General features: G+C 39.6%; 5 protein-coding genes across 5 annotated transcripts; all 5 read right to left on the bottom strand.

The window, feature by feature from the left end:
• Window positions 1-5,805: 5,805 nt before the first annotated feature.
• Window positions 5,806-6,819, bottom strand: TAAR5 (trace amine associated receptor 5). The gene has a single exon (XM_008162436.2). It carries the CDS (start codon window positions 6,817-6,819, stop codon window positions 5,806-5,808), a length of 1,014 nt encoding a protein of 337 aa, XP_008160658.2.
• A 5,762-nt stretch (window positions 6,820-12,581) lies between these two features.
• On the bottom strand, window positions 12,582-13,625 carry LOC103285086 (trace amine-associated receptor 4). The gene has a single exon (XM_008140414.3). It carries the CDS (start codon window positions 13,623-13,625, stop codon window positions 12,582-12,584), a length of 1,044 nt encoding a protein of 347 aa, XP_008138636.3.
• Window positions 13,626-20,654: 7,029 nt separating this feature from the next.
• Window positions 20,655-21,686, bottom strand: LOC103305596 (trace amine-associated receptor 3). Its single transcript, XM_008162423.3, has one exon. The coding sequence runs from the start codon at window positions 21,684-21,686 to the stop codon at window positions 20,655-20,657; it is 1,032 nt and encodes a 343-aa protein (XP_008160645.1).
• An 11,450-nt stretch (window positions 21,687-33,136) lies between these two features.
• Window positions 33,137-39,388, bottom strand: LOC103305586 (trace amine-associated receptor 2). Its single transcript, XM_028140904.2, has 3 exons — window positions 39,355-39,388; window positions 39,105-39,106; window positions 33,137-34,132 (listed from the first exon to the last, which is right to left on the bottom strand). The coding sequence occupies exon 3, from the start codon at window positions 34,055-34,057 to the stop codon at window positions 33,137-33,139; it is 921 nt and encodes a 306-aa protein (XP_027996705.1). The 5' UTR covers window positions 34,058-34,132; window positions 39,105-39,106; window positions 39,355-39,388.
• Window positions 39,389-54,487: 15,099 nt separating this feature from the next.
• On the bottom strand, window positions 54,488-55,883 carry TAAR1 (trace amine associated receptor 1). The gene has a single exon (XM_008162400.3). The coding sequence runs from the start codon at window positions 55,849-55,851 to the stop codon at window positions 54,835-54,837; it is 1,017 nt and encodes a 338-aa protein (XP_008160622.1). The 5' UTR covers window positions 55,852-55,883; the 3' UTR covers window positions 54,488-54,834.
• Window positions 55,884-68,707: the final 12,824 nt, after the last annotated feature.

The following is a 68,707-nucleotide window of genomic DNA, read 5'->3' as shown; positions in this document are numbered from 1 at the left end:
CCTTCGGGCTGTTTCCTGGGAAACCACAAACTCAAGATAGCAGAGCTGGGGCCACACGCTTCTCACCGCGGGCTCTCTTCAGTCAGCTTCTAAATTTACTTGAAGGATGTAGAATAATTTGTAAACGACACGAAAGTGTGTACAATTAGGTCAAAGCATTATGCAATTGTTTCCTATTAATTTGTACAATTGAGGGTCCTGGGTGTTTGAGGATGTCAGCTCTCACAGAGCATAGTGATTTTAACTATTGAATGTAACCAAAGTCTCCAGTGACTCAGCCAGGCGGCCTTCAGGCTGCACTTAGTGTGCCTGCTCACACCTCCGCTGGTGGACACTGCCACCAGGGACCGCTCCCAGGCCAGGTGGCATGGCTTGCCTGCTCAAGACACCCAGCCGGGCAGCCTCAGGGCTGGGCAGCACCCCCACCGGTAGCCACTTCCGCCAGGGACCTCTCCTGGGACGTGCCTGACCAGTCCTGACTATTAAGCGCTTGATTGGTCATAATGAATTAGCATATCTGGGCTAATTAGCATATCCCTCTTTTATTATATAGGACTAGGGGCTCGGTGCATGAAATTCGTGCACTGGGGTTGGGGGGTCCCTCAGCCCAACCTGCCCCCTCTCACATACTGGGAGCCCTCAGGGGATGTCCTACTGATGGCTTATGCCTGCTCCCCACGGGGAGCAAGCCTAAGCTGCATTCTGGCCTCCCTTTGTGGGAGGCGACCGGGCTGATCAGGGGAATGCACCAGCCCCATCACCCCGCTGCAGCCACTGCCAGTCACCACAGCCACCAAGGTGTTTTCATCAACACAGACTCCAGTCCCTTCACCATGAAAAAATGACAACTTCCTTTAGGCATTTTCAAGGTGTCTTTCATAGGATATGACATTTCTTTCTTTATTTTATTTTTTATCCTCATCTGAGGATATGTTTCCATTGATTTTTAGAGAATGTGGAAGAGAAAGGGAAAGACAGAGAGAAACATCAAAGTGAGAGGAACACTTTGATTGGTTGCCTCCTGCATGAGCCCTGACCTGGGCCCCAGCCAGGGAGGAGCCTGCAACCTAGGTACATGCCTTTGATCAGAATCGAACCGGACCCTTCGGTCAGCAAGCCTAGGCATTATCCACTGAGTCAAACTGGCTAGGGCAGGATATGACATTTCTTAGCCCTCCAGCAGTGGACCTTCCTTTTTTTCTCCAGAAGTGTGGTGGAAAAACCCTAGATCACCTTTTTGAATTCTTATACCCAAGTTACTAAGAATATTACCAGTGGCAAACAGAGAGCTTAGCCAATGAGCAGTCAGAAAAGGTATTTCCTCTGTAGTTCACACCAATCGCCTCTAATCTCTGGCTCTGCCCCTGCCAAGGCCTAAAGCCTCCCGGCCTGGGCAGGGCCCCCCAGCTCCCTCCCATTGCCAGTTCCACCCCTGCCAAGGTCTAAAGCCTCGGGAACTGGGCAGGGGGCCCCCAGCTCCCTCTGATTGCCCCATCGCCCGGCCCTGCCCCTGCCCAGGCCCCAAGCCTCTGGCTGGGGCTTGGGGCCTGGACAGGGGATCCCCAGCTCCCTCGGATCACCCGATCACCCGGCTCTGCCTCTGCCCAGGTCCCAAGCCTCTGGCCAGGGCTTGGGGCCTGGACAGGGGTCCCCTAGCTCCCTCTGATCACCAGCTACACCCCTGCCAGGCCTATAGCCTCAGGGCCTAGGCAGGGGCCTCCCAGCTCCCTCCAATCGCCCTATTGCCTGGCCATCCCCCTGCCCAGGTCCCAAGCCTCTGGCCTGGGCTTGGGGTCTGGACAGGGGACCCCCAGCTCCCTCTGATCACCCGCTATACCCTGCCAGGCCTATAGCCTCAGGGCCTAGGCAAGGGCCCCCCAGCTCCCTCTGATCACCTGGCTCCACCGCTGCTTTTATCTCTCTCTTCTTCTCCCTTCCTCTCTGAAATCAATAAATAAAAAAATGCATATATTTTTAAGAATAGAGTAGTAAGTTGATCTGGTCTGAAGAATTTGTTGAATATGACATCACGTCATTTAACATTTGATGCTCAGCAAGCCTTTTCATTCTCAGGTCTAACTCTTTATAATTGTTTTCTCAGCTACTGATTCTTCCTGAGTTTGGTGTTATTTGGGAAATTAAACTTGCACACTCAACCACTGATGTGCCTCCCTGCTTGAAATTCTGATTTCTTTAGTGCTGGTTATGAGGTATGCTGTGCTTTCAGGTTAAGCCCACACTGTTCCAAACTAGAATTAAAAATGCGTAACTGGAATTAAAGGAACTCAGTCATTATTAAGTCAAGAACATATGAGGATATGTGGCCTCAGCAGCACAGCCTTTAATGTATGGACGGTGAAATCATAAGATCTTGGATTAAATACAAGAGAAGGGAATTGTAGTGCCTGTGGTCGGCAGAACAAGGACCTCTCAAAAACATCTGTGTCCTAACCCCCAGAACCTTGAATATATTACCTTACATGGCAAAGAGTATTTTGCTGATGCAGTCTTGAGATGAGGAGATTATCCTACACTATCAACATGGGCTCAATGTATCACAAGCATCTTTATGAGGGAAAGAGGGAGGGAGGAGAGTCAGAGTGGCAGAGATATGGCCGTGGAGGCAGAAGTGAGAGTGATGCCACCTCCTCCTGGATGTCAGAAAAATGAATATCAGATTCACAAACACCCAGAGCTCGGAATGAAGCAGTGTAGTGAAGTACAACCCAATACAAACAGCATACTTCAAACCAGCATACGTTGAGTGAAAAGACTAAAAATAATATATGAAATGTTGACTCCAGTTTTCTCTAGAGAGTGGGGATTAGAGTTTATTTTTCCTCTTCTGTGCTTCTTGGTACCTTTCAAATTTTCTGTAATAGATGATACTGTTTTTATCATTGAAAGAACTTATTTTCAAAAGAACAATAAAAATGTAAGAAGACACATTGCCGGTATTGTCTCAGGTGCATTAAATTATCCAGCTCTGTAAGCATTCAGTGACCAACAAGTCCTTCAAACTGTGCTTTTGGGAAAGAGGCAGGCTGGCTCCCAGGAAGCTCCCCGCCACTGGTGGAGGGCAGAGGTGGTTCCAATTTCACTTCTGTTCTTTGTCAACTTTGTGACCTAGGACAGGATTCTTCACCTATCTGAGCCCTGCCCTTTCATAGAAAATTTTTTAGTAAGTATTCAAGTTCTTGTAAAGAGAGATTTAAAAAAAAAATTAGTACATATTAATTTTTATTCTGATCTTTCTGTTTAAAATGCATTTCCCTACTTTTTTTTTTAACTACCCATCTTTAAAGCCTAGTTCAAATGCCACTTCCTCTTTTAAGTCTCTGTGATTGCAACAATTTACGGAGCATTGCCTGAGCCAGCTACTCTGACAATTGATTCACATGATTATCTCACCTCATCTTCACAATACTGCAGGACAGGTATTATTATCTCAGAGAAAACTAAAACTTATGGGAGGTAAATTACTAGCCCAAGATGACAGGGAAAGGAGGGGGTGCAATCTGAATTTGGTCAGGCCCCTCTGACTTCTTAGCCCTCGCTTTTGAACATTGGTCCCTCCTGAAATAAGTGACTGCTCCCTCTTTAAGTTCTGTAGCTCTTTGTTGTAACTTTATTGGGAGCTGATTTTTTTTTTTATTATGTCTTGTTTGTTCTTAATTTTAGTTGTTTTCATGCCTTCAGACCAAAGTTTTTTTAGTAGAATGATGACATTTCAGAAATTTTGTATCTAACAGAGTTTAGTATCACACTCAGCACATAGTAGTTTCTCAATAAATATTTGTTTGTTCTTAATTTTAGTTGTTTTCATGCCTTCAGACCAAAGTTTTTTTAGTAGAATGATGACATTTCAGAAATTTTGTATCTAACAGAGTTTAGTATCACACTCAGCACATAGTAGTTTCTCAATAAATATTAGTTGAGAGTGGAATAGTAATACTACAGTCCCCTGAACCTTGGCCCTAAGAGAGGTAGGTCAAGGCTACATACTTTGGATTTTCAAGAACATAGATAAGGCTCTCAGAATAATCCTGGCCTTGCTGTTCAGGACCCATACCCACAGTGGTAAATACTTCTAAGTCAGAAGAATTGAAGGTATATAAAAAATTTTTAAATATAGTTTTATTGATTTCAGAGAGGAAGGGAAAAGGAGAGAGAGGTAGAAACATCAGTGATGAGAGAGAATCATTGATCAGCTTCCTCCTGCACCCCCTTACTGTGGATTGAGCCCACAACCCGGGCATGTACCCTTGACCAGAATTAAACCTGGGACCCTCCAGTCCGCGGGCCGACGCTCTATCCACTGAGCCAAACAGGCTAGGGCAAATATTTGTTTTTAAGAAAGCTTGCCCTGTGGTTCCAAACTATTCCAGGATGACTGGTGTTATATCTCATAATATACTTGCTGTGGTCAAAGTGTGCAAACAGAAAAAGATCACTTTCAAGTCTGGCAGCTACTTCCATGCTAAGGTAAGAGTGGGACAAAATGAGGACACCATGACACACTCACTGGAATTTTGTGTATATTAGTCGATTTTTTCAGCATAACAAACAAACTTCCAATGATTTACAATAAACATTTACTTTCTGCTCATGTTACATGAGGGCCGTGATGACAGCTGCCCTGCTCCCAGCTGTAGGTGAGCTGTAGGTCTGCTCTTACATCTTCTCATTCTGGGACCCAGGCTGAAGGAGCAGCTGCTATTGAGACAACCTGTTTTTGTGAAACAGGAAATTTAAAAACATACACACAACAAAACAATAATTCTAAGCAAGTACAAAAAAATCAAATTATTCTGCTTATTGAGCTACTTCCCAGTGGAATGTTCTAGATGAACACGAGCATTTATCAGGCTGTAGGCTATCGCAGTTAATGGTGAGGTCTGACTGCCACTGACTTCTGTTCACATTTGATCACAAAGTCATCATGCTCAGGAGAGGGACATGCTATTCACATGTGGTTCGATTCTGAGGAAGCATGTGGCATAGGTACTTGTTTTTCCAAATGAAATCATATACTACCATAAAATCAAAAGATAGTAGTTCTAACTTGTGTGATTTTTTTAAAAAAGAAAGAAATACTAAAATGGTGAGATGTGGTTCATTATCACTTTTATTTTTATTATTTTTGTGTGGAAAATATCCCACATATTTTCAAATTTCTATTATAAAAGAAAAGGAGGAAAATATTTCTTCAAAAATATAAATACATTTTTAAAAAATAATACATTTACTCTATGGTCATGGAAATAGACAGACCTGGTGTACAAACCTGTTTAGTGATTGGATTCCAAGGAGACAGGGAGCCTAAAGGGAGCATTTTGGAAAATGTTCCAAACACTTGACTATGATTATGAACAGTAAGGTGAAATTAGGATTCAAACAATGCTTCCCAAAGTTAGATTATGTGATATTTGAGCTTAAGGACACCTTAGAAGAAAAACAAACAAACAGTTACAAACCCTTCATTTTTAAAATGAAAAAAATCAGTGATGGGGGAAAAAGTCAAAGATTGCTGAAGTAGTTACACCAGGCCCTACCACGTGGTAAGACTAGGAAATCCTAACCTTGGTGCTTTTTTTCTCCACCTTTCTATCTTAGTTGTCTCAAGGAAGTAATGAATGAGGACTCAAATATTTTCACAGTTTTAATTTATCCAATAAATAGTTAGATGACTTATCTCTCTCTCTCTCTCATGCTCCAAAACTCATGACACCACACCACCCATTGCTACAGCATCACTCTCTTTCCTACAAAGCCCTACCATTTGCCTGAATTCAGGTCAAGGAGTCATTCTCGGTACAAATCAATAGTGGGTGTCCGAGGTGAGAAGATCTCCTGACTCAGGATGAGTTTCAGAGCCTTCCTGAACCAGCGGTAGGAAAAGACATAGATGATGGGGTTGCAGGCCGAGTTGAAGTAAGCCAGCCAGATGAAGATGTCGAAGACCAGTGGCGGTGTGATGAAGTTAAGGAGGCTGTCCACCAGCGTGTCAACGGTGAAGGGAAGCCAGCACAAGAGGTACATGCTCACAGCGATGCCCAGGGTCTTGGCAGCTTTTCTTTCATGTTTGGCAGCCCCAGCCAGGCTTTTGTTGAAGGCGCTGATCTGCTGGGCCTGCCTGGCAGCAACCACGAAGATCTTTACATACAAGCTGATCATGACGAGGCAGGGGAAAAAAAACACAGGGAAGTTCAACCAGCCCCAGAACTTATTGAACAGCAGCTGGCAACTGCCCACGCAAGGCATCTCTTCCAGCCACCGGCTGAGCCCTCGCTCAACTACATCTGTGTAGACAAAGAAGGCGGTGTAAGCTGCTGGCATCCCCCACCCTGCCAGGATGTACCTAAGGGCCACCCTGACAGTGAACTTGGAGGGATAGAGCAGAGGCTCACAGATGGCACAGTGGCGGTCAATGGAAATGAAACAGAGATGAAAGATGGAGACGAGGCAGAAGAGGGTGTCCAGGTAGGTATGCAGGCGGCAGAGGAAGTCTCCGAAGAACCAGCAGCTCTCCACTGAGCGGATGGTGCTGAGTGGCAGCACCAGCAGACCCAGGAGCATGTCAGCCAGGGCCAGAGAAAGCAGCAGGAAGTTGGTGGGAGTGTGAAGTGCTTTGAAGTAGGACACAGTGAACACCACAAACAAATTTCCTAGGACTGTAATAATGATGCCTGCTGCACAGGCCAGGTAGATGGCCAACCGGATGCCCAGAGGATGGACAGTCCTGGGGCAAGACCCATTCACCTGGTAGCAGAAGGTCAGGGGGTGCTCTCCAGCACCTAGGTGGAGGACAGTGCTCATTTATGGTTCCTACTCTTCCTCCTCTCTCTCTGAAAACAGGCCACCTGTCCCACACACCAGAAAAATGAAATTATTTGTCTGCTAAACAATTAGAAAGTGAAATCTAGTGAGGAACTAAAGGGCAATTTGGAACCTAGTACAATTTCCCTGGGCACTGAATCAAATGCACCCTGAAAACCAAATGCAGCATAGGATTCGAGGTCTCATGAGACTTGAATCGAGCCCTGGTTTATCTGATTGGGCGCTTTTGAAGCTAGTTTAGATGTTATCCTTAAGGAAAGAGAAGAAGGATGTAAGTTAAACGTTTTCTCAAAGAAAACATCTCGTTAACAAATCATTACTTGGGTAAAAAGTAACCTCTGGGTCCTCTTTTTTAGAATTAAATAAATTGACAATAAAATCAATAGCTTAAGCTTTCTAATAATATGTCAACTCTTCCCAAGCAAAAAAAAAAAAAAAAAATTCAGCGTACAAGTAATTGAAAGTATGAAATTGCCCTGTTTCAGTTTTGCATCCTGCACAATTTCTAAAGTTAACACACAATATTTATACATCTTGGGAAAACTATCTGATATGAAAAAGTAGTTTATCTATCTTAACACTAGTCTGTAAAATGTTTAAGCAAGTTCTCATAAATTGAATTCAGAGTTTCCAAGCTACTTACAGAGGTAGGAATCAGAATCACTTAAGGGAAAAAGTCCTTCTTGTAACAGATAGACATAGGTATGTAGAATCCTCTTCCATCTGCAAAGATGACAGATGTGCAATTAGTTAATGATCTTATACTCCAAATAGAAACTACGTCTCCATATGGTATGTTATGCAAATGAGCACTGAACGAGCACCAAGGGACCTGGTTTACACTATTCACAGGTCTCAGGAGTTCGCTTCCTTCTCAGTAGAGGATCATTATTTGTCCTGCCAATTAATTAGAGATGAAAATGAAATGCTGGATTTGTAAAGTCTTTAAATTTTTCAGTGAGTTTCACATATCCCTACTGCTTTAAGATTTTTTTGTATACATTTCTCTCAACAAGAGAAATCATTGAGAATAACTAACCCTAAATCCTTTGGTTTGTGACCCCCACACTGAATTTATCTTGTCTTCTTTAAGCTCTATGTTTTGTGCTGGTTAAGGAAATCACAGTAGATGAAGCAGTTCACCTGGACACTGAAGAGTTAGAATCTTGTTCTGCCATTTTTTAAAATCATCACTTATCCCCCCCCACCCCGTGTCTCCCCATCAGTAATAGTACCTACAATTAGATTCATATGTCTGTACATCACAAAGCTATCATCTCTATTTCTTTTTTTCTAAATATATTTTTATTGATTTCAGAGAGGAAGGGAGAGGGAGATAGAGATAGAAACATCAATGATGAGAGAGAATCAGTGATCGTCTGCCTCCTGCATGCCCCCTACTGAGGATCAAGCCGGGGCATGTACCCTTGACTGGAATCGAACCAGGGACCCTTCAGTCTGCAGGTCGACACTCTATCCACTGAGCCAAACCAGCGAGGGCTCATCTCTATTTCTTGATACCAAACCTTCAGAAGGTGGAATGCCTCTTGGTGAAATCAGTTTACAATATAAGTCAAACTGATGTTGCAAAAATGACATAATTCTAAAGGTAATAATAAATTACATCCATCAGCAAGGCCTGTAGGAAGAGGTGGGACAGGTCCAAACAAATGAAAAAGGTTGGCTTGTACTTTCACCTTCTCCACAAAGCCCTAGCTAAACCAGTGGTGATTGCTTAAGACTTGCCTTGTACCAAGTCCATGTGCGTGGAAATAGATTTCTGACTCCAGAAGTTAATCAGACCAGAAAGCCAAAAAAGGTTTTTAGGCCCTAGCCAGTTTGGCTCAGAGGCTAGAGCGTTGGCCTGCAGACTGAAGGGTCCTGGGTTCAATTCTAGTCAAGGACACATGCCAGGGTTTCGGGCTTGATCCCCAGTAGGGGGCGTGCAGGAGGCAGCCCATCAATGATTCTCTCATCACTGATGTTTCTATATCTCTCTCCCTCTCCCTTCCTCTCTGAAATCAATAAAAATATATTTTTAAAAAGGTTTTAGGTTCTGGGATATATTACATCAAAGCTGAAATGCAATATGCATAGTCCCACTTCAGTGGTTGGAAATGGGCCCTTCACTAAACCTGATTTAGCTTCCTGCACTGTAATTGAGTGGCTATGGTTTTCCTATTAGACCATAAGCCCCTTGAAGCTAGGATTTGAGTTTTCTTAATCTCTGAAGCATAAGCACGCAGAACAGCACATAGTAGCCGCTCACTAAATGTTTGTTGAACTGAATAGCTTTTACTAGTAATAGAAAGAACAAGGTGTTCATGGCAGTCACCATCCTGAGATAATGGCTACTTTATTCGGCCTAGATGAGTCCTGGAAAGAAGAGTATTAGATTAGGAATAATGATGGGATTGTTCTCTTTTCCTTGGACTAGCCTAGGAAGAGCAGGTAGAGCTGTAAGTTGTAAAAGTTCTTTATTAAGTTAAGAAATGGTTATGGTTATGACTACAGCAGAAGCTTCCACCTGCTCCTTCATTTCTCCTCTATTTACCTCTGCTCCTAGTGAGCAAAATTAAATGCTGGTCTGAAAAAATGGACCATCATATGGCCTCAAATATCAGTTCCTTGATGTTAAGTTACATTATGTTATGTTATTTTGAGGATCAAATGAAAAAAAAAAAGATTGTTTGCTAAATGAGTGGCTGCCCTTTCTGTGCATTCCCTCAGGTGCAATCCAAATGTCTGTTAAATTCCAAATAAGACGAGAGGCTCATCATGGAAAGCAAATTAGAAAGTGCTCCTGACATTGTGAGGTGCTCCATCACTCTATCAGGCCCTGGAAGGAGGTCTAACTTGGCCTGAAGCCTAAGGAATTCCTCCTGTTCCATTCATTATTCAAAAGAAAGGAGTACCTTAGCCTCTGAAGTTGCCCCTGGAATAGGGGCAGAGGAAACCTCCTCCTGAAGGATTAAATTACTGCCACCAGAAGAGAATGAACCAATACTCTCCTAAGCATCTTAAAACCTAATTCTGATTTCAAATACTGTTCTGTGAAAACGATAACTTACTGAAATCTCAGGACCTAAATATACTATATTCAAATTATCAAATTATAATTACTGACCTTTGGGAGATATAAATGTTCAACAGAACAGGTAGATCAAAAGGGTATTGGGAATTCTTAACTAATAATGTTATTGAAGGTGTTTTGGAGTAATGAGTAATTTCCCAATAGCAAGAGTAGATTTTAAAAAAGCGAAAAGGTTTATGAATGCATTTAGGATGTACGTCTGTGAACATTAGAAACCATAGGACTAGATGACCTACATAGAGGTGTGATGTCATTGGCCAGGTCAGAGTAGAGAGGGGTTGATTAAGCAAATGTTCCGATGTTACTATAAGAATTACTACAATAAAATATGCTTAACATTAAAATCTATGGTAATGTTAACAAATATTTTCTTTGCAACCTCCCAGTTTCTTAAGGTTATTGTTATGAAAAGCAACCTACTTCCTGAAAATATAGGCAAACATTAATGAATAAATTGCTCCAGCCACATATGAACATCCTAAGTTTGTATGTTCCATTTAAAAATTTTCCAATTTGTCAATCCATAAGATAGTGAACAATATTTCCACAGGACCCAACTTTTCTGCGAAGCACTTGGACTATTGACACATTAGGAAAAGAAAGGGACCACCTACTTTCTATTCTCAGGAAATTCACTACATGAGCATGAAAGCTTCTTTCTGTATGTGGCAGGCGTTTCTGAGTTGGTGAGTCATTGTCCACCATGTGCCTCTGCTGGCCCTGTGCTCAAGTTCCCCAGCACAACACTGTGCACTATAACCAAAGCCCATTAGGAGTTAAATTCAGTGCAATTTCTTCTTTGCATATAGGCTCTTTTCACCATCTGCCCTTCCAAGAGAAGAAGCCCCCACTGTCTAACAGTCTTTGTTTTATAATTGTTCATTTTTCTGAATTTGAGTTACTCTTTCTCATTTTCCTCAAAGTTTCTATGTTTTAGTCACCCATTGACTGTGCTCAGAGATTTTTTATGGGAAGGGCACCATGTCAAGCACTGCGGGATACCAACATGAATAATGTAAGGTTATAGTCTTGCATACAAGAAGCTTATAGGCTAGACTAGAGGCCTGGTGCACAAATTCATGCATGGGTGGGGTCTGTCCAGCCCCACCCCCGATTGGGGTGGGGGGGAGAATTGGGGGTGGGGACCGCTGCGGGGAAGGGTCTGCGGGTAGTTGGCTGGCCGGTCCTGCCTCCTGGTTGAACTCCTGGTTGAACTGCCAGTTGAGGGGACAATTTGCATATTAGCCTTTTATTATATAAGATGAGCAACTGCATACCTGTGCACACCCAACCCTAACACAAAGCAGGATTCAGAAGAGACAGGTTTGAGTCAGTGGGGTGGACATAGAAGGAAAATGCTGGATATGTTTAGTTTGAGATCTTGAGGGAAAATAAAAAAAAGATACTTTACTGATAATAAAAAATGAGAAACTTGGGGAAAATGATAGGGATGAAGATGTATATATTTGAAGGAAATAGGTGGTAATTGAAGCTGTGAAATTAGAACAGGGTTTCTCAACCATGGCATTATTGAAATTTTGAACCAGATAATTCTTTGCTGTGGGGGGCTGTTCTGTGCATTATAGGATGTTTAGCAGCATTCTTTACCTCTGCCCTCTAGATGTCAGTACTACCTCCTCGCTGGTTAAAACAAACAAAAATGTCTCCAGGCATTGCCAAATATCCTCAAGGGGCATAACTCTCCCTGATTGAGAACCACTAGATTAGAGAGACAGAAAGAATATTATAAAAAACCAAAATTTGGTGAAATGGGTTTATGGGGTAGGAGAAGGAGAGATAGACATAAGGACACAGAGAAGAGACATTAATTGAGGCAATAAATATTATCCCAAAACTCTGGGATAGTGAAAGAACTTCAGTTTATGAATGAAGCTCAGGCTTGGTGAATAATTAGTATGTGCACACACACCCACCCACCCCGCAAGAGAGATGGACAGACCACCTCTCTACATGCATGCAGGCCACATGTGTATATAGATAAAAAGTATATATTGAAAAAAAGAAAGAATATGCTTCTAAACTTTTTTATCCATTCTTATTTAATAAGACAGTTCAATTTGATCAAAGTATTGCCAACCTCACATCAACTCATTTTGAAAAGAGGTTTAAGTCAGTACCAATGAAATTGGAAGTAAATACAATTGTCTGTTTCCTTCTCCCTTTCTGTCAGTCACATGCTTCATAATTCAGGCTTCCAGTACTCTCAAACTCTCTCCCTGCTCCCCTAAATGTAACAATAATCTCAAGAAATACTTAAATTGTACATGGCTATCAGTGAGTGTGAACACCAACTGTGTCCTCTCTTCCGATGTTTACAAGAGAAAAAGCAAAAGACCCTTATTATTTAATTTAAGCCAAAGGAATAACTCTAAATCTCTAATTTGGAAATTCAGGAATCAGCAAGAGAGTGTCTTCTTATTGGAGGTGCCTTCCTCAGAACCCCAGAAATTAGACACTTTGGCAGCTCTGGTATACCAAGAGGCCAGATTTAGTGCTCCTACTTAGATGTGTGTTGTATCAACTGGAAGAATCTTCTTATCAACTCTGTCCATGCCCCTACCTTTGGGTAGGAAGAGCATCCAAGATTCCTTACTAGGAAAGAATCCTAGAGAACAGAGAGCATTGCCTAAGCATGTTCAAGAAACAGGCTTAGGGTGGAAGAGTCAGGATGGAAGATCATTCCTGTGACAATCATCCTCAATGCCTTGCGAAACCAAGGATAAAACATGCCATATATAATGGGATTGAAAGTGGAATTAAAATAACCCAGCCAGAGGAAGATATTATACAAATCTTCAGGAGTTGTAAAATTGATGAAAGGGTCTGTAATCGTCAAGAGAAAAAAGGGCAGCCAGCACAACACAAACACTCCCATGACTATACTTAAAGTCTTGGTGGCCTTGCTTTCTTTTTTGGATGATGCTTTCATTTTGCTTTCTGACCCAACCTGTTTCATCATAGAACCCATGCCAATTTGCTTAGCGTGCTTCCTGGCCACTCTGAAAATGTATATGTAAATCCCCACCATTACCGTCCCAGGAAGAAAAAAGGCTATAAAAGAGGCCATAACCCCCCAAAATTTGTTAAATATCAACACACACAAACCTGTGCAGTCAATGGCTGCAACAAAATCTTCTGCACCAATTATGTTTAATTCTGAGAATACCAGGCCAAAGGCAAAAAAGATTGGAATAGACCAACTGATGAGCAGAAAGAGCTCTATGACAGGAATGGTAATTTTGGTAACATAATGCAAAGGGTCACAAACAGCATAGTAACGATCCACTGAGATGAAGCAGAGGTGAAAAATGGAGGTGGTACAGAGCATGATGTCACAGCAGCTGTGGACTTTGCAAAAGAGATCTCCAAAGTACCAGCAGGATTCGATGGACCGGATCATACTGAAGGGCATGACCACGCAGCTCAGCAGGAAGTCAGTGGTGGCCATGGAGAGGATCAGGAAGTTGGTCGGGGTGTGGAGCTGCTTGAAGTGGGTGATGGCAACGATCACCACCAGGTTGCCCAGGATGGTCATCACTATAGCACCAATCATGACAAAGTACATGGTAGAGGCGCTCAGCACAGACCTCACATTTCTAGGGCATGAGTTGTTAATCAGAGCAAAGCAAAATTGCACTTCTGCGGGGTTCCAAAGGTCAGGTGAATTCATTGTCTTGGTCCCTTGGGTACTATGAGTCTTTTGCAAAAGTACTGTGTGCCTCTCCTTTCTGTGAAAGAAAGGAAAAACAATAAGAATCATTGGAAACTTTTCAGAGGCCCAGCTAGCTGCGTTTCCAATCCCTGGTGGAATTTCCTGCTGTTCAGGAGCACTGCTTTGGATCCTGCTGCTTAATACACACAATATATTCAATTAAAGAAACATTTCTCCATGCAATGTATACAACACAGAATTTAAAATTTAGAACAATATAAGGTAAACTAAAAATATGCTAATGTCTACAAGAATATACATGAATAATCTCAAAATAAAGGGGAAAATATCTCAAATGATAAATTCTGTAAATCTCAAAGTTTAGCTCCTTTCATTTAGCAGCAATTTCCTGAATTCAAATTCAGGTTGAGGTCATTTTGTCCACAGATTTCAAATTCTCATATTGGAAACAAATTTGACATGTATGGCTGCTCATTTGTGTGTGTGTGTGTGTCTCTCTCTGTGTGTGTGTGTGTGTGTGTGTGTGTGTGTGTGTGTGTTTTCTAAAAAACCTTAGTCATTTATTTAATTTTTAAACATCTTTGTTTATTGAATTTATTGGGGTGACATTGGTTAATAAATTTAGATAGGTATCAGGGATACAATTTTATAATACCACGTTCTGTGCTCATTGTGTAAACTGTTGCTTTATATAATTTAAGCTGTTGCTTTTAAAATGTGGAATTAATGGGACTGACTCACCCGAGTGTGACATGGGTTTGATTTGTTTTTCCAGTGCCGGGACTGGATGTGTAACTCTGATGACCAGTGACAAGCATTAGTGAGATCTAGGGCCAGGTTAGAGAAGTGGACTTTGGCCTGAGAATAGATTAAAACTCCCTGGTCCATTGGGAAAACAAATCCATAACCACATCCTACCAGATTTACTTGGAAAAGATATTAATGAGAATAAAAGTACCTTTGAAAATAATATTTACAGTATTTGTTACTATAACTCAGCATTCTTTCTAATGTGTATTAGTTGAAATCTTGACAGTATAGCACATTTCATTTGCTCTGAATGTAGTAATTTAATTTCTCAGACTAGCATTTTTCTTTAAAGATATTTTAATGGTAGCAATCAAATATTATGCTACTTAAGTTGAAATTGACAAATCAAAACATAGAGAAGTAAAATGTAAGAAGGACAAAGACTTATTAACTTTTTTAATAAACTGTAGCTATCAATTTTGAAGTACACAGAACAAATTATCTCATTACTTATCACTTTGGTTTCTAAGCCCTAAGATACTGAATATAATGGAATCTTAAAAATCTAATCACCTTCTTTACTTAATTAATTGATTAACTTTATTCTGCCTCTTATTGTCTTTAGGTTTGAAATTACATTTTTTTAATTTAATTCTTTTTTAATGTTCTTTTAAAAATTATATTTAAAGATGGCTAACAATTACCACAGCATTACTTAGGTATTTGTCACTGTATATACATAGACATAGCATTTCTAATACAAAATAGTATATTCTTTAATATTTCATGGTATAATTTTTGGAGTTTAAAGTTTCATTTTTGAGAACACAATTCTTAAAAGATCAACATGATTTAACTCCTATGTTTATAAAGGAATTTTATTTGTTGAAAAACACAATGTGAAACAGCTGCTAAAAATTAATAGTATTATCTCATATTTCTGATGTATGATTATATATTAGGGAATATTTAAACCTCTAGATATTAGATTAAGACAAAAAGACACACATTGATTTAAAAAGTTATCACATGGGTGAATTGTTAAGATAATGTCAAAGGTAATAATAATTTTAAGCCCCTAGCTAAGCTTTTGACCAAAAATTATAGAAAACAAATAAGAAAATACAAATATGACTGCTGGTCTACTGCTCTGTTTAAAAAAAAAAAATTGTCATGAAATTAAATGCAGTTAGAGTTTTGTTTGTTATTTAAAAACTGAACAGAATAGAGATTATTTTTCTTTGAAGATTCACTTCCTCAAAAGATACAGTAGTTTTTTAATAAAACAGAATGAAGGAAAACCCTCTTTGACATCTCACTTTTATCATGGAATGTAATATTGCAACAACGAACCAAATTAACAGCAACATTGCAAACAATTATCTAATGAAAGCATAGAGAAGTGTTAATTCTTTTTGCCAGGAGGTAAAAATAAACATTTGTTAACAACCCTGGAGAGGAGCAAAGATTGCATTGTTTTTCAGTTCAAATCTAGGTCTTTAAGGGAAAAGTTACAGAGTAAGGAAACAGACACAAAGACTCTGAAATAAAGATTTCGAAAATCTAAAAGTTCCTCAGAATTTCAAGGAAAAATGTGAAAAAGGAACTATGTGATAAGTTTTCCTTAAGTATTAAATACCTAACATTTTATTAAGGTCTATGTATTTCCCTACAATAAGAAGGAATATATTCAACAAGCTCAATAATATGCTGTAAATAAAGTGGAAAATTAGGAGAGGACACAGCATACCTGCTTTATCAGGCATGATTTTTCTTCTCTTACTGGTTACATAGCTATGAGTCTTTCTCTGAAAATGCTTTTATCTTATTTTGATGTACCTCACTTATACAATAGTTTGTTTAGTTAAGGGAGGTTATTTATGAATTAGATTTAAGAAAGATCTGTGGTAGGTCTTTCTCTCATTGCCTCTTTAGAATTTCAGTGATTTAAAAGAATGATCCAGACTTACATTCATAGATCAGTATTTTAAATATGATTCTTTTCACCATGTATAAAAAAAACCATAAACCTATTTGATCTTTTCCCTCTCTTAATGTATTCTCCTTTGGTTTACCATAATTTGTTTGGCTAATTAGGTATTTTGGAGCTAAAACCATTGAGAGGTGACTTATCTGTTGTGCCAAAGTTTCTTACCATGAAAAGGAGCATTGTGCTCCGCTGCTCTCTTGCCTGCTGATTTCCCCCTAGAACATGTACTGAGGCCCCAGATCTCATAGGTAGGCTCCTGGCAGGCTGCACTGCCATCAGTATTTATACACAGAATATGCCTCCTGCGGCTGTATTACCTGTGTCAACAGGACACAGGTGTGTCCTTTAACAACCTGCAGTGTGCTGCCAGCGAAGAGATCACAGCAAGTCACTAGAGAATTGGCTCTGGGAGGATGAGTCTGTTATGTGCTATCATCCTATGACTTCTAAGGGATAACGTGGACTAGCCTCACACAAGGCCAAAGTGGAAAAGAATGAAAATATGAAAGGGAGGGAGAGAGGAAGGAGAGAGGGAGGAAGGAAGGAAGGGAGGGAGGGAGGAATTTTAATTCAAATGCAACAAATGCTCACTTCACTTATTACCAAAGACTAGATGTTTTCAAACAGTGAGTTCTTTGAACCCTACTGAAAATCTGACTCATCTATATCTTTTCATTTGGCTGTATGCAGTTAGGGATGTTCATTCACATTGCAGTTCATTGTGTGCAGTTTTCCAAATAAAGGTCTTCGCCCAAACAAAAAGCAGTAAGAGCCATGTTTCAAACCAACTGAATAAAAACTCCCATGACTATGTGTCATGGAAAAATAGCATGCCGGCTCCAGAGGCCGATCCTGAAGCAAAGGAGTGGAGGGGAAAGGGTCAGATGGGTCCTGAGGCAGGGAACATGAGGCTTCAGAAGACAGTTTCTCTTGCATTAAAAGGTTGTTAGCCTCAGTTCATTTTTAAACCTTCTTTCAGAAAAAGGCAACTTCGGCTTCCTGATAATGCTTGAAAGGCTCAAAATACAACGTGAAATAGATGTTCCATTCCGTTTTGCAAATGTCAAAGTTATTATTGTCCAATTTGGTTTTAAGAAAGTAAGGTTGGATATTTCAAAAGTTCCCCACAATGGCCATTGATGTTTTTAATGACTTTTGGAAAGATCAGTCCATTTAAAGAATGCACATGAGAGGGACTGATGTTTTTAAACATCAATTTGGGTTTTATCTCTCACCCTGTTCTTTGGGTATAAATCCGCATTTGACCTTCATAGAGTTGGTTGAGTCTAATCTCTCTCTCCTCCTACTACAAAAAACTCCATTGTAGGAGCCTCCCTTGAATAAAGTCTGCCTCATGGTCTTTAATAAGTGTAACAAATCATTTTTTTTCTAACATACACCCCATGAAGTTTTTAGAGTAGAGAAATTGTTCAGAATTAAAGAAACAAATGAGACTTTTTAAAGCAGGAACTGAGAGAAAGCTAAAAGTGCTAGAAGGATCACTAGCCATGAAATGTAAGTCACTGCTGAAGTGGGGCAAGTCAATTTTGTTTATATAACTTTATTTTTATTATTGACACTATTACAGATGTCCTCATTTCCCCCCTTTGCCCACTTCCATCCAGCCCCTGCCCTCCCCCTCTGGCCATCACCACACTATTTTCTGTATCTATGGGTTATGTATGTTTTTTGGCTAATCTCTTCACCTTCTTTCATCCAATCCCCCCTTTCTCCCCAACCTCTGACAGCTCTAAGTCTGTTCCATGTGTCTATGCCTCTGTTTCTATTTTGTCGTCAGTTTATTTTGTTCATTAGATTCCATATATAAGTGAGATTATATGGTACTAGAGGCCCGGTGCACGAAATTTGTGCACAGGTAGGGTCCCTAGGCCTGGCTGGCAATCAGGGCTGATCAGGGTCTTCTGGTTGCCGGCCAGGGACCTTCCTTCCAGCTGCCAGGTGCCAGCTGTATTTGTCTTTCTCTGACTGGCTTATTATTTAGCATGTTGTCATCTGTGAAGGAATAGGCCTGATTGGGTGATGTCCAAGGTCTTTTGAGACTCTGGGGAAGAAAGAGCCTGTCAGTGATTCTCATGCCCTCCTATCTCTTCCTGACACAGGCTAAAGTGTTCCCCTCAAGGCCAGCAGTTAGATTGGATTAGTAAACATTAAAATACTTAAATTGTGTATTTATTATTCACATTTGCTTTTCTTTTTAAAGAAAAAGTACATTTTATTGATTTCAGAGAGGGAGAGAGAGATAGAAACATCAATGATGAGAGAGAACCATTGATTGGCTGCCTCCTGCATGCCCCCTACTGGGTATTGAGCCCACAACCCCGGCATGTGCCCTTGACTGGAATTGAACCCGGGACCCTTCAGTCCTCAGGTTGATGTTCTATTCACTGAGCCAAACCAGCTAGGGCCCACACTTGCTTTACTACTGACAAGTACAGGGAATGAAACTGTCATCGTCCTGAAGAGGAGTAGTCCTTGTGGGGTCATATTGTCCTTCAAGTCACAAGCTGAGCCTGGGTAATTTTTTATAGTTGGATAGGACAGAGGGTGTCAGGGCATGTGATAAGAAAGGCTTAGAAGAGAGATAGGAAAAAGCCAGATTAAGTTTTTCTATTCAAAGTTTGACCTAAAACAGAACTTGTTCTTTCTTTATCTTCACTACCTGGCCACTAAGTGGAAACTCCTCAAGGCTAGTCTTAGGCCCTCATTTCCTTTCCTACATTCTCTCCCTAAGTGTGTTCAACCATGTCCTCTCTTTCAGATGTCATCTACACACCAATACCTGCAGGTCCATTTCTACCCCAGACTTCTCTGAGCGCTGACTCTTAAATCCAATTATTTATTTATTATTATTATTACTAGGATGTCTCAAGTTCCCAACATGCCCAGATAGAACTCATGATCTTCCCTTCTCCCCCAAACTGGTTTCCTCCAGGATTTCCTATCTTTCACACCTCCAATTGCACAAGTCAGGATCTATAAATCATGCTTGGAATTCCTCTCTTTATCGCCCTCTAAAGCCTACATATTACTAAGTCCCATGGTTTGGTCTGGTGGTATTTGATGACTTTGGCAGCTTCCCTCCACTTCATCAGCATCTCCCCAGTCTAAGCTACCCTCATCTCTCATCTGGACTTGCAATAAATAGCTCCCTACTTGTTCTCAAATTCATTCTTGTTCTCTTCTTATTCATTCTTTACACCAAAGGCATTTCAAACCACTCATCTGGTACCACTGTGCCTCCCTACATCACCCCTCATTCTCTATGGGCCTAAAGCTGAACTTAGATTCAGGAACACTTTGCTCTCCTCCTCCTTTTCTCCCTCCCATAACTTAATTCCAGGTATGAGGAGATGTAGACATGATTGTTACATGTACTCATGTATGTCCTGATCTATCATATAAAGAAAGGTTCTGTTTGTCTCTTAATGTTTCAGAGAAAAATTACTGGAAGTACTTTTACCTAGGGTTAGTGATCTGACTTAAATCAGAGGCATTGCGGTGTGGACAGAATTTATTTGGTAGAACTTTAGGCAACTTTCAGAGAAAGGGGTTAAAACAAGTCCAAGGAGAGGCTTGTGATTGTTGGCCCATAGTGTGAACATACCATACAGGTTAAGAAGCTAGAGACAGAGGAAACAGAAGTCATTTCAAATATAAGCCACAAAGTAAAAACTCAGAAGTATAAAAGCTCAACGTGTATATAAGGATTTGTAATCAACTTTCTCCTCTGAGCAGCTCCTTCTAGTGAGCTTCAGGGTGCCAGGATATAGCTAAATAATTTATATAATGATTGTGAATAATTCTCCCAAGCCAAACGATAAGTAGACTTCTAGTTGATAGTAAATACCAGTCTTTCGTTTCACTTCTATGGATTCACAAGTCATAATGATCTTCCCTTTTCTGAATTCCTAGAGTGGAAACTGAGAGGACCCAAAACCATTAGCACTTTTTAAAAATTTTTATATTGGCCTTTAATTGTTTCATGTGTATATTCAAGGCCAACCTACAACTATGTTTTTTATTTCTTCTGTACATTTTCCTTACCTGTCAGAGGTGAGTGTTAACAATTAATAAATGATTGATTGATTGGCTGACCAGAGATACTGAGTGTAGCTCTTATGCAAGTTACAGAACACGTATCTAGATCACTGAAATTTGATAGAATAATATTTGCAGTGATCTGGGGATGTAAGATATGTACCTCAGGTAAAAATAATAACAGTCTCATTTTCATTATTCTATTCACTTTTCTAATGGCTTTTAAATCAATGTGCTTCAGGAAAAAGATTTGCGGTGTCTGAATGGGAGCTAAATATTTTCCCTGACACTATGTACTTGAGAGCTCTCCGAAACCATGGATAAAAGAAACCGTGAATGAGTGGGTTGCAAGTGGAATTGAAGTACCCAAGCCACACTAAAAGATCAAGTATTATTATGGGAGTAGAATAGTCTAAATAGGGGTCGATCAAAACAGCAAGAAAACAAGGCAACCAGCAAGCTAGAAACACCCCCATTACTATACCCAGGGTCTTAGCTGCTTTCCTGTCCTTTTTCTTAGACAGATTCTTTTTCACTTCCTCCTTTGTGGTTTCAGGCATGTTACTGATAACTCGGGCATGTCGCTTGGAAACGATAAAAATTTTGCCATAGATACCAACCATGATGGAGCCAGGAGTAAAGAAACATGTAGTGAACAATATTGTCCCCCAAAATTTGTTAAAAGTCAGTGCACAGAAATTGAAGCAAGCAACAAGAATCTCGTAGCTCTGCATCCCGGATACGTTGGCCTCAGATAGAACTAAACCGAAAGAAAAAAGAGCGGGGGCCGACCAGCAAAATGCCAGCAGTCGCTTTATCATGGAGGTGGTCATGGTGGTTGTGTAGTGTAGAGGGTAACACACAGCATAAAATCGATCGATGGCAATGGAACAGAGGTGGAAAATGGAGGTCAGGCTTAGCATCATGTCAAAGCTTGCATGGAATTTACAAAAGCCCTCCCCAAAGTACCAGCAGCTCTCCACCGACCGCACCATGCTGTATGGCATAATGACGAAACCCAGCAGGAAGTCCGTGGTTGCCATGGAGAGGATCAGAAAATTCGTGGGAGAGTGAAGCTGTTTGAAGTGCGATATGGAAATCATGATAACCAAGTTTCCAAAGATCGTGATAACCATGGCTCCAGTCATAATCGAGTACATCATCACCCGGACTTGAAAAGGGCGGTTGGTGGGAGGACAAGATTTATTTCCAAGTTTTGGACAACTGGATAAGTTTTCAGGAATATAAGTTAGATCCATGGTGCTTTATCTTTTCAAATTGTTTTCTAGGAAGGTGAATCTGTGTTTCTTCTCTTCTTAAAATAAGTCCAGTAAATTTCAACTCCTAATAGTACAATAAAATTCAAAGTCACTTGTTATTCAGTCATTTCAATTATACTTTAAGTATTTCAAATTATAGCAATTGTGTTTGCTTTCTGAGTTATTTGCTGCATTAGGAAATGAAAAATCTCAACTCTGCTTATCTTCCCTGTTTTATTCTGTTTAATCTCTTTCCATATATTTATGCAACATGGGCTTATCTATTGACTGCTTGACTCCTGGTAATGTATTGGAAGTTTTTCAAGAGTTTATTTCACTTATATGAGGTATCTAATATAACCAAACTCACAGAATCAGATAATTGTGGTTACCAGAGGTTGGGGTATGGGGGAAATAGGCAGTTTTGTTCAATGGTTATAAAGTTTCATTTATGTTAGATGGATAAGTTCTAGAGAGCTGCTGTACAACATAGTGCCTATCTATATATCCTATATAATAAAGAGCTAATATGCTAATTAGACCAAACAGCAGAATGGACGATCTTCCAGACGAAGCCGGGGCTGTGAGGGGCTGTGAGGGCTGAGCCCCTTGCACGAATTTCGTGCATCGGGCCTCTAGTCCTATATAATCCTATATAATAAAAGAGTAATATGCAAATTGACCATCACTCCAACACACAAGATGGCTGCCCCCTTGTGGTCAAAGATGGCCGCCCCCATGTGGACACAAGATGGCCGCCACAAGATAGCCAGCAGGGGAGGGCAGTTGTGGGTGATCAGGTCAGCAGGGGAGGGCAGTTGGGAGGGACCCAGGCCTGCAGGGGAGGGCAGTTAGGGGGGACCAGGCCAGCAGGCGAGAGCAGTTAGGGGTGACCAGGCCTGCAGGGGAGGGCAGTTGGGGGTGACTAGGCCTGCAGGGGAGGGCAATTAGGGGTGACCAGGCCAGCAGTGGAGGGCAGTTAGGGGTGACCAGGCCAGCAGGGGAGGGCAGTTAGGGGTGACCAGGCCTGCAGGGGAGGGCAATTAGGGGCAATTGGGCCAGCAGGGGAGCAGTTAGGTGTCAATCAGGCTGGCAGGGGAGTAGTCAAGGGGTGATCAGGCTGGCAGGCAGAAGCAGTTAGGGGCAATCAGGCAGGCAGGCAGGCTAGTGGTTGGGAGCCAGCAGTCCTGGATTGTGAGAGAGATGTCCGACTTCCCTCAAGAGGTCCCAGATTGAAGAGGGTACAGGCTGGGCTGAGGGACACACAAACATCCCCCCCCCCCGAATTTCGTGCACCAGGCCTCTAGTATATATATAAAAGCCTAATATGCAAATTGTCCCTGTGGGAGTTCGACCAGGAGACTAATCACATCTCTATGACATGCACTGACCACCAGGGGGTGGCACTGAACAAAGGAAGGCCCCAGATGGCAGCCGGCAGCCAGGGAAGGGAGGTCCTGGCCGGCAGCTGACTAGCCAAGGTCATTTATTAAAATCTGCATTATTGTTGCCCTAGCCGGTTTGGCTCAGTGGATAGAGTATCAGCCTGTGGACCAAAGGGTCCCGGGTTCGATTCCGGTCAAGGACACGTACCTCAGCTGCAGGCTTCTCCCCCGCCCAGGCCCTGGTCAAGGCGCGTTCAGGAGGTAACCAGTCAATGTGTTTCTCTCACACCAATATTTCTCTCTGTCTTTTCCTCTCTCTTCAACTCTCTCTAAAAATCATTGGAAAAATATCTTCAGGTGAGGATTTAAAAAAAAATCTGCATTTTTGCCATAAAAACAATTGGTTCAATATACTTAAAATGTTGTTATAAATGAATGGACTAGTTCAACGAGCACTGTTCATGAAATTATCTTTTGGTATCAAATTGCTCCTGATGCTGCTATGAAATAACCTAGAGCAGCAGTTAGACGAGCAGAGTGGAGAGATTTGCTCTATACATGTTTTGCGGATCCCTTAGGCTAGTGAGAAGAGAACTGAAGATGTCGATATCGGAAAGAGCTACAAAGGTAAAAGAAAAGAAAAAAAAGCCGCACTTGGGAGGTGGTGGCAGGGGTGGCTCAGGAGCCCCCTTGGTGTTTTAAGGACATGTTAAGATGCATTTATAGGATTTTTTTTCAGTCCCTGATTCAATTCTTAGCACCTTACCTACCACATATGGGAGTTGGGTGTTTTCTTCCAGCTGAAACTCAGATACTCTCAAAAATGAAAGAAAATACTGTGGTGGAGATCACAGACTTACAATTACATATGCTGTATAAATTTAATTGTAAGTCTGTGATCTCCACCACAGTATTTTCTTTCATTTTTGAGAGTATCTGAGTTTAACTGCATGAACATATATGCAGTTAAAGTATATTATAACCCAGGAAACTGCCACACCTCAATTGCCCATATGATCTTAATGATCACAGCCATGACATTGAAACAACCTTACATGGCTATTGCATACGAGTAACTGCTCAATCTATTTTTCGGGATCGGGAGGATTCTATGAGGTGTTTCAACCTGAGATCAAATCTTCCACCATGCACACTTATGTTTATAGAAAGGAAGCTTCATATATTTTCAGAACTGGAAAAACCTCAAGTAGAATGTTTATAAAGATTTGTCATGTGATGTTGTTTCCAGCCTAGTGGCTAACATACATTCCACAGTACGGCTTTGAAATCAGGCAGACCTGTGTTTCATAATTGGTTCCACCACTTGGCAACCATATTAGTTTGGAAAAATGTCTCTAAGCCTCAGCTCTTTGCTTTATAAATTAAAGATAATATAGCCTACTTCTTGATTCAGAGATCAGAAAGAACATATGAAAGGCATCTCTCTGGTAAGCACTCAATGAAACCCACATTAACCAGATTTTAAAACTATATTTTGATTTCTAAAAATCTGATTTTCAAATAAACTTTGGCTTGATAACTTGCTTATAAGTTTGGAAGTTGTCTATGAAGATATTTATGGCTATTTGCACTATTTTGATCTTCCTCCCTGCTTTTTCTTGTAAGAATTCTGGCATTTCCTTCAATTTTGCCCTTTGTTGAGACTTTCATGTTATCTAGTATATTGAATTGCCATTTTTGTATGTCAAAAATGTTCAAGTATTAATAATTACTCCTGAGGGTCTTTTCCTTTCCACCCCCCTCACATTTCAACTTCAAGCACTGACTAATACAAAGGTTGGCATATCATACTCATAAAAAATTATGAGTCAGACTTTCAATGCAAGATTATATTCAGGAGCTAAAGCTTACTGAAGAGGCATTTCAAAGAGCTCAACACATTTAGTTCTGTAGGAGGAAGAGTTGGCCCAACAGCAAACTCTAGGTTCAGAATCTAATTGTTATAGCTTGGAAATATGAATGGCATATACGATGTAGTAGATAATAGTAACTTACAATCCATGGTTCTAACAGAAGGAGGCAAATACATTCACATGTTATCTTTAAGTTACCAACTAACACAAGTGTCACCATTTCTATAAAACATATTCCCCTCTTCTAGAACTGAGCTCTACTGTAAAGTTGCCTTTGCTACCTCTATATGTATGTATGGACAGATATGTAAATCAATCCAAATTATAATTTTTCTTATTTTTATTTCTTGAAAAACCATCAGATAAGAAGGATCAGCAAAGGAAAATATGAGCAATTAGTGTAGTATACTGATTCACATTAAATGTAATAAGAAACAAACTTTTAAAATTTTCTATTTAAGCACAAAGGTGGATAATTTCCATTAGTAATGTGCTTTCTTTTTCTCCTTAAATTCTGATTGCCCCGTACTCTTGGAATTTAAGGCTAAAATCTAAAGAAATTTAGCTGATTAGATAATTGCTTAAGAGAACCACATAAAATTTCAAACTAGCCCCTCTGACCACTTCTGAAGGCCTGCTCAGGATGTGCTGTGTAGGAGCAAGAGTTTCTTATGAAACCAGCACTCATTTAAAGACCCAGAACTACCATTAACAGTGATTATTGCATCATTTCTCTTACCACCGGTCACAAGGTAATGTCAAATTTTATATAATCTATTTAAAAATTGACCTTAGGCTATAGTAAATTCTTAAATACAAATTATATTTTTAAAGCTCCAAAATCATTCTTAGCCTAAAAGCAAATTCCATCCAAAGAGAAAATTTGTATTGATTTTTTTATTAAACTTGCTAAATAAAAACAACAGGGTGGCAGTACAATTTCATAAGTAATTTCAAAATGTAGACTAGTATCTTATTACAAATCTGTAAGTGGTATATGTAGTATAATAAAAAAGATAAGCAAAGGTTTGAAATTTATGAAAACTCCTTATATTGTATCTTTTCTGATTCTTCTCTAATATCTAATATAGATGATAATGAATATTTAAAGACTGCAATTGCAAAGACTACTTCAAAGCCACTTGAGGGATGACAATAAGTTGACTATATTCAAGTGTAGCACTAAAAACTGAAATAAACAGAAGAAAATGATTGCTTCTATAAATCTACTTTGTAACTATCTATGTTAATTTACACATCGTGACATCAAAATGTAAACATAGTATCTGGCATGTAATTGACATGTATTCCACATACTTACAGTTCACAGGTAAGCCCCACAAGCCACATGGCAGGTGGCATCGAGCAGAGATGCCTTCTTGAAACTGTTGCCTTCGTAAAAGCAGCTGGGAGAAAGGGACAGTGACTCCACTCACAGACCAGGCCGAGCAACCTCCGTTTCAGAGCGCAGGGCCTGAAAGAGGGAGAGGTAAAAGCGAAGCAAGGCATCATTGGTGTGATTAGCTGTACACTAGCATCACTGGAAAACTAGCAGAAGAGAAGATCTTTACTAAAACTAAGTATCAGAGAATGTTAGAAGTAAGAAACAAAACAAAACAAAAATGATCTAAATAAATCTTTTTTAAGACTACATATGCAGGGTAGGGCAAAAGCAGGCCTACAGTTGTTCATATGGAAAATGATACAATAATTAATAACACAAAAATAAACTACGTTTCATGTACATACAACTGTAAACCTACTTGGCCCCACCCTGTACTTTTTGTTGAGTGGACACAGTGAAAAGGACAGCAGAACACCGTCTTGTATATGATAAACGTGTCTGTCAGCATTTATTTGCATGGAAACCCTTCTTGTAGCCTTTCTTCCCTTCCGTCTACAACACTCCAGCCGCCTGTGGCCACAGTGGCCTCTACAAATGTCCCCTCTGGCTTCGGTAACTCCCTTTCCTCCACCTTCTTGCCAATCCTTTCATCTGTGACTACCTCAAGGCTCAGTTCACGTATCATTTTTTTCCAGAAAAATATTTTGACTCTCCCAGTTGGAGTTAATCTCATAATATTATAGACTATTGGGGTGGCCAAAGCTCTTAGAGATCTTTCATTTCCTCATCTGATAGCTGGCATTGATTTAAAATGCCTTTGTTTCTTTCATCTGACTCAGCATTTTTTTTAAAAACTGCCTTATCTTAACCAGAAATTTCTCAAGAAATTTACTGTTACTGAGATAACATATCACTAGCCATCTAACCTTTGAAACATTGAACATAGAACAGTTGAAGCAAATGGAAAGAAATTAATTCCAACACACCATGTAACCTGGTTAATAGGTATCTAGTGTCATGGTATTAGAGACACCTGGTTGGAAAAGATAAAATTATTAGGAAAAGAGTAAATGCTACTTAGAAAGTAGCTAGTAAGTTTTCTTTCAAACATACAGCATTTTAAACGACACCTAGTCAACAATAAAAATTCTGGGTGTCTTACAGTTTCTAAATTACTCAAGAGGTACATTTCACTGTGTCCTCCCAACTGTTCCATGTATATGAAATACGTAAGATCGCAAGGTAGCTGTTGCTACTAAATGCTGAAACCAACATTATCATCCAGGTCTTTTGGCTTCTGTTCCAGTGGACCCCCCAGCACCCCTTCCCATCGCTAACACTGGGCAACAATTCACTTCTGATCTATGTGGCCAACGAGAACATCTGTGGCATCATCTGTTTGCAGTTTCCCCCATCTAGTCCTTGCTAATGAACATCTGGCCCATAGACCAGCCATATCATCATTTTCTGGGGACATTTTTGGAAATGTAAAATCTCAGGCCCATCGCAAAATGTACGTTTTAGCAAGATGTCTACATTATTTGTATGCCCATTAAAGTCAAGAACAATTCATGACAGTAGAGAAATTTAATTTTCAGTTTGGGGACTCTTTCCATCTGAAATGAGGGATTAACCTGAGGAGCAAAGAGAAGCAGAATATTTAAAGTCAATGCTGCTTGCAAGAGAAAAAATACCAAAACTAAAATATGTAGTATCTGACAGTGAATGAAGTCGTACATAATGAGATTTTTAAATTAAGATATAATATCAAAGAGAAAAGTGCATTTACACATTATTAAATTCATAAGTACCTTACATTTACTTGTTCATAGTTCTTGTACATTGCAAAAAACATTTTATATCGTCACTATATAGAAATTTACAAATTGCCAAAGGAATTTTGATGGAAAATGTAAGACCTTTCACCTAAATATGATAATAATAATTATTTTCTGATTAGGAAAAAAACAAACCACCTCCCTTTTCTATTGCATCCTACTTGTAACAATTTCTGATCCTCTTTAAAATTTAATTATCATTGTTCAATTACCTTTAAGAAGAGAATACATTAATAATTTTTTAAAAAAATAGTCCATTTTCAATTCTTTTTATTGACCCAGTACCTTCCCTCTCCTGAAAAGCTCGCTGTGAATCATTGCAGCTGTTCTGGTGGCTTTGCAGGCACGCGTTCAGGAAATTCCAAGAAGTGCAGTGTTGAGCAGTGAGACACCTGGTTCATGTAAGTTTGCCGTGCTCTCAAGAGACCTGGAGTCAGGAACTCAGACCCAGGAGCTCCAGAGCGGAACTAACTGCAGAGGCCCAGCGGGATTGCTCTTTTAACTCTCTTTCCTGGGGGATATTGAAATGCTCTTTGTATTTTTAATGTCCCAGATAGTTTTCAGTTTCTTTTTTTCCAAATGAGGGACAACAATTTATAGTGATTTCATAGTCTCTTGGGTTTCGCTCTAGGATGATAAGGTGCTGAAACTTCTGCATATTAAAAATACATAGGAACGTATCAGCTGAATTAAATGTTGGCTGACAGCCAAATGAGGAATAAGAGATTTCTGTTTATACTTTGATTCCCAAATATAATGTGAATATTTTGTGATGGGGGGAGGAGAGTATTTTTGCCTCAGTGATTTGTACCAGTTTGACTAAAATCCTTAGTTTTAAAAAAAGAAAAAAGTGGAAACAAAAAGCCCAAGGGTCACAAATCTTTAAAATACTAGTTCAGTAAATGACAAGAGAGCTGGGCTCTAGTCCTGCTTCCAGAGTTAGCTGTATAATGCAGGACAACTCGCTGATCTCCCCAGGTTCATTTTCATCGTCGCTATCTTCCTGTACAATTCTGGGTGTGGAGTGGAGACATGACTGACTCTGGGAGACAAAAGCAGGGTGAGTGATGGAAGGCAGAGAGCTCATAGGAGGCAGGATCACTCTTTCACTAGCAGACAAGGCAGGACCACTACACTATGAAACTAAAACGTACCATGAAAAGGTACAGAGAAAATGAGCAGAACTTTACTGAGGGGCTGTTTGAATAATGCTTTAGAGTACAAATAGAATTCTAACACAAGAAGAGAAAAATCATAAGAAACGTTATGGTCCACATAGGACTACCAATTTTTTATTTCATCTGTAAGCACCAGCACAAACAATAACCACCATCACAAACATCATCGTTCTGTAAAAAGGACAGCCATAAACTCCTTTCCAATAAATGTCAGCAGGCAACCTTACACCAAGCTACTTATCTTTATTTTCTAAAGTCATATATTAATGAATTGAGAGATAAATTTAATAAACATTAATTCAAAATAATTCTACTTTACAGTAAGGCTAAAATATATTTTACTCATTTCTTTTAAAAATATATACTTTTATTGACTTCAGAGAGGAAGGGAGAGGGAGAGAGAGAAACATCAATGATGATAGAGAATCATTGATCAACTACCTCCTGCATAGCCCCCTATCAGAGACTGAGCCTGCAATCCAGGCATGTGCCCTGACCAGGAATCAAACCATGACCTCCTAGTTCATTGGTCAATGCTCAACTATTGAATCACTCCAGCCAAGTGATTTTATTCATTTCTTAGTAATTGGCCTCTTAAAATAAAAACAAAAAGTCTTTAAGTATATGTTTAAATTCCAAAACACAACCATTTCATTAAGAAAAATTACTAAAAAAAATACTCAATAGTATCCAATAAACCATATTAAGTCTCATAAAAGTATCTGGCTTTAATTTCTCTGTTCTTGAAAATTCTCTTTTTTCCATTTATTTTGTACTTGTAGTCTCTTTCACCATTTCAAAAAAGCTCTACTATTCCACGGCTACCCTACAAGCTGTAGGGAAGGGACTGATGGAAGGCAGTAGACAACATGTGCAGGCCCATTAGGGGCAGCTGGGCAAGACTAACACTTAAACTGACAGCTGAATGATCACTGTTTAATTGTGATCTGTGCAATGGACTAAGGCCAAAGCAAATTTGTGGGCAATTGTGTAAAGTTTTCCACAAAGAGAAAAAATTAACTTGTTCATTGAAATGTTGTAAATGAAGAAATTAAACAAAAAGTATTTTGGTGAAACAGTTTACTTACATATGCAAAAACATATACACAAAACATATCCTATCTAATAAAAGAGTAATATGCAAATTGACTGTCACTTCAACACACAAGATGGCTGCCCCCATGTGGACACAAGATGGCCAGCAGGGGAGGGCAAGATCAGGCCAGCAGGGGAGGGCAGTTGTGGGTGATCAGGCCAGCAGGGGAGGGCAGTTGGGAGAGACCAGGCCTGCAAGGGTGGGCAGTTGGGGGTGACCAGGCTGGCAGAGGAGGGAAGTTGGGGGTGACTAGGCCTGCAGGGAAGGGCAGTTGGAGTGGACCAGGCCTGCAGGGGAGGGCAGTTAGGGGTGACCAGGCTGGCAGGGGAGCAGTTAGGCATCAATCAGGCTGGCATGGGAGTGGTTAGGAGGTGATCAGGCTGACAGGCAGAAGTAGTTAAGGGCAATCAGGAAGGCAGCCAGGCAAGCAGTTGGGAGCTAGCAGTCCTGGATTGTGAGAGGGATGTCCGACTGCCTGTTTAGTAGGATTGGGCCTAAACGGGCAGTCGGACATCCCTCGAAGGGTACCAGATTGGAGAGGGTGCAGGCTGGGCTGAGGGACACCCCCCCTCCCCCGTGCACGAATTTTGTGCACCAGGGCCTCTAGTCCTATATAATAAAAGCCTAATATGCTAAGTGTCTGGTCATTCATTCATCCATTCAACCAATCAAAGTGTAATATACTAATGATATGCTAAGGCTGCTCAACTGCTCACTATGATGTGCACTGACTACTGGGGGAAGATGCTCCTACAAGTAGATTAGCTTGCTGCTGGGGTCTGGCAGATTGGGACTGAGCAAGATGGGCCAGACATGCCCTGGAGCCCTCCCGTGGCCCCTCCCTGGCTGGCCAACCTCCTGCATCCCTCCCCAGCCCTGATCGTGCACCAGTGGGGTCCCTTGGCCTGGCCTGCACTCTCTTACAATCCAGGTCCCCTCAGGGGATGTCAGAGAGCTGGTCTCAGCCTGAACCTGCAGGCCAGGCTGAGGGACCCCACTGGTGCACAAATTTGTGCACCAGGCCTCTAGTACATCTATAATAATAGAATTGTAATATGCTAATTAGATCAGATGTCCTTCTAGATGACCTTCTGGATGAAGCCAGGGCTGCAAGGGAAGCCCAGGTCCCGGGTGCCGAAGGGAAGCCGGTGCCAGCAGCAGGGGGAAGGAATGCCTACTCTTGCACAGATTTTGTGCATCGGGCCTCTAGTATATAAATAATATTAAAAATGTATAAGGCAATATTTACTCTCGGTGCAAGTGATATATTTTAGATTATCTATTTTCTTCTATTCTAGTTTGCTTTTAATTAAAAATGTTATCTGCATCCAGTAATATGTTGGAACCACTCATATTCACTTATAAGAATAGGTTAACTTTTCAAAAATTTTGAGAGGCATCTGACATTACATTCATAGCTTGAAATTAGCTAAATGAAGATTATTTTTAATATACACCAAGAAAGTCATCAAATAGCACACCACTTGCTGCTGACAACAAAATCAATTTCACAAGTTATTAATGAGTTTCAACTTACAGTTAAAAAGACACCGAATAACAAATACAATATAACTTGAGGCCTCCCCACCCTACAAATATTAATGTTCTTCTTTGTTTTCTTCTCTCACTATTCTATTATTCAAACACATACACACGTTATCCCCCCACACACAAATAGATAGCTAGATGATAGATAGATAGATAGATAGATAGATAGATAGAAAGATAGATAAATAATAAGCAAAAGGGAATAAAAAACAACTTTTATACTTACTTTTATATTAGTTATTTTAATTATTTCATGAAACAGAAAATGTAACTGCTAATCCAATATGACACAATCATTTTAAAGAAAATGATAACCATAAATTGCAACAAAAAAGTCTTGCATTCAGGAACTTGATAATGTATTTGGAACAACTATATATACATATATATATATTTAAAATCAGGATACCAATTAGCAATGCAAAATGTGGATAAGCCTGAAGAAGAAAAGAAGGCCCTGAATAGAAGTCTCCTGCTAACAAAATAGAAATTGCTATAATTAAAATGATACATAAATGAAAACGTTGGTTAAATCTGTGGCCTCAGTTACACAGTTTCTGTTTCTTCTTTCATTTAAAAAGAACATTTAATCTCACAACAGTAAAATCTAGTCAAAGTTTAACTCTCAGCTAACCAATGACTGATTTCTGACAGAGTATGCGTTTTTGAAATGGTTAATTTGGTATTTATTTACCTATAATTTTTAATTGTTGATGTGTCACAATACATCTGCTCAGACACTGAAGAAGAAAAGGTAAATGGAAATACCACACGAAGTGTGTGTGGTGCTGAAAGAGGGCAGCAATCCTCAAGCTTAGCTTGCTTTTTTATCCCTTCCTCTTCATCCCCTCCCTGGCTTTTCCGCAGCTTCTCGCCTTTCTGACACTTTTTTTTCTCTACCTGGAAGTGGTGGGCATATGAATCATTCTGAAAAGGAGGGATTTTTAGTTAAAAGAGAAGATTCCTCTTTTTTCCTCTGCAAGCCTTAGGAGCTAAGAGCTTTCCATGATAGCCAAAATCACACACACATACACATACACATACACATACACATACACATACACATACACATACACATACACGTACACGTACACGTACACGTACACGTACACGTACACACACTTTAAGCGACTTCATTCTTCTTAGTTCCATTTCTTTTTTTTTGAATCACTCATACAGAACAAGTCTATTCGGTTTCTTTTTGAGTAAATAAGTTAGTGTTATAGAAATGTGAGCTGAAAACTTTACCCAGCAAAATGTACTTAAGTGCTCTGCGAAACCAGGGATAGAAGAAGCCATATATTAAGGGATTACATGTAGAATTAAAATAGCCAAACCATGTCAAGGCATCAAACAAAACTACAGGAGTAGAGAAGTTCAAAAAGGGATCCAATAAAATTGTGAAGAAACAGGGAAACCAACATAATAAGAAAACACCCATCACTATGCCCAAAGTTTTGGCTGCTTTTTTATCTTTCCTCATTTGATTATTTTGATTTTCTGGTAAGTTATTGATTGCATGAGCATGTTTTCTGGATACTGCAAAGATTTTGCCATAAATCCCCACCATCACAGACCCAGGCGTGAAGAAACCTGCCACAAACATTGTGGTTCCCCATAACTTATTGAACATCACTGGGCAGGAACTGGAACAAGCCACCAAGATATCATAGCCCTCTATTCCATCAGCATAGGCTTCTGAGAAGACCACCCCGAATGCAAATGCTCCTGGAATTGACCAGCAGAGAAGTAGCAACCGTTTAATGACTGGAATCGTCATTTTGGTGGAATATCGTAAAGGGTAACAGATGGCATAAAATCGATCAATGGCCACCGAGCAAAGATGGAAAATGGACGTTATGCTAAGCATCAAGTCAAAACTATAATGAATCTTGCAAAATGTAAGCCCAAAGTACCAGCAATTCTCCACCGATCTGATCATACTGTAAGGCATGATGGTGAACCCCAGGAGGAAATCAGTGACCGCCATGGAGAGGATGAGGAAGTTGGTTGGAGTGTGAAGCTGCTTGAAGTAGGAAATGGAAATTATCATGGCAAGATTGCCAAACACCGTGATGAATATGGCTCCCACCATCAGCGAATACATGGCGACTCGGACACCCGGTGGCCTTTTGTCTTCTGGGCAAGATCCATTTCCATATTCAGAGCAATTGAATGTATCCTTCAGAAAAAGCAAGAACACAGGGAATTTTGTCAGATAATAGATAAAATGTTCTACATTTTATATAGTTTTCATAGAAAAACTCAAGAAAGACATAAAAGACTCAAGGAAGATAATTTATGCTGAAATATTAGTTATGATCTTTCTCATTTATTTATCTTAATATTTATTTTCAATGTCATAGAATTCTAATGAACTTAAATGATCATTGTGTATACAGTCCTTTATTCAAATTATACCAGCAACATTTAGTAAGCTCTTCATGCCAGGGCCTGAAATTAAAAAGAAAGAGGAGAAGGAGGAGGGAGGAGGAGAAGAAGGAGAAGGAGGAGGTAGAAAAAGAGGAAGAGGAGGAGATGGAAGAAGTTTATTATTGAACTTATTATAATTGATCCTCCTTGTACACATAGGAAAAAATAGATATCTACTATCTCAGATGAGTTGACAACATATAATCAGACTTAATTTGATTGGGGTCTATTGCTTTGCAGGACCAGAAGGTTATTATTTGAAAATAGTTTTATTCATGTGTGCCATTATTTTCACTATGCTTGTTTGAAAGAAGAAGAATCACTTAAGGATGTCAAATGATCTGGTAGGATCATCTTTTTCAGCCAACCATGAAGGCTTGCTAAGCATCTCACCAGCCAGAGCAGCTCAATCAGAGGTGGCAAAAACTAAAGCTGTACTACCCTCTCTTCTCTGTGAAGAGCCAGTGCATCTCCATACTGCCTCTCCCTGGAACCCCATGAACAACAGGCAACAATGACAGCCTGACAAGTGCTTGCATGCGGTCACTCGGAGAGCTAAGAGCAGATGGTGGGGGAGCTTTAGGAAAGCAAGCCATCGCCACTACATGAAAACAAGCGGCTTGTGCTCTCCTTGTCTTGGCACAGTATCTTCATTTTGCATACAAAACTCAGCACGTATAAAAACACTTTTAGACACAAAGCATAACTATTTTTTAATATTTTTATTGGTTTCAGAGGGGAAGAGAGGGAGAGATAGAAACATCAATGATGAGGGAGAAGCATTGTGCGGCTGCCTCCTGCACGCCCCACACAGGGGACAGAGCCCACAACCTGGGCATGCGCCCTGACCAGGAATTGAACTGTGAACTCCTGGTTCATAGGTTAACAACACTCAATCACTGAGCCACGCTGGTTGGGCCATAACTATTAATATTCCAGGAAGTGTCTGGCCATCAGTGACTTCACACATATCAGACCTGACCAATTACTAATAGATAAACCAGTAAGTCCAGCTCAGCCTGTGTGATTTAAGAGAACCATCACACATAACTGTTTATTGAATGCCCAATGCACAAGACTCAGTGAAAGGAACAAAAAAGCATAAACTAGTCCATGGCTGCAAAAAGCCTACAAAACAACTAAAGAGACAAAACACATCAACACATAAAAACAAAATGATCCTGTATCACAGGTTAAAAAAAAAAGGAACAGTGATGATTAATTGACCAAAGAGAGGTCTAGGCAAAATGTGAAATCAAACATCAAAAGTGCAGAAGAAAATTTCAGGCTGGGGTAGATAAGCATATTCCCAGTGAGGGTGGAACTTTTGACCTGGCTCTCAATGGGTGTGGGGGACTTGAGCAGAAGGGGAAAAAAGCCTATTCCAAGCTCAAAGGAAAGTGAAGAAAAAGCACGAGGAGTTTTGAAGATCTTTGAAAGCCACTCTCAGGGTCTGTGAAACACAACAGAAAAAAAAATGGGGGGTTGAAGAGAGGACAGAGTGGGAGAAGAGAGGGTTTTTGGTTTCGTTGTCCCCCAAGACTGTGCTTTTAGCCACAAATAGTCCAAGGAGCTTTCCCACTTGGTTCTCAAATTTAAGCAGTGACTTTAAAAAGAAATAAAGAAAGCAATCAAGTTAGCTACAGGAGAATGAATGCAGATTGAAATGAAAAGCTGTCTCCAACTGATTCTAAGTGTTGAATTCCAGGCAATTTTATCTTTCTTCTCCTTCCTGCTCTAGAGTCACATCCCCACCTGTGCAGAACCAATGACCAAATTGTAAGACAGACCTATTTTAGCGTTGGAACTAAAGATGGAGAAGGAGGGATGAGGGTGATACAACCACATAATAGGAATGCTACCAAAATGCACTTGGGATCTGCCAACTAATGCCTTAACTGTTACTTATAGAAACAGCAGACTTATTTCTGAAAAACGTAAATGCTTTTGCCAAAACATTTTTATCCCACAATTTCTAAAATGTGTACAACTGATTTCCAAATTATATTTCTTCTCAGCAGCTACCATAGGGATTTTTTAATATGTGTATAGCATTTCTCTCCTATTCCTCCTAGCATCCTCCCAGGGAAAAAAAAAGGTGGGAGAAAATGAGAGACAAGGAATCCTCCCCACCCCCCGCCACCCCCAATCTTGGTACAATGTTCTTCAGCTGCTTGTCATTTCCTGTTAGTCACCTGCTGACCAGTAAAAAAATCACCCCAAAAGAAAATGCTGGGAGAAAAGGCGGTCTTATGAGAAGGAAGATTCAAATCACCTTTAGTATGCTCCTTAAAAAGCATAGGAGAACCAAAGAAAATTGTGTTGGTTTATTTTTAAATCACCTTTACTTCTTGGAAACAACAGCTAAGAGAAATAACAAGTAATTTTATTTTAATTAAAATGGTGTACACACACACACACACACACACAATATTTTTGTGCTAACGGCAACTTCACAACAACAATGCATTTTAATAGTTAATTACAAATTTCTTTGTGTTCCTGGCTTAGTGGCTGATTTTATTAATCACCTGCCATTCCACTTCTGGAAAAGTCTTACTCAGTCCTTCTAACCTTCAAATCATAGGGTTCGGAGCTGAACTCCCTTCCCTTTTAGCATTCGGGAACTTAAGTTAGCCAATCCACTCTAAGACCTGTAATAAAATTCTTTGAAACATATAATATGATGCATACATTTGTATTCCTCATACACTTGCTATGGAGCAGGTAGAAACACATTGATGACTATTTAGTGAGCTCATCAAACAGTGCTTTTAAGTAAATTCCATTCATCATTCTCCATAGTGCATTTTGGCATGTTTCTTGCATGTGACATCCATCATCAGTTTAAACCTTTCAACAGCCATATCTTTCACACCTTTCAGATTGATTGTCTGTGAAAGCTAAATGCATAAAACAATAATTTCAGACTTTATTCTTCAACTATCATTTTTCTAATTTTTTAAACCTATGACTATAGATACATGAATTGCAACAAAATTAAATGGAAAATCTGGCCTTTTCTCCATTACTGTTATGTTTCTACAAAAAGCACAAAAATTAAAAGATTTGGGACATAATGAATTGCTTGTCCATTGAGCTTATGAATAAATACCATATCTAAACTTTATTCTACTAAATTATTAAAATAAAAGTGTCACCCTAGCTGGTTTGGCTCAGTGGATAGAATGTCTGCCTGCAGACTGAAGGGTCCCTGGTTCGATTCCGGTCAAGGGCACATGCCTGGGTTGTAGGCTTGATCCCCAGTAGTGGGTGTGCAGGAGGCAGCCGATCAATGATTCTCATCATTGATGTTTCTCTCTCTCTCTCTCTCTCTCTATCTCTCTCTCTCTCTCTCTCTCTCTCTTCCTCTCTGAAATCAATAAAAATATATTTTAAAAATAAATAAATAAAAGTGTCTTCTGCAATCCCCAAGGAAGTAATCGATTTTCAGGACCATGATCAATAAAGCATTTTCTAATTTTTCTAATGTTATCTCATTTCTTTTTACCGTATCATTAAATTTGGTAAGTGCTTCCATATTAAATATTCCTCTGCTTTAGCAACCACTTTTTAAACTTCTAAGGGACTTTAAAAAGTCTTTTTTCTCCCAGCTAATCATTCTATTTTCCTTGAGTTCTTTTTTTTTCTTTCCCAAGCTGTTGATTTCTTTCAGTTGTCCAATGTCTATTAAATATTAAATGTTAATGAATCTTAATATATTAAATAATACATATGAACAGCCTTAGCACAATGCCTGATACATAATGAGCTCCATCAAAGGTGATTTTCCTCTCCTCCTTCCTCTCTTCCTTGTTAGGGTGAACACCATATTCAATAATACTTTTGACAAGGAAAAGATTTCTTCTAAGAAAGTAAAGGCATGGGATTGTATGCAAAAAGCCCAGATAGCTTACCCTTCTCTTCATTTACGTAAAACACCAGCGATAAATACTTCACTCAGCCACTTGGGAAGAGGTAACCTGTTCCAGGACCCTAAATCTTCTCCCCAGGAAACATGGTGCAGCGCCTAAAGGCAGCACATTATTACGTTCACATATTTTGAGGACTCTGCCTTTTACTACAAATTCATATTAAATCCTGCATTTAAAACTTCCACATTCCTACACATTCTCTCTGCACATGAGCCAAATGCAAAAAAAAAAAAAAAAAAAAAAAAGAGAAGAAGAATCAATGGACCAGCAATGCAACTGCATTATCAGTGTGACAATTTACTTCTTAAGAAAACCTCAAGGAAGAGAAGACTGAGCTGTCCTTGTTAATCCCTTCTCCACATACCTGTTGCATCGTGGACAATGCCATTGTTAATTAAACTCCTTCCTGATGGAACTTTCTTTCTAACTGCTCTGACTGCTTATATAGAACTAGAAAGCCTGAACTATGTGACAGGTACTATTCAATAACTTAACAATTAGTCTCAAGGGAATTGGGTCTGAAAAGGCCTGTTGTTGTTTTAAAGCAAAAATAAACCCTGCCTTTCTAAATTTGAACAGCTTAATGAGCCTAAACCACTCCGTCCTCTCAGGGGTCTCTGCTTACTTAAGTTTACATCATCTGCAACACCGAAGGCTCTGAGTCTATTATATACCGACTGCAAAGCAACCCTCAACCACTGAGTTACCGGTGGCCCCAAGGAGCATGCTCCCAACCACACTGGGTGGGATCAGAGGCTCAGGTGGAAAACTGGGTATGCCTTCCACCTCTCAGGAAAACCTGAGGCTGTCCCAGTCCATGTTTTGTTTCGAATTCTAGCCACTGAAAAGAGGCCTTACCACCCTTTGGTTTTCTTTTATCCTTGGTAAAATCTGACTGAAAGAACAAGTCGAACCAATCCTCTTAGACCAGGAAGAAGGGGGCGTGATTACTATCTCTTTAAGGAACTCACAGGATGAGGCCAAAATCTTCTCAGATGCTTCTGGCTTAAATCTACTCATGTGTTAAAGGCTCTACTTCTTGTTTGTGTTCTTTTAAAATGTGAAAGTTTATTCTGCACTGATGGAACAACCTTGGAAGGCAACAACCCCAGATGTAGATAGAGTATCAAACTGGTCACTAGAAGACATCAGGGTCATGCCTGAATTATAATTATTCCTACTCGGTGTGACCTCAATGGGTTGGCTCAGGGCTGCACCTTGGGTGTGCAATGTGTGCAGTCACACGGGACCTGGACGCCAAAGGGCCTGCGCTTGTTGCAATGCTTTGCAGCCACCTTCTTGAAATTCTTAATAATTTTTTAACAAATGACTCTGAATTTTCGTTTTGCAATGGGCCTCACAAAGTATGTACCTGGTCCTGGCTTAATCTTTCTTGGGAGCTCTTTGTGAGTTCTGGCAAAGAGTAACTAAAAAAAAAACCAAAAAAACTTTTTATTTCAGAACATATTCATATTTGTGTTATGTTATGATGAGAAAATGAATGTGAACGTATTTTCAAAGAAAGCTTTACAGCTCTAGCCAGTTTGGCTCAGTGGATAGAACATCAGCCTGCAGACTAAAGGGTCCCAGGTTTGATTCAGGTCAAGGCCACATGCCCGGGTTGTGGGCTCAATCCCCAGTAGGGGGCATGCCAATGAATGATTCTCTCATCATTGATGTTTCATCTCTCCCTCCCTCTCTGAAATCATTAAAAATATATTTTTAAAAGTAAAATAAATAAAATACAGCTTTACAAATATTAGCGCAATTGTTTGCCAAGAGGTAGAACTTAATTTCTTTAGAAGCAGAAGATGTTACTACTCCAACATTGCCAGTAACTTCTATCTCTGCTAGGGGAGACCATAAGTCATTTTGAATAAACCCTCTGGGTTCTGTAAAGAACTACTTAACATTTCTCTTTTAACCCTTTGCACTCGCTTGCTTTTTTCTTGATTCCTTTATTCTACTCGGGATTTAATTTTTTAAATACCCCAGATTTTACAAAGCGGGGCAGTAGAATAAAAAACTGGAGTTTCTTTTCATACAAACTTATTTATTTGGATTTTTTTATATTTCAAATTATTGATACATTCAAAGAGTAATTTTAATCTCGACATCCGAGTGCAAAAGGTTAATTATGTAGATGACAGATTCGTGTGAGGGGGAGGTTAGAACTTAAATTGCTTTTTTTTTTTTACCCCATCAAATAACTTTATTCACACAAACGTTCCTTAATTTACAAAGCCTCAGTCATTCATACACATTAGGAACTCCACAATGTTCAAGGAACTTAAATATAATGTATCATACCAACCCAAGTAAACCAAGTACAAAAAATACTCATATAAAGTTGTTCACAAATAGGTCCTAAATTGCTATTTTTAAAGAGTTAAGGAGCCTGCCCTAACCGGCTTGGCTCAGTGGATAGAGCATCAGCCTGCAGACTCAAGGGTCCCAGGTTCGATTCCGGTCAAGGGCATGTACCTTGGTTGCAGGCACATACCCAGTAGGGGGTGTGCAGGAGGCAGCTGATCGATGTTTCTCTCTCATCGATGTTTCTGACTCTCTATCCCTCTCCCTTCCTCTCTGTAAAAAATCAATAAAATATTATTTTTTTTAAAAAGAAAGAAAGAAAATGGAAAGTGTCTTTAAAAAAAAAAAAAGAGTTAAGGAGCCAGCTTGGAGCAAAGCAATCAGTCTTGTCCTCTTCCCTTTTGAGGTTCACTGCTATTTGAGTACATCTGGTAAACTAATACTATTTTAGGCCAGCTGGCAAGAAAAAACGAGGGCTTTCTTGACTGGGACTGACCCTGAGGGAAGGCAGAGGACTGGAGGTGCAGAGTCCAAACCAATCCTAGGAACAATATATGGCTGAGCCTTGGAAACCGGCTGAGCTGGTTCTTCTGAACCGGCCTCTCTAACCTGAGGGCGAGATCTGGGAGTTAGAGCTCTCAGGTGAAGGTAAGTGCGGGGAGCCAGCTCAGCCTCTTCTTCCTAAGCCCTTGGGGGAACTGGAGCTTCCCCTCCCGGGCCACTATCCCTGCATTTTGCTGGTGGAATGACGTCATCTTCTAACTTGAACAGTGACACCTCATTTTAAGAGTTTAAGAGAAATGAATCTTTGGATTCAGTCCCCAGAGAATAAAGCTAAAAGACCCAAAGGCAAATGGGAAAGCTGGCTAACTAATTTAAATAATATAAAGAGATGTGATCTTATTTTGTGCCTCAAGCTGGAGCAAAGAAATACATCACTATACAAGTGATTAATATGCAAAACATATTCTACATATGTACATATTCATAAAAATGCATGTTTATCGCCAAAATTCAACCCATATAGGCACATCTGCTTAAACTTGGCTGGGGAATTTTTTAATGGAACTCAGGTGTGTAGAACTTGAATTAATCACAATCATGCCACACATGACTTGCTTGCTGTGTTTGTTTTAACATAATAAACACCCATGGCTGTGAACTCAGTTGACGACAATTTATGTCAATAGTTGACAACAGTTAAATCTGGAAGTGGTAATGGAGGGGAATTAGTGGGGGTGGATTTCTTGTGTTATCCCAAGAAAAAGAATTTTCTGATACTCACACGAGAGGATATGATATAGTAGAGAGCTTTATTTCTGTGGAATTACACCCCTGGGCTTCCAAAGTCTCATTTCCCTCCGTCCAGTCATAGAAGTGTAGCTGGGGCTTCAGTAGGGCTCAAATCAGAGTCCGTGTTGAGTTTCCTTTCCATATTGGAGCCGTGCCCAACCCAGCATCCATCCAGCTTAACTTGTGTTCCGCACTGCAGTCCATTAGCCCATTGCATGTAGGGTCCGCAGGGCCTCATGGCTATGAAGGAAACAAGGGTCATAAGCCAAGAGCCACAAGAGGGAGAAACAAGAGAGCAATCTCTTTTGTTTAGAAGATGATGCATTCCCAAAGTTTCACATGCTTGCAGTGGCCGTGCTCATTCTGGCCAATCATCTCTCTCCCCAGGTTTGACTGACAGGCAAGTACCTTCCCTATGTCACCCCAACTTTACTGGGCATGCGGCTATCTTCCTTTTGTTGGATCCTCCCCCCCCCCCCGTGTTTTGTAGGGAATAGGCCAGTGGTTCCCTGGGGAGTGCAAGGTTGCAGCTTCCTGCTGACCCTGCCCTTGACATGCCTACAATATCTGGCCTTCCCTTTGCTCCTCTCCTATTATTAATCACTAGCTAATCACAATGCTGTCAATAGAACCATGTCTGAATTGGTTTTGGGGGTCAGAGAAGGAAGCACTGCATGGCCCTGAGCAGGACAAGCTTCAGAAAAGAGTGATGCTGAGGGTGAGGCTGCAGGAACAACTAAGTAAACAGATTGATGAAGGGCATTTTGAACAGCAGCCATCAGGTGTTCAAAGGCTGGGAGCTCTGAAAAGACGCAGAGTGTTCAGGAAATTTAGGTAACTTCATGTGGCTGAAAGAAAATAAACTAATAAGAAAAAAGTAGGAGATATAGATAGAAAAGCAGGCAGGACAGATCACAGAATGTCTGTAATGCTAACTAATACAAAAGGTACTACAAAACCATGTAAGGCTATTCAACAGCAGAAAGACCTTTACTTACTTATATACAATTTACTCTCCATATTGTTTTGCATTGGTTTCAGGTTTACAGCTTAGTGGTTAGACAATCATATACTTCACATGGTTTCCCCACTATAATGCCAGTACCCAACTGGCACCATACATAGTTATCTCAATATTATTGACTATATTCTCCGTGCTGTGCTATCACTGTGGCTATTTTGTAACTACCAATTTGTGCTTCTTAAGCCCTCCGTCCAGGATATTTTTATAATGCTATCTCTGCAATTGTGAGCAGGACTGACAATGACCAAGTGAATTGTAAATAATAACAATAATAGTAACTCTAACTTATTGACCATGTGCTAGGAACTATCTACTGTACATTATGCAAACACTTGACAAATATAATCTCATTTCACTTCCAAAAACCTCATTTCAGCCTTAGCCGGTTTTGCTCAGTGGATAGAGCATCGGCCTTCGGAATAAAGGGTCCCGGGTTCTATTCCTGCCAAGGACATATATTAAAACAAACAAACAAACAAACAAAAGAAACAAACTTCATTTCATTTCCATGAAAATTCCATGAAGGATGTAGAACATGTGGGTCTTGATCACATCTGTATCTTTAGCATCTAGTTAACACAATGATGATATATAATAGACATTCAATAAATATTTTGTGTAAATAAATTACTTAGTACATGAATAAGTCTTCACCACAACCCTGAAAGTTACCCATTACCCATTGTACAAATAAGGAAACTGAACTTTAAAGAGGTTTAATAAACTGCTTTCAGCTTTTGAACATTGCTAAAGAGTTAATAATCACCAGTATTTGAATATGAACTTAGGCCATTATGTTTCCAGGTTCAATGCAAGCAATGATTCTCTTTTCTTTTATTTGGTCTTATTTGATCAAGGTAACAGTAGTGATGAAAAGAGAATTTAGATGTCTTAATTACCCAGGTAATGACTATTATTTTTCACTTTGCTTTTTTTACATAGAACTAGCCCAGCGATCTAGCTGTACATATTCAAATTTAGCATTGTGGTGGTCTAGTCTACCATGTAGTAGAAAAATGTACCGTGATGTTTTCTTTTTGTGTGCTTTATTTTATTATTCCTTCTCATATGAGCCACGGAAGGCAAACCAATGCATGGTCTGTGCTTTAGTTTGTTCTCCAAACTTCTGTCAGTTTCCTTTCTCAGGAGAATCTATAAATGAGCTGAAAACCCTTAGCCATTTGAAAATAAAGTTATCAACACATTTGAAGTATATGATATCACTGTTTGCAAGCTCTTCTGTTTGTTAAAAGTGAAGTCTGGTGAGAATAGCTAATAACAGTAATTAAATGTGTTGATTGGATATTTACCAACACCCACCACCTTCATTTACAGCTTGACACTTGGAAGCTGCAATTTGAGCCATAGTCCAAAGAGACAAGTATAATCACCGTTTCTCTCACTTTGCTTTCATTTGCCCAACTCCAGAGTAAATAGAGACCAGAGGGCATCATTAACACATCTGCTGTTCCTTCCCTGTTCATCATGATGGGAAATCATGTCACACTTCAAGTCATTGGGGAAGCAGCTTTACTTCATGGAGATAGGAAAACATTTAGCACAAAACTTTATTTGAGGAACCAAATGTTTGGGGAATTCTTGGGCTATTAAGCAAAGACAAAGTGTAAATCTAAGAAAGAAAACTTTAGCTGATGCAAGAGAAGCAAAACATATTCTATATATGTACATATTCATAAAAATGCATGTTTATTGCCAAAATTCAACCCATATGGCACATCTGCTTAACCTTGGCTGGAGATGAAACTATGAATCCCAGAGCTGGCCCCACTTCCAGAAATAGGAAAGAGGGTAGAGTGTGTAGCCAGACAGCCTTGGTCTCAACTCTCGCTTCCCTTAGGCACCGTATTATTCCTTATTGATTTATTTCCTTACAAAACATCCATACAGTGGCTTCTCTGTGCCAGGTGTGATGCTAAGCATGGGGTACAACGATCAATAAAACACCACACCTAACCTCTGCAGTTTACAGCCCTGCAACCGGGCATGTGCCTTTGACGGGAATCAAACTCAGGACCCTTTAGTCCACAGGCCAACATTCTATCCACTGAGCCAAACCGGCTAGGACCACGTTATTTATACTAATATCATAGCTCCTCAGCAGTAGCCCAGAGTTGGGAAACACTTGACTTTAACACATCACGGTGTAAAAATGTTGACCAATAAACAAATTTTAAAGTTTATCATCTCAGTTATTGCTTATCTGACTTATAGGTTAATGAAAAGGGAAGTGTGCCATTGATAAACCATTGTGAGTGGCATAACTTTAAGCTTCTAAGTCACTTTAATACATATGCTAATAAATTTAATTTGGATGAGCCAATGATTTCTTACTCCTGGAGAAATTCAAAGACAGAAACCAATTAGATGCTGAAGTTGATAAGACTTCACAGTAGAACCACCCCAATGAAATACTGTAACCAAATTAGAATGTTGGACCAGCATAAATTCACTGGAAGTTTAGAAATTGGGAAAGGGGTTTTAGGAGGACGAGTTTTAGGACATGAGAAAAAAAGGCCAGGACCCATCAAAAACAAATTTACTTTCTTTGGATACTTTTTACAGTCAGCCATGTACTAATGTACTCAATCACCTGTATTGAAAGACTGTGGAAAATGCATATATGCTTTAGCTTAATCTGATTATTTTATTATGCAGATTATTTTAGTGCAGCATTCAAAATATCTCTCAGTAATAGTTTTGTTGGTACACTTCATAGTCTACTAAATTTAAAAATACTAACACCATTTTCGGTGTATCTTCATATATTTAAGTTAAAGTTCAAGCTCTTGTTGATGATGTACAACTAAACAGAAACTGTGACTCACCAGAATCCACAATGAATTGGAGCTCATATGGTTTGCCCTGCTTCCTTGACAAATATGCCTCTACAAAGACTGGATTATTGCCTTCGAGAACCAAGTTTAAAATTAGGATGGAACTTCCAGGGTATTATTTTTATGAACAACAAGTCAGTTCTAACTTCCTTGCTAGTACTTTTATTTTTATCTCTTCCTGGAAAGTGTATATGAAGTTTATATGAATACTCCTCTTTGAGAGGAGAGTGGGAAATAATGAGGCTGTTTAGATTGGAAATTGTCTGGACTTGGGGAAGGAATGTTATGTTGTTGAATTTACTTTCTTTAACATAATAAAGTATATCAAGCTAAGGTTCTTTCTGTGGATGCAATCAAAAGTTATTCTCAAAGGGTACTTCTGAGAAAACTATCTGGACTTCCTTAGAAACTGAAGAACTAAGTTTTGAAATGGACAGACAGGCAGCTCTGGAGTCTGAGAAGCAAGAACCATGACAACACCAAGAGCAGTCTGGTCATAGTCTTACACATGGATGGAATGGAAACCCACATGTTTTTATTGTTTTCTGCTAGCTATTCTGCTAAAGACCACTGTCTTTCCCCTCTGCTAAATATTTAAATTCTAAAGAAATTTTTAGTTTGTGTTATTCACCCATCTGTTTAGCTAAGGGGAAGAGCAGGGAGCCAGTCTTCTCATTACACTTCCAACAGACTATATCTAGTTGAAATAAGAAATTTCTCAATAGACTATGTCTAGTTGAAAAGGATTACAGATAGGAAATGGACTCTAGACAATCAAAGGACAAAAATACCTCTGCATGAGCGAATGGAGGCTAGAGTAAAGCTAGGAATATGGCAAAACAAGGTAAGTCTTTCTTTTTGTTTTGCTGAGAGGGTGGGTTATGGGTGATCTCTTATTAGAAGCATTAAAGAAAAACAGGCTACAAAAACAGATAGGCTATAAGGGCTTTAGGGCTAAGTGAAAAAGGTAGAATTATCTGAGTCATGAATTTATCCCAAGAAAAATGAGGATTCAATATTAAAGCCTAGAGAGTAATTTAAAGTAAATGTAACACAGGATGACTGCTATTACCATTGTTCTAGAAATTTCTGATTAATAAATACATCAAGAAATATAAGTAAGAATCATAACTACTGGAAAAAAAGATAAAGCTAAAGTTGCTTGAGGATAATATGACTAAGTCTCGTGAAAACCCAAACAAGTCAACTGAAAAAGCAAAAAGAAAGTTTTACTGTATGCCAACGCTAATGGTTACATAGAAAATATAATGGCTTAAAAAAGATTTATTCACAGTAGGCAAAACACTCCCCCCAAAGGTACAGAACACCTAGCAATAATATTAAGAAGAATGTGTGGGAGCAAATGAAGAACACCACAGAAACTTGCTATAAGGTACAGAAAAATGTCAAAATGCTGTTATTCCATCTTTAAAATTTGGCAAACTTTGGCATCTTAGAAAGGGGTTGGGCTCAATAGCACCCTCACGTGGACATTCTGAGTATAGCACCCTAGTAGACAATTAGTCTCAATAGAACCTAAATGCACATTGTGAGAACAGCACCCTAACAAAGGATTAGTCTCAATATCGCCCTCTATTGTACATTAGGAGAACAGCACCCTTGAAAGGGATTAGTCTCAATAGCGCCACCCAGTGAACATTCTTGGAACAGCACACTACTAGGGGATGAGTCTCAATAACGCCCTCTTGTGGAGATTCTGAAAATAGCACCCTAGAAATGGATTTGTCTCAACAGTGCCATCTAATGGACATTCTGAGTGTGAGACAAGGATTTTTTTCAGACTCCCAGATTTCTTACTAGGTTGCTGTTCTCCAAATGACTGCAAGAGGGTGCTATTGAGTTTCATCGCTTACTAGGATTCTGTTCTGACAATGCCCACATGAGGGCGCTATTGAGTCTAATCCCAAACTAGGGTGCTATTTTCTAACTGCCCACCAGAGGGCACTATGGAGCCTAATCCCTTACTAGGATGCTGTTCTTACAATGCCCACCAGAGGGCTTTATTGAGACAAACCCCTTATTAGGGTGCTGTTCCCAGAATGTCCATTGGATGGTGCTATTGAGACGAATCCCCTACTAGGGTGCTGTTCTCACAGTGTCCACTAGAGGGCACCATTGAGAATAATACCCCACTAGGGTGCTGTTTTCAGAATTCCCACAAGAGGGCGCTATTTAGCTGAATCCTTTAAAACAATGCTGTTCTCTAGAATGCTCACAGGAGGGTGTCATTGAGCCCAAGCTTTTAGTAGGGTGCTGTTCAGACAATACCCACAAGGATGTGCTATTGAGACTAATTCCCTAATAGGGTGCTCTTCTCTAGAATGCATATTAGAGGGCACTATTGAGCTTAATCCATTACTATGATGCTGTTTTCCAAATGCACACAAGGGAGTACTATTGAGCCTAATCCTCTAATAAGGGTGCTTTTACCTAAATGCCCACAAGAGGGCGCTATAGAATATAACATCATAATAGGGTGCTGTTCTCAGAATTGCCACCAGAGGGCGCTACTGAGTTTAAACCCTTACTAGGGTGCTGTTAGCTAAATGCCCATAAGAGGTTACTGTAGAGCCTAATCACTTGCTAGAGTGGTGTTCTCTAAGTGCCTAGAAGAGGGTGCTATTGAGCCTAATCCCTTGCTAGGGTGGTGTTCTCTAAATGCCTAGAAGAGGGTGCTATTGGGCCTAATTCCTTGCTAGGGTTCTGTTGTCAGAATGTCCAAAAGACGGCAGATTAAAAATGGCCACAGTGTGACTGGAGGGTACACAGACATACTCCCTGGACCAAACTGGAAGTACAACTAAAATACAAAAAACATCCTGACTAACCCACTGAAGACTAGCTGGAGCTCACACTGGTAACCAAGGACAGAATGTGCAGACCGCGTAGAGACTGGGAGGAAGGACGGAATTGCGAAAGGGCTGGCCTGGCTCCCACAGACAGCAGCTGAAGTTTCAGAGAGATTTCTCAGCTGTGGAGGGTTCCCCCTGAGAACTCTGGGTCATAATCCCCCAGCTGGGCATCCCAGCAGAGAGCACCAGAACTGAGAAAGGTGCCCACATACCATCTGCCAGTGAAAAGCAACAGGGTTGCTCTCTGTCAGGAGCTACGGCTGGAAGTGCAGGCACCCTCTTAAAGGGCCAACACACAAAATTTCATGTGCAGGCCCTCACCTTGTGCTGCAGCAGAGGGAGGGCAGAACGGACTGGAGCAGTGTGAGCAGAAGCCAGGGTTGAGGCCTCTGGGGTTAGAGCTCAGGAGGCAGACACCAGGGTTCTTGTGCTGAGTCATTCCCTCAGGCTGGGGAGGTCATCTTTCTCGGGAAGACTTTTGCTATCAAGGCGGTTTTTGCCTGGGGGGAAGACTTTCCCCACCCTATTGGAAAACACCTTGCCTGACTTTGTGGAGTTTCTGAGGCCCATTAAGAGACTGAGGATGACAATTAGCCTCCAGGCAGAAGCAATTGCCCCAACCTGTTGGGAAACCTCTCTCCACACCTGTGGACAATTGGCTGAAGGCTACTCAAGAGTTAATCCAGTCTGTAGTCATAGGCAGGTCTCTGGAGGCTTTGGATCTTTGCCTCTTCTTATTAGTCAGAAACATCATCTGACACTGTCCTGCACTAGAGATTGAGAGGCTACCAGATCTACCTAATGCATATTTACAAATCCAAAGAGGCAGACAAAATGGGGAAATAAAAACAACCCCCAAGTGAAAGAACAAGAGAATTGTCCAGAAGAAGAGATAAATGACGTGGAGATAGGAAATTGACCTGATATAGAGTTCAGAATAATGATGGTAAAGATGCTCAAGAGCATGAGAAAAGTTATAGTAACTGTGAAAAAGAAATAAAGGCTGACATAGCACTAATAACACATTGGAATGAATACACAGCAGATTAGGGGAAGCTGAGGACTGGATCAGTGAATTAGAAGACAGGGTGGGGGAAAAATCACTCAAAAAGCCAAAAAGAAAACGCAATTTTAAAAAACAAACAGGAGTACAGCTTAAGAGAGCTGTGAGACAAGGAATATTTTTTTCAGACTCACAGAATTTCTTACTATGGTGCTGTTCTCAGAATGCCCACAAGTAACGAATTAGGCTCCATAGCGCCCTCTTGTGAGCATTCTGAGAACAGCGCCCCAGTTCGGGTGTAAACTCAATATAGTGGGCATTGTCAGAACAGCATCCTAGTAAGGGATTAGGTTTAATGGAGCTTTTTTTTGTGAGCATTTAGAGAACAGCACCCTAAAAAAAAAATCCACAGAGAGACTTCTCTGTGCTAGGGGTGGTGCAAGCATGGGGTACTGAGTAAAACACAGTGCCTACCCTCTGCAGTTCACAGCCCAGTGGGACAGTGGGTACATTAACATAACCACAAGTGCACTGACAAGAAGTGCAGGGGATATTTTGGGAATTCAGAGGAAGACACCTACCTGGTCTAAGGGGATCAGAGATAAATCACTGGAGAGGTAATAACTTTCAAGATGAGTCTTTAAAATGAGTAAATGTCAGCCAGTTAAGGGAGGTAGAGTGGGGGAGGAGGCATTGCAGGGACTGGGGGCTGCAGGAGCAAAGGCACAAAGGAGAGAAGACACAGGAACTACAGAATGCTGGGATTTGAACCGAGGCTGTGTGTGAGGCTTGTGTGACTCCAAAGCCTGAGGCCGTCCCTCGGTGCCTCAGGACTCTATGCTAACATGCTTTAGGGCTTACACAGAGTGTTCATCAAATTCATTAGCTCAGTAGATAAGTTATCCTCTCTAATAATAGGCAAATATGCAAATTGACCATACCTCCGACACACCCACAAGCCACGCCCACCATCCAATCAGAGAGAGTATGCAAATTAACCCAAACCAAGATGGCTACAGCCACAGAGAGCAAGGTTTCCTAGGTAACAGAGGAAGCCAAGCTTTCCGCCTGCCCTTGCCAGGCCTAAGCCTCCACTCAAGCTACAAAGTTTCAATTATAGAAGGTAAACAAATTCAAACAAATGGCGGCAGAATGGAGCTTGAGAGTGCAGGCCAGGGTTGCCGCCGGCAACAGGGGAAGCAAAGCTTTCCGCACACCCTGGCCAGGCCCACCTGCTTAAGGCAACAAAGTTTCAATTATAACCCCAACACAAATGGCTGCCGGCCTGCCTCGGAGGGAGCCCCAGGCTTGGCTCCGCTCCAGGCTACAAAGTTTCAATTGTAGAAGGAAAATAAATTCCAGATACCAGGGCCTCTGCTTGGGTTGCCAGGGGGCGTGGCCGGCCTGCAAACCACCACAGACCCCTTGCTCAGGCCGCCCCACACCCCAAGGGAACCCGCACCTGATCCGGGATGCCCTTCAGGGCAAACCAGCTGGCCCCCACCCCTGTACCAGGCCTCTATCCTATCTAATAAAAGAATACTATGCAGATTGATCATCACTGCAACACACAATATAGCTGCCCCCATGTGGTCAAAGATCCTGCCCCCATGTGGACACAAGATGGCCACCACAAGATGGCCAGCAGGCGAGGGCAGTTGGGAGGCACCCGGCCTGCAAGGGAGGGCAGTTGAGAGGGACCAAGCCTGCAAGGGAGGGCAGTTGGAGGTGATCAACCCTGCAGGGGAGGGCAGTTAGGGGTGACCAGGCTGGCAGAGGAGGGAAGTTGGGGGCAAACAGGCTGGCAGCAGAGTGGTTTAGGGGGTGATCAGGCTGGCAGGCAGAGGCTGTTAGGGGCAATCAGGAAGGCAGGCAGGCAAGCAGTTGGGAGCCGGCAGTCCTGGATTGTGAGAGGGATGTCCGATTGCCCTCAAGGGGTCCCATATTGGAGAGGGTACAGGCTGGGCTGAGGGACAACCCCCCTCCGTGCACGAATTTCGTGCACCGGGCCTCTAGTTTTGTAGATAAATAGCAATATTACATATGTGTATGTAAATATGTAGTTATTTTATATAAATTATTTTTAAAGAAATAAAAACTCCCAGTCTCTTAAACTATACTATATGGCCACATACTATATGGCAAACGCTGACACATGGCAGACTAGCAGTGCAAAAATGTGTCATCAGGTTAACTCCCTTCTGCTTATTTACTTACTTTTAAAAATACGTTTTTATAGATTTCAGAGAAAGAGAGAGAGAGAGAGAAACATCAGTAAGAGAGAATCATCAATCAGCTGCCTCCTGCCTCCTGCACTCCCCACCCCCTATTGGGAATAGAGGCCTGATGGGGAATTGAACCCTGACCTCCTGGTTTATAAGTCGATGCTCAACCACTGAGCTAGACGGGCCAGACAAGTTAACTCTCTTCTGTGTAGACCTTGGAGTAAATCTGCTATTCTTTTGCTTAGTTGTAGTTGTGAAACTTATTAGGAAAGAGGATAATGTAATTCTACACTAACTTTTAAAAGAAAATGTAATAACCCTAGCCAGTTTGGCTCAGTGGATAGAGCGATCACCTGGGGACTGACAGGTCCCAGGCTCGATTCCAGTCAAGGGCACATGCCCTGGTTGTAGGCTCGATCCCCAGTAGAGGGTGTGCAGGAGGCAGCCGATCAATGATTCTCTCATTGATGTTTCTGTCTCTCTCTCCCTCTCCCTTCCTCTCTGAAATCAATAAAAATATTTTTTAAAAAAATACGTTCTGTATGAGGAAATGGAAGTTAGGGTAAAGCTGGGAATATGGCAAAACAAGGTAAGTCTTTCTTTTTGTTTTGCTGAGAGGGTGGGTTATGGGTGATCTCTTATTAGAAGCATTAAAGAAAAACAGGCTATAAGGGCTTTAGGGCTAAGTGAAAAAGGTAGAATTATCTGAGTCATGAATTTATCCCAAGAAAAGTGAGGATTCAATATTAAAGCCTAGAGAGTAATTTAAAGTAAATGTAACACAGGATGACTGCTATCACTGTTGATGACTAATAAAGTACATAAAGAAATATAAATAAGAATCATAACTATTGGAAAGGAGATAAAGCTGAAGTTGCTTGAGGATAATATGACTAAGTCTCGTGAAAACCCAAACAAGTCAACTGAAAAAGCAAAAAGAAAGTTTTACTGTATGCCAACGCTAATGGTTACATAGAAAATATAATGGCTTAAAAAAAGATTCATTCACAGTAGACAGAACACACACCCCAAAGGTACAAAACACCTAGGAATAATCTTAAATGTGTGGGTACAAATGAAGAACACCACAGAAACTTGCTGTAAGGTACAGAAAAATGTCTAAATGCTTTTATTCTTTTTTTTTAAAAAAAATTGGCAAGATGGTCTCACAGGTGAACAAAAGCCAAGGGAGTTTTTGAAACTGGGAGTGATTAGCGGCAACTGGCCTGACTCTACACTAAATGGAAAGGTACCTCATAGTGTTTTTTAAATGGACTAGAACAAAAATCTAGTCAGATCAACAAAAGAAAAGAGTAGTCCTGAAACAGACTATAATAGATGAAAGGGTTTGACGTCCTCACATCATCAGGTTTGTGAACAGAAATTTACATGCAGGAACTTTCGTTTCATTTAAAATTAGCTGCCTTATTCGAACAGCAGCATAAGTCACTATTAGTAAATAGATAAATCCAAGCCGCTGGTGCTACCAACAACAAAGAGACCGCGAGACATCTGAATGAGAAACAGCTCAATGGCAAATCACTGCTCATCATTTAAAATGTTTGCTCATGCCCTGACCGGTTTGGCTCAGTGGATAGAGCCTCGGCCTGTGGACTGAAGGGTCCCAGGTTTGATTCTGGTCAAGGGCAAGTACCTTGGTTGCGGGCACATCCCCAGTAGAAGGTGTGCAGGAGGCAGCTCATCGATGTTTCTCTCTCATCGATGTTTCTAACTCTCTATCCCTCTCCCTTCCTAACTGTAAAAAATCAATAAAATATATTTTAAAAAAATACTAAAAAAAAAAAATGTTTGCTCACTTCCTTTTTGGGGATCTTATTTGAAACCACCATTTGTCCCTCTTTTTGTGTATGCCACCCTAATAGGCTTGGCATGTCTACTCTGATTATGCCTCTTGTTGTCCCTCCGGTTTCACTGCTTTGATGGATGACAGCCTCTCTTTTGGTGCAGCCTGGAGCCCAGCAAGTGAATTTGTTTTACTTCGTGTAGCTTACATTTTGAGTCCTACCCTACCAAGAACAATCTTGAAATATGGTTAAAATCCTTCCAGATACTTTCATGAACTTCAATAGCAGGTAACAGGCAGAAACTAATTTAATTTCTATTTTTTAATAAAAAGGAATTTAAAAAAAAAACTATGTGGTCAATAATAGGGAAATAGTTAAAAAATATCATTGTACATTCATACAATGAAATATACAATCACTCAAAAATGCTTTTAAGAATTTTAAATAATATAGTTATTTCAGGAAGTGAGCTGTAAGTGATATTTTTCTTCCTATGTTGCTTTATGATATTTTTTTCTTTATTTTTCAAATTTCCTACAAGTATGAGAATTAGGAATACCTATACTCAAAAGATGAAAATGGAGATACTTAAAAATTAGTATACAAACAGTAAAAAATAAAAAATAAATGTAAAAAAATAATTAGAATATATATTAATAAGGATTTGTGGTAAATAGCAAAGTATATATAAATAATTATTCAATAAATAACATTTATGTGTAAGTTTAGCTGATTTTACAAAAAACAACAACAATACAACTATACATATTTCAGCAAATACATGACAAAGTACTCTAATTTGCATTTCTAATGCAGCTTATGGTTTCTACCACTGAATAACTGAGTCAAGGACCAGTTTCAATTCCATGGTGGTACATGAAAAAAACAGGAAAAGCTTTTTTAAATGTAGTACCTTAAATTCTGGACTTGCAAAGCTTCATAGGTATGGTAAGAATGGCAAAGATGATATGTACTACATCCCAAGTAGGAAGCAAGATAGAATCATCCTACCTCATTACACATTCTTTAAATCAAGTAACTGACTTAAAGACCATGCAGTTGGTGCATGTGGTGTTCATAAATATCATCACCAGCTGTTTTGCAAAACAGTAAGGTATTATAATTCTATGGATTTGATTCTAGAAATAATTGACACCTAGATGAATCTTTTTGGAAAATTTTACCAAATAGAATCATCTTCAACGCTCTTCTGAACCAGGGATAGAAAAATGCATAAATCATTGGATTAAAAGTAGAGTTCAAGTAGCCAAACCAAATCAACGCCTCATTCAAGGTGGGTGGGATAGTATAGTCCAGGAAAGGATCCATGACTGTGCAGACAAAGAAAGGGCACCAGCAAATGAGGAAAACTCCCATCACAATCCCTAAAGTCTTGGCCGCTTTTCGTTCTTTGTTTCGTGAAATTCCATTTTTCTCTTCCAATCCAATTTGAAGCTTCAGATTTGCATTGTGAATTGATCTTGCCTGCCCTTTAGCTATGAAGTATATCCTATAATAGACATACAACATAATAGATCCAGGTATATAGAAAGAAGTCATAAAGGCCAGAACCCCAGGTGTTTTGCTAAAGAAGACAGAACAACCCCCTGAACAGTGAGTGTGTTCGTAATACATCTGTTCAGCTCCTTTGAAGTTTAGCCCCAGGAAGATCATTCCAAATGCAAAAAGAGCAGGGACGCTCCAGCTGATGAAGATCATCACAAAAATAACCAAGATACTGATCTTGGCTTTGTATCTCAACGGGTCACACACAGCATAGTATCGGTCAATGGAAATGAAGGACAAGTGGAAAATGGATGCTGAGCTGAGCATGATATCAGTGCTGGTGTGAATTTTACAGAAGACTTCTCCGAAAGGCCAGCAGTGCTCAACAGATCTCACCATGCTGTAAGGCATGACCAAGCACCCCAGCAGAAAGTCCACAGAGGCCATGGAATGAATGAGCCAATTAGTTGGGGTGTGAAGTTGCTTGAAGTGTGATATGGAAATAATAACTATCAGGTTGCCAGCCACTGTGGTCAGAATTATGAGCACCATTAAACTATAGAGGGAAGCACGGACATCATTTGACCAGCTGCTGTTCACACAGGAAATATTAATTATATTATGGCAAAAGGACATCGCTCCTGAAGGCTGTCCACCAGTTTATTTTTTCCTTTGTGTGTTGAATCTTCCTTTGAATCAGGTTACAGTTCCATCTTTCATTCCCATATACCTATCCCAAAAAACCTGGGAGGGAAAAAAATAAAAAGAGTGAATCATTGGCAATTTGATTTCTCTCACTTCTAACACATTTACCTATCACTTCTTGCTGAAAAAATAATTATTTGGAAAGAGCTTTTATTTCTAAATTTTGTTCAATAATTGAGTTTAATCATTTCTAAACATCTACTTGATGTCAGATACTGTGCTAGAAATAAAAAGCTGAATCATTAGGTTGAAATATGTAAAACTGCCACTTTTGTAAGTCAGAGAAGACCAACTGATGAATTTTTCACATGCTTTAATCTATGGAAGTTTTGTAAGGGAAGCTCATATTCTAAAGGGTAGATACAAATTGCCCAAAAGCTTAGAATTAAAATGCCTTAGTAAATAATAATAATAATAATAATAAAATATATATATATATATTTTAATGTGTCTCTTGTACAGAAGTAATATCCTATTTTTGCATTTGATCACATTTAAAAAATATTTTTTTACTTTATAATTGATTATAGTGGAAAGAAATATATATACCTTTACTTCCACTTTGCAAAGCACTTACACATATATTCCATGCATTGTTTCATATAACATTTTGACATCGATAATAGCAACATCATTCTTTATAAGGAAGACATGACAATTTTATTAGCAAGAAATTGAGGCTTCGTTCATAAAACCATTAAAGCTGGAATATGACCTGATGTCTCAATTACTAGTACAGTTTCTTTTTTACTAACCCAGAAAAGATCAACTCAGATAAACTATTTTCAAGAGCATTAAGCTTTGAACTTTCATATAAGAATGCAGAATGTTTTTTTAGTAATGGCAACAACTGAAGTGTCCTTGTGGCCTAAAGTATTAAGGGTTTTAACTATTTTACCAAAGTGTGTGGTAAGAAGGCAGTGCATAGAGGAAAGAGGCTGAGCTGAGAGCCCAGGGAACCTGAGCTTCAGTGTGGGCTGTGGGCAGGTATTGGAGCTCGTTTTTCTTTTTTAACCTCTGAAATCCATTACAATCTTTTCTCATGCAATCTCAATTCATAAAACAGAGAAAAGTAAACTCTTAAAAACAGAGATGCATCCTTCTTCTAGCCTCCTCCTCATGCCTCACTGAAGAACCTCAAAGCTTCACGGGACCCAGTTTAAAAATGTACCTTTTGTTACTATATGATTCTGTAATTATCAGCTAAATTATGAAATTTGCAGTATATTTTGCAATATATAGGTAGTATAATAGATATATGTATTATATAGTAGAGATGATAGATATATAGATAGATGATAGATAGGTAGATAGATAGATAGATAGATAGATAGATAGATAGATAGATAGATGATAGATAGATGGCAGTTTGGAAAAAGAATCTAAATTTATGGCAATCATTGAACAACCTGACACCACCAGTATATTGTGAAACTGCTAAAAAATAAAACAAGCCTTAGAATTTCAGGAGTTTGCCTTCCTTTTCATCTCTTTCCATTCCCTCTGGGCTGACAGTATAGACCAAGGTCACATAGAAATCTAAATTTATCCAAAACTAAAATTGGATGAATAGAATATTTAGGAAGTAAAATGCATATTTTAATAAATTTAAAACACCTATTCCCAAACCCCTTTTCTAACTTCTGTTCCCAGGAGGAAACATATTCATACGAAATGAATCATAAGATTTATTTCAATAGATACCCAGGCCCAGCTGGCGTGGCTCAGGGGTTGAGCATCAACCTATGAATCAGGAGGTCACAGTTCGATTCTCTGTCAGGGCATATGCCCAGATTGTGGGCTTGATCCCCCATAGGAGTTGTGCAGGAGGCAGCCAGTCAATGACTTTTATCACTGAGGTTCCTACTTCTCTCTCCCTCTCCCTTCCTCTCTGAAGTCAATAAAAATATATTTTAAAAAAATAGACACCCATACCCATTTCATGAAAGAACAAACAGTAGACTAAAACTAGGTTATTGAACTAAGCAACATTTTAATTATAATTAAAATTTACCAAAAGAATTTTTTTTCATTATGAAGTTTAAGTATGCACTCAACTAAACTCTATTGGTTAAGTTACTAATCTTTTACTTAGACTTTTTTTTTTCTATTTCCTCCTTTTCTTTCTTTCTTTTACTTATATTATTGGTATATTAAAGGAACAAAGCAGCACACCCTAATAACTATTTACAAGTGTTTGCTAATTAATAACTATCAGTTAAATAATCATTCCTACTTGATGTCATCTTGAGCAGGTTCACTCCATCAGGAGAAACTAGGGTCAAAAAAACAGTAAGAGAAAGTGGGGGGTGGAGGGGAAGCGTGTTCAATTTTGGAAGACTAAATTCATAGAAGATGAAAAAATCACTTGCCAATTTTATATGCCTTGTATTTGTGCATCTAAAATGTTAGGTTTCCAGATAACAACTAAACAACTCAGAGGCTTTCCCCCTCATATTTTTACAACCTGATTTCAGAGAAATAAAGCCTTAAGCATAGTATCTTGGAAATTGTTGATATTAATGACATTTCAATAGAATAATTTTTCTGCCCAATTTAAGAATATTACACATCATTTTTGTGTGAGTTTTTTTTAAGTGTTATAATTTGTTTTTAGATTTATTTGTTTAAATAAATGCCCTATGATGGTATCATGACTTGAATGGTTACCTAAGAACATGACATAACAGTGGTTTTGTTTCTTTTCTTTCAACTTTAAAAATTTAGATAGCTAGAAATGATTGTTATCTGTATATACAAATTATCCAAGTTGAACATACAATAGTAAGACGGAAAGTTAATAAATCTCTCGTTAATTATCTAGCTAAGCAAACACTTCTGTGCAAATAATCTAATCACCTGATGTTTGAAAATGACATTTGAAAATGATGTTTGAAATGAATTAAAAATATATTGGCAGGAGTTATAGTTTTCAATAGATCTGTCTAGCAGGACAGGAACTTGCTGGTAGAGTGCTCACAACGTCCCAATGAAGGGCCATCCACACTAATCCCACCTTGCCCTTTGTCCCTGACTTCATCAAACATCCATGTCTAATTGCTCAGTCCCTCATTTCCACACCATTGTATACAACTACTGAACCCACCTCTTAATGTACCGTTACTCACAAAGCCCTTCCAAGTGTGCCCTTTGGAGCTCATGGTCATCACTCTACTTCCTCCAACTCTTTTCTTTTTTAAAAAAATATATATTTTATTGATTTTTTTACAGAGAGGAAGGGAGAGGGATAGAGAGTTAGAAACATCGATGAGAGAGAAACATTGATGAGCTGCCTCCTGCACACCTCCTACTGGGGATATGCCCGCAACCCAGGTACATGCCTTTGACCGGAATCGAACCTGGGACCTTTCAGTCTGCAGGCCGACGCTCTATCCACTGAGTCAAACCAGAAGGGCTCAAACTCTTTTCTTTATGCTTTCCTCACTTGGTTCTAATGAAAATTGTCTCTCCTCTGATAATACTTCATCTCTTATCCTCTGCTAAAGGTAACAGATTTATCTCCTGCATCGCTAGAACCCCTTTACACTCTAGGACCTGGAGGAAGAGGAAGTGTCCTCTGGTTCTCATTGTCATTGCAGATCAGTGTTCCTCCTGCCTTTCTAAACTCCACCATCTGTAAGCCTTGAAGTTCTGTATTCACACTATATCTCCTCCGGCTATACACATCTATGGATGCCCACGTCATTTCTCCTTATTTCTTGGAGATGTTAGCCTCTGACCACCTGTCACTTTCTCCAAGGCTACCTTTGCCAAATTCTTAATGATTTTTTTTGTCCACATAAATGATCCAATAATAAGGTAGCTAAGGAAGACTAAAATAAGATGACTTTGAATTTGACCTGAAGAAAGTGAGGAGCTAACCACGTGGGCATCTGGAGGAAGTGCAATCCAGCTACAGCAGTGGTTCCCATCATGGGGCACACACCCCACAGGGGGACAATTTGATTTTTAAGGGGGGCAATTCCAGAATGAGTAATTAACAGTGAATTTTTTGCATTTCTTATGGTCCTAGGGGCCTCATATACAGTATACAAATATATACTGTGACATATTTATGCATTTCATTTCTCTATTATATGTTTTGAAAGTTTACTTGCTATTTTTTTCATATCACTTCATATTATTATTATTATTTTAAACAATTTCTTAGTGATTTCTTCCTCAGTACTTTAACTGTCCTTTCATTCTTTTATTTTCTCTTTCATGGATGCCATGTTCTTTGGAAGCTTGTTTAGACCAAGTTAATGGCCTTTTAGGCTTCCTCCACATGAATAGGAGTTCACTTTTTGAATAATAAGAATTATATGTCACGGCGCGCGGGGGGGGGTGGACATCAGGATTTTAGAGATGTTTAGATGGGACGTGGCCAAAAAAAGGTTGGGAACCACTGAGCTAGAGGATACAGAGAGCAAAGGTTCTGAAGTGGGAGCATGCCTAGTGTGTTTGCAAAATAGCACGGATTAGTGTTGTTGGAGCAAAGCAAGCAACAGAGAAAAATAGATGGGGACGTCAGAGACGCTGCACAAAGCTGCACTGAATAGGGCCTGAGAGGCCACAGTAAGAATTTTAGCTCTGCCCTTGTGTGAAAAGGAAGGCACCAAAGCATTTTGAATCCAGCCACATGATCTGTCCCATTCTAACAGATTCATTGTGCCTGCTGTGTTGAGAACAGAGGCAGAAGGCAAGGACAAAAGTGAGGCGATGATGAGGAAGCCGAGGCACTGACCTAGGGGGTGGAGATGGTGGTTTGGGCCAGGGCAGTGGCTGTGACCATGGAGCGTGGCGATCAAATTGGGATATGTTCTGATATACAGCAGGCAGGATTTTGACGATAGATTGAACATGGGTTGGGAGAAAGTTGCCAAGGGAAATAGCAAGGCTTTTGGTTTGAACAGCTTGTCCAGTGGAGGTCCCATTTACTGAGATGGAAAATGTGCCGCGCCAGCACAGCCAAGGGTTTGGCAAGCCTGAGGGGGGCCGGGGAAGGATGAAGAAAAGACAGACAAAGAGAATAAGCTGGGTCTAGGTGGATCTCCTGTGCCTGGCTGAGACCACAGAAAAGATCCAGACTGCAAGCTGAGCCTTTATTTTATAGTCAGAGGTAAACAAGGTAGTGGTCACCATAGTTACAATGTTCTTGTGAGTTTCACTTGTTTTGGCAGCACTTGCTATACCTCCCACAGCCCATTAGCTACCCAGGAAGGATCTAGGGAGCAGTCACAAGATCAAGCTTAATTATGCTAAGAGGGCTGTGCCCTCTAAGCTGGGACTTGTTTTCGGCTTTGCCAGCAGGTCAGTCCGAGGCTTATCCCTATAACCGCTCCCTACAGAAAAGATGGTGGTTGGAGAAGGACAAGAAGCAGGAGGAAGTCAGGAGTTCAGTTTTGAACTTGGGCTATTGGAGCTGTGTGCTGAACAGTATGGCCTTTTGTAGCCCAGCTGCCTCTGTTCAAGTCTGGGCTTGGCCACTCACTGATTCTGCAGCCTTGGACATGCTACCCAACCTCTTGAGGCTGTAGTTTTCTCGTGTTGAAAAATAATCTATTTCCTGGGCTTTTCTGAGGCTGGAATAAGTTAATATTTGTAAAATAGCACCTTATGCGTGTGTTAATCAAATAAGTAAACATCCAATGGGAATGTTAAGGGCATATTAAGGGAATGTATAAGAAACATCACAAAGCTTTTTCAAGAATACACACGTGTTTAAATTAATATCAAAAGATATGTTCTTGAGTGTCACTATAGGCAGAGGGAAAGGAGAGGGGGAAGGGAAACAAGGAAAAAAAACAATATGATAAAATTAAACAGAGGTAGTAAGTTATAAGGAAATGGACTGTCTTTTATTCACTGTTATAGCCCCAGGGCCTGGAAAATGTCTAGAACACTCAAAACTGATTAAAGGATTGATTGAATGAACAAATGAACTGAGGAATTCATTAGCTCATTTCTGTTCTCCTTGGGATCAATAAAAATTTGGGTACATACACTTTGCCTGGCTCTAAATTCCAAAGATAAAGGATAAATCCTCATAGGCATCTGGATATAAATTTCTTGATTGTGGTAGTGGTGTTTGCATAGGTCCAACTCATCCAACACTGTACACATTAAATATGGACAGTTCTTTGCATATCAATTATGCCTCAATAAGGTAGTTTAAAAAGTAAAAAGGAAAGAGGGTCAAGTTAGCCTAGGACAGTGGTCGGCAAACTCATTAGTCAACAGAGCCCAAAATCAACAGTACAACAATTGAAATTTCTTTTGAGAGCCAAATTTTTTAAACTTAAACTTCTTCTAATGCCACTTCTTCAAAATAGACTCGCCCAGGCCGTGGTATTTTGTGGAAGAGCCACACTCAAGGGGCCAAAGAGCTGCATGCGCTACAGGCCTAAGGCTTCGCATCTGTAATTTTGGAAGCCTGGGGACTCTATGGAGCTTAGAAACAGTTAAGGAAATTGTATGGCAATTCAACAATCCTATATTTAGCCAAACAGTAATCAAATGAAGGTAAAAGAAAGACAACAAATATATGTTGATGGCCATCTTCTGAGAAACTCTAGGAAATACTCTTAACAGTAAAAAAATCAAACCAAAGTTTTTTAGATAGTAAGAGGTGAATAAAAGGAACATTAGTGAATTAAGATTTTAGTTTAAATTAAAAAATGATTATAATAATATGACATGATGCAATGCTTGTTAAATAAGGATTTTTGAAATAAAAATAATACAATTTGACAAACACTAAATGTTAACCTGGAACTTAAATTCTCAACTATCTCACTAAATCCCAGTTGTTATCAGGGTTGGTGAGGGGCTTATGAGTTCAACTTCCCAACTAGATCACATGATGCCTAGCAAAAACTTAATTTTGTAAAGTTCTCTAGCAACACACAAACACACACACAAACACACACCACACACACACACAGAAAATAGGTATGGAATGGCATGCTCCAAATTCTCAATATTGTTTACTCAGAGATACTGAGATTTAAACAAAAAATTACAACAAAGAAAGTATAATACCACATTTTTGCAATAATTTTTCCTGGGTGGTGAAATAATATGTGAGTTTTGCTTTCTTCTCTATAATTTCTACATCTTCCACATTTTCTACTATGAGAATGTTTCACTTTCATAATCAGAAGAAATACACTTAATAAAATCAAATGCATTGTATATGAATTAAGTTTCAAGTGAAACTTTTAAAAAGTATTGTTAAATCATTATTAATATGTTTATATTATTTGTGCTTCTTTTGCTTATATAATTCTTTCTATGAGTTATTTTTAACTTCATATTAAAATCATACTTTTGCTAAATTTCTGAGCTAAAGCCATGCAAATTTGTTCTACCCTATAAGTTTGGAAACAAAATTAGGACTTGATAATAATTTTATTCCTAAAATATGTTTGTAGCTCTGAAATTTATCCAATAATTTTTATTAAGATACTAAGCATATTTTTGAAAAATAGTTATTTTAAGAGAAAGAAAGAGACAAGAAGCAGGGAAAACAGAATTTCCAAATGTTTAGGTCATGATTCTCAGGGTAAGACATCACTGGAAGCAAACCGTTTCCATCCTGAAGAAACAGGAAACGTGGCAAAATCCATCTGTTTGCTTATACATCACCATAGTCCCACAGATAAGAGGGAAAACAATCTACAGCAATACTGTGGTCAATAGACTATACCTGAACGTGTACATGTATAAGATAATACGTATCAGATTTCAATAATCGTAACTGAAAGATTCTTAAGTTAATTGATCTAATATATGGCATGTATAGACACACACACACTAACATGTGAAGTCATTCAGAAATGTGCCAAGATTATTGCCAAATGATAGTTGTGCAAATCAGATTTTAGTTTTGTAATTTAGTATATAGTAACAACACCATACATTTTAATGTCAAAACCTATAAAAATCTCTAGGAAGACTCCTTTTATTATGCTAAAACTAGCCAAGTACACAACATGGAATTTCCTTTTTAATGTACAAGAAAAGGAGGTTTTAAAAATCATATTTCAAAAGGGGACATCTGCAATACTTTCAACAATAAAGATAAATTCTTTTAAAAATCACATTTCAGCTTACCAAGTTTTTCCCAACTTTCCATAGGTAAAGCTTTCATAAAAGTGTGACATCTTAAAAAGCATGTGAAAGCAAGCTATTTAAAATATTTAACTATTTTTTAGCTTCTCTTATTAAAGCAGGTATTAACTAATTAAACTTATAGAACACTTGTTAATCTTCGCATTAAATAATCCTAACATTAATATATGAAAAAGTACCAAACCGTTGGTAAGTCTTATTCTCTTGAGCATTCTCCCTGTCTTTGCAGTTTGGCATGGCTGTCGGGTGATTGCATTCAGACCTACCTGCTCAGGTGAGTGAACAGAGCAAGCGGATGAGCTGACAGCAGAAACGCTGCCTTTGGGAGGAAGCCACACAGCTGCTGCTGGCTGGAGCCGCTGCTGCTCTAAGATAGGCCACAGCTAACAGACAGGATGACGCAAACATTGAAATCTGAAAAAGATAAGCTGATAATAAATCTTCCTGACACAAGGTAACAGTATTATTGAAAAATACAACTGGGAGGTGCTTCTATTCTAAACCAGCATCAGGAAGCTAGCAGTGAGCAAGCTAAATGGAGAAGGTAAATACTTTAAAAATAATCTCAAGCATGGGTCACCAGTAACCAGAGTCATGGGTGTTAACAGCATATAAATGAAAGCACCTGTCCATTAAAACCTCCTTAGTTGTTGATTGATTTGAAAATAAACTGCTCCTGTATCAGACACCGGTACAAAGGAAGCAACTAGCACTATAAAAATTGTTCATTTTTCAAATCAGATGACTTGTACCACCAAAGGCATATTCCTAAAAAGGAGAATGTCCTAGACTCAGTGACATCTTATAGTTAGAAACTAATTTAAAACAGTGGCTTTCAAACTTTTTTTAACCACTAGGAAGAAATGCCTTTTATAATATGACTCAATACACATGTAGGTATGCATCCATAATAGGAACAAATGTTTTCATTTAAAAACACCCTTACCTCATTCAATTAATTCACTCTGATATTTGCTATTTTTAATTAGTGGGATTCACACCCTATAATGTTACTAAACACAATTAGGAAAGTACTGCCTTAGAGATTATATGCTCACACATATTTAGTTCATCAATTTTTTAATGCCTATATATAAAACTTCCAAAATGCCGTCTTATACATGGAGCCAGGGCCTTCAATATAGCAAAATGGATAGTTAAACAAGTGCAGTGTCTCATCTATTTATATATGTTTCTCATACTGACACAGGAAATCATAAGATCATTATGATAGAATAGAGGCCTGATGCATGAAGATTCATGCAAGAATGGGCCTTCCTTTCCCTGGCTGCCGGCACCGCCTTCACTCTGGCCAGAGCCGCCTTTTCACTCCGGCCCAGAGCCGCCTTTCTGCCTTCCCACGCTGCCCAGAGGCCCGGAGCAGCTGGGGCGATGCGGACGCCCCCAGCCGCTCAGCGCCTGCGTATGCAAATTAACCTTTCATCTTTGTTGGGTTAATTTGCATACTCACTCCTGATTGGCTGGTGGGTGTTGTGAAGGTATGGTCAATTTGCATCTTACTCTTTTATTAGTGTAGATTGATTATTGGTTTCAATTCTTCACTCTCCTAGCAACTTTACCTTTGTCTTTGCTTCACTGGGAGTGGGACGTATTTCCCTGTCCTTTGAACTTGAGCTTTGCATTTGACTTGTTTTGGCCAAAAGAATGTAGACAGAAAAAAAGGGTTTCAGTTCCAAGACTAGTCATTAGGAGAACTCACAAGTTTATGAATGTCCTCTGTGCCATCCTTGTCCAAGGAGGTTGAGAGGCATGTGAAACAGTCCAGGGTATACAGATGTACAGTACATGGCGAAGCTACGCTAGTTGCCTCTACAGATTCATGAGCAGAAGTTGCTGTTATTCTAAGCTACCGAGTTTTGGGATGGTTTTTTACATGGCATTTTCTTGGCATTAACTACCTGGATTAACTGTATTTCTGAAAGAAACCCTTGTTATCTATTAGTCTGTTTTCCTGCTTTGTCATAACACTGCCACAAGGAAAATGCTGACACCACACAACAGGTCACCTGTGGTTTAAATAGCCATTAACAGCCTAGCCAGTGTGACTCAGTGGATGATTCTCTCTCATCATTGATGTTTCTATCCCTCCCTCCCTCTCCCTTCCTCTCTCTGAAATCAATTAAAAAAATATTTAAAAAAGAAAAATAAATGGCCATTAACAAAAGTTGCAATAGCAAAAACAAAGCATAAAATAAAAAGTACACTTTACTAAATGAAGCCGACCTTTTACTGGGTGAATATAACTCCTGCTTCAGAAATTGCTGGATGTTAAGGTTGGTTCTAGAAATAACTCCCAAGTTCACTTCTTAACAGTACATAGAAAATATCATTCATCTTTCTGAAAATGAGTCTCCTGTGTGCCTGAATCATATAAGTACTTTTCTTTATTAAAAATGTTTGATGTTGACACTACTGTAGGTATCCCCCATTTCCTTCCTCCCCCTCCCTTGGACATCACCACACTACTGCCTGGGTTCATGGGGTATATATATATATATTCTTTAGCAAATCCCTTCACCTTCTTTATCTAGTCACCCTCTTCCTCCTCTCCTCAGGCACCTGCCAATCTGGTCTATGTTTCTGTGCTTCTGGTTCCATTTTGTTGGCCAGTTTATTTTGTTCATTAGATTTCACAAATACTTTTCATTTTGTGAATGAGTTTTCTTTGCAAGCAAGCATAATGCCTCATGTATTAGAGTTCTAGGAAATCAGAGTCCTTATCTGCTTTGTTCATTACTGTCTCATCATCACCTAAAATAGTGTCTGAAAACCATAAATGCTCAATACATACTTGTTGGTTGAATAACGTTGAATTACTGATTAAATTAATTGCTCATTTTTTAAAGCTATATATGTGTGTGTGTGTGTGTGTGTGTGTGTGTGTGTGTGTGTGTGTGTATACATTTTTTTAAATTGATTTCAGAGAGGAAGGGAGAGGGAAAAGGAGATAGAAACATCAATGATGACAGAGAATCATTGATTGGCTGCCTCCTGCATGTCCCCAACTGGTGATCAAGCCTGCAACTCAGGCATGTGCCCTTGACTGGAATCGAACCTGTGACCTTTCAGACCTTAGGCCAAGGCTCTATCCACTGAGCCAAACCGGCTAGGGCTAAAGCTTTTTAAATCAAAGTATTACATTGATATGGAATTTTCATAGTTCCATTTGTGTAATTACAAACCTACAGTGCAAGCCAATCTTCCTTTCTCTTTATGATGTCATTTTTTTTTAACCTGAAAATTTATTTAACCAAGTGAACTTAGGATGAACTGTGTGTGACAAATGGTGCTGTCAGTCCTCTTACTTTAGGACTAGTTATTGTTTATCTTGAGAACACATATATGTATGAGTCAGTATTCTCCAGGAAAAACAGAACCAACAGGTTGTATATAGACATAGGAAGAGATTTAATATAGCAAAAATGACTCATGTGATTAGGGAGGCTGACCAATCTCAGCACCTGCAGGGTGAGCTAGGTCTCCAGGAAAGCCAATGGTATAGTTCCAGGCCAAAGGACAGCAGATTCGGGACCCAAGAAGAGCCGATGTGTCAGTTTGAATCCGAAGGCAGAACAAAGTCAATGTTCCAGTTCAAGAGCAGTCAGGCAGAAAGAATTCTCTTATTCAGGGATGGCTAGTGTTTTTGTTCTGTTCAGTCCCTCAACAGATTGGATGAGGCCCACCCAATTAGTGAGGGCAATCTGCCTTATTCAGTCTGAGTTTCAGTGTTAATCTCAACCAAAAATATTGTCACAGAAACACCCAAAATAATGTTTGATCAAAAATTTGACTACCACATAGCTCAGTCAAGTTGACACATAAAACTAGCCATCACAGTGTATGGAATGGGTTGCATCTGCTTGGTTATATAAAAGGGTGAGGTTTCTTTTTGTCTTTGCAATATCTTTAATTGCCTGTGATGTGCATCACTTTCTGGTTCAATGCTTATTCAATAATAAAATTGTTTTCTTCTTTCGCTACCTTCTTTCTCTTTCTACACTAGCCATCCCTGAGTGGAGTGGTTTTCTGAGTTGGGAGGAGATTTTGTTTTTATTTATATTCCCCAACCAGAAGCATCTATTAGTCTGATTAGAATAACTGTGAAAGAACTTGTCAACCACTGGGACAGACCAGTGGTAAAGAAAGAGTTAACACCAATGGAGAAGTATTCAAGGGGACACAGGCTCAGGGAGATTGAGGGTGATGGGATCAGAAATTTTCTCTGACATCTTTTCACCTCTCATTTTTCTCAGATGCTCTCCCACTTCATTCCATTGTAGGAATACAGAGTAAATGGTTGTCAATGGCTCCAAGATTTCAATTACAAAGTAAATATGACTACATCCAGAAATATTTGCCATTAAAAGGACTTTAGTAAATCAGGTGTTCAATACATTAAAAAATGTCTTGACTTGTGGAATTTAAGGTAGGTGGGAAAAAGGAGTCTTTCCTGACATGGCACATGCATATGGTCAGTTGGGCAGCACCATTCCTATTGTGGAAAATGTTGATACAACAGTCATGGCCTCCTGAAAGGCACTCACTCCTAAGAGGATAAATTATTTTACTCTCCTCCTTAAATGATTTTTAGCAAATAGAATTATATATATATTATTTGGGTTTCCCAAAT

This window comes from Eptesicus fuscus, chromosome 10, assembly GCF_027574615.1.
Source record: "Eptesicus fuscus isolate TK198812 chromosome 10, DD_ASM_mEF_20220401, whole genome shotgun sequence".
Lineage (NCBI taxonomy): Eukaryota > Metazoa > Chordata > Mammalia > Chiroptera > Vespertilionidae > Eptesicus > Eptesicus fuscus.
This window is presented reverse-complemented; position numbering and strand designations above follow the sequence as displayed.

What these genes read in the sequence shown, in the direction of transcription:
- LOC103305586 (XM_028140904.2), bottom strand. Translation starts at nt 34,057, where the DNA reads ATGTATTCGCTGATGGTGGGAGCCATATTCATCACGGTGTTTGGCAAT.
- LOC103305596 (XM_008162423.3), bottom strand. Translation starts at nt 21,686, where the DNA reads ATGGATCTAACTTATATTCCTGAAAACTTATCCAGTTGTCCAAAACTT.
- TAAR5 (XM_008162436.2), bottom strand. Translation starts at nt 6,819, where the DNA reads ATGAGCACTGTCCTCCACCTAGGTGCTGGAGAGCACCCCCTGACCTTC.
- TAAR1 (XM_008162400.3), bottom strand. Translation starts at nt 55,851, where the DNA reads ATGTCCTTTTGCCATAATATAATTAATATTTCCTGTGTGAACAGCAGC.
- LOC103285086 (XM_008140414.3), bottom strand. Translation starts at nt 13,625, where the DNA reads ATGAATTCACCTGACCTTTGGAACCCCGCAGAAGTGCAATTTTGCTTT.